This window comes from Siphateles boraxobius, unplaced genomic scaffold (assembly GCF_051911475.1).
Source record: "Siphateles boraxobius isolate OS27281-9 unplaced genomic scaffold, OSU_SipBor_1 130, whole genome shotgun sequence".
Taxonomy (NCBI): domain Eukaryota; kingdom Metazoa; phylum Chordata; class Actinopteri; order Cypriniformes; family Leuciscidae; genus Siphateles; species Siphateles boraxobius.
Window position 1 is genome coordinate 1,223,179 of NW_027508734.1, and position 72,089 is coordinate 1,295,267.

At 40.1% G+C, this 72,089-nt stretch overlaps 3 protein-coding genes and 1 long non-coding RNA gene across 16 annotated transcripts; all 4 read left to right on the forward strand.

Moving 5' to 3' along the window:
* Nucleotides 1-8,705: 8,705 nt before the first annotated feature.
* LOC143736752 (adenylate cyclase type 2) lies at nt 8,706-41,373 on the forward strand. Of its 9 annotated transcripts, none has more exons than XM_077227420.1 (28): nt 8,779-8,824; nt 9,698-9,817; nt 12,747-12,885; nt 13,649-14,132; nt 15,400-15,597; nt 16,280-16,441; nt 16,691-16,840; nt 21,142-21,287; nt 22,363-22,474; nt 22,556-22,683; nt 25,137-25,295; nt 25,375-25,528; nt 27,037-27,222; nt 27,316-27,341; nt 27,811-27,861; nt 27,952-28,012; nt 28,188-28,285; nt 28,570-28,654; nt 30,246-30,383; nt 32,616-32,696; nt 32,773-32,951; nt 33,975-34,059; nt 34,666-34,824; nt 37,069-37,218; nt 37,297-37,404; nt 38,310-38,424; nt 38,536-38,660; nt 41,027-41,373. In XM_077227420.1, exons 4-28 carry the CDS (start codon nt 13,686-13,688, stop codon nt 41,153-41,155), a joined length of 3,432 nt encoding a protein of 1,143 aa, XP_077083535.1. In that variant the 5' UTR covers nt 8,779-8,824; nt 9,698-9,817; nt 12,747-12,885; nt 13,649-13,685; the 3' UTR covers nt 41,156-41,373. The 9 variants fall into 9 exon arrangements, with proteins under 9 accessions (XP_077083537.1, XP_077083541.1, XP_077083534.1 ...); XM_077227423.1 differs by having other exon boundaries at nt 8,789-8,824; nt 12,742-12,885; XM_077227422.1 differs by lacking the exon at nt 9,698-9,817 and having other exon boundaries at nt 8,706-8,824; nt 12,742-12,885.
* A 1,236-nt stretch (nt 41,374-42,609) lies between these two features.
* Nucleotides 42,610-60,399, forward strand: cyld3 (cylindromatosis (turban tumor syndrome) 3). Of its 5 annotated transcripts, XM_077227438.1 has the most exons (19): nt 42,616-42,704; nt 42,982-43,183; nt 45,227-45,253; nt 46,089-46,367; nt 47,064-47,360; nt 48,395-48,500; nt 49,012-49,529; nt 50,344-50,509; nt 50,974-51,115; nt 51,324-51,437; nt 51,576-51,667; nt 54,195-54,258; nt 55,328-55,514; nt 55,595-55,703; nt 56,039-56,157; nt 58,297-58,507; nt 58,608-58,794; nt 58,909-58,952; nt 59,029-59,177. In XM_077227438.1, exons 2-17 carry the CDS (start codon nt 43,004-43,006, stop codon nt 58,790-58,792), a joined length of 2,796 nt encoding a protein of 931 aa, XP_077083553.1. In that variant the 5' UTR covers nt 42,616-42,704; nt 42,982-43,003; the 3' UTR covers nt 58,793-58,794; nt 58,909-58,952; nt 59,029-59,177. The 5 variants fall into 5 exon arrangements, with proteins under 5 accessions (XP_077083554.1, XP_077083553.1, XP_077083551.1 ...); XM_077227436.1 differs by having other exon boundaries at nt 58,871-60,399; XM_077227435.1 differs by having other exon boundaries at nt 58,909-60,399.
* Nucleotides 52,352-53,013, forward strand: LOC143736453 (uncharacterized). The gene is made up of 2 exons (XR_013203454.1): nt 52,352-52,390; nt 52,830-53,013. It is a non-coding gene; the product is annotated as an uncharacterized LOC143736453 (long non-coding RNA).
* Nucleotides 60,400-62,695: 2,296 nt separating the features above from the next.
* emc4 (ER membrane protein complex subunit 4) lies at nt 62,696-69,530 on the forward strand. Its single transcript, XM_077227477.1, has 6 exons — nt 62,696-62,857; nt 63,870-63,973; nt 64,062-64,176; nt 64,728-64,881; nt 69,066-69,226; nt 69,310-69,530. The coding sequence occupies exons 2-6, from the start codon at nt 63,870-63,872 to the stop codon at nt 69,343-69,345; spliced, it is 570 nt and encodes a 189-aa protein (XP_077083592.1). The 5' UTR covers nt 62,696-62,857; the 3' UTR covers nt 69,346-69,530.
* The last annotated feature ends 2,559 nt before the right edge of the window (nt 69,531-72,089 follow it).

Sequence of the window (72,089 nt, forward strand, 5' to 3'; positions counted from 1 at the left end):
TTTCTTTAATTTTACTTTGTAATATAAACAATTACACGTAAGAGTGGATGTAGAAAAATTGTTGTAATGTAATGTTGTAATGTTGACAGTAATTCAATTACAATAAAATCAATGGTTCAATAAAAAGAAGTGTGATGATGACCTTGTGTTTTTTAGAAATGCTGGCACAGTATTTTGGACCACAAATAAGGTACAGTTAGGCATTTATTTGCTGCTTGTATTTGAAAATCGGGAGACATGCTGTGATATAATTTCATCTTTGTCCGGTCTTGGAGTGTTGGCTATGTTTTTGGATATGGTGTCTTGTTGCTGGATATAAGAATTAGGATCTGCAAACTTCACGGTAGGATCCTGGTGCCTTTGCAGGACACGCTCCACAAGATCCTTCCTGAATGTCTGCCTGGTTGTCTCGTATCTCTTCCTTGCAAACCATCTTTTTGTTTGTTTCGGAAAGACCAAATCGTATCTTGGAGTTCCTTGAGGGAGTATTGTAAAAATGCACAGCAATATAAACATACCAAGGATTGGCTAGTAAATTTACAATGTACTTGGTACATAATCAAGTACTGATGGCTTAGAGTTTTGCAGTTATGTATTATGTGTAGACTTACCATCAGTGGTTTTTGCTTGCTGACGGCCAAAATTCTCGTTGTGGTCCATCACAGAGAGTAGGGTACGTGCCTTCATAGAGTTGTAGCTGAAGTGTAGCCTCTTCTGAGTGTACTTCAGCATTGCACTGTGGTAAACTTCCAGGTCTCCTGCAGTTTTTTATCAGATGGTTAGTACCTTGTGAATGTAGTTCAAAATGTTGATATTTAGAAAGTTTGTAAAAAGACGTTAGACATTTATTTTATGCCTTCATTATTTGTATCACAAACATTTACACAGTAGAAACTTTCAATGGCAGCTGTGCAATTCTCTAAAGCACGGATATCAGCATGTTGTTTTAGGTAAAGCACTAAAAATAGTCTTTAATCTAAAAACAAATTTGTGTAAATGATCAACTACATGGTAGCAGCATACATACAGTACCTGTATGTTTGAAGAGAGTCATGTGTTTGAGGTCTTTCAACAGGTTCTTGTTGAGTACGTGGTCTGACAGTGCCTTGAATGCAGCAGAGTCTGTTTGCAGCCATTTCTTTCTTCTCTGCTGCTCTTCAGTGAGTTCTTGGTGGTAGCAAGTCCTCTCCTGTCTGTCTTCCTCCCACCGATGGATGCCACAAATGTGATGCAGAATTGACGTCCAGCGACGTTTCAACTCCTTCCAAAGCATATGCGTTTTAGGGCAACACAACAAATAATTCTTTTTGCTTAGTACAGAAAAAAATAAACACATCTCATCAACTTACCTCAGCATCACCACCACATGACTGACAACACAACCAAAAGTGATTATTAATTGCCTTGATCCATAGAAGCAGATCATTGTTTTTCTTATTTTTAGCAGCCGCAGTCAACTTCTTCTTCAGTCCTAATTAATAAAATCACAATGAGGGAAGGGATGAGAGAGGAGGGGGTGGGGGATGTTTCAACAGAGTCTGATTGCAATTAGTAGAAAGCTTACCTTTGGCAACATGCCATGGGTCAAACTGAAGCTGGATGTCAGAGTAGGTCTGTAAATTTACATTTACATTTATATGACGCTTTTATCCAAAGCGACTTACAATTGCTATACATGTCAGAGGTCACACACCTCTGGAGCAACTAGGGGTTAAGTGTCTTGCTCAGGGACACATTGGTGTCTCACAGTGGATTCGAACCCGGGTCTCTCACACCAAAGGCATGTGTCTTATCCACTGCGCCATCACCACCCCAGAGAGCGGAAGGAGAGCGGTCTGTTGTGATGGTATCTACTACAACTCCTGCCTGAAGCAAACGCTCCAGACACCTCCGAAATCCCAATATCTCCACGGCTGGTGAACTGGTTGCCTCTGTTACCTTTATAATGACAATCAGTATAAATGCTTACACATGCACTGAGAGTACAAGCAGTATATACATTGCTGGGTTTTTACCTGAACTAACTCAACCATGATGATTTCCTTTGTTTCATCACTCATGAAACTGTATGTAGTGTACTTGGCACTAAATCCAGGTGAATCAGAACGACCATCACCGCAGATTGAAATCCCTCCACCAATTGTCTGTAGTTTTCTCATTATCTCTTTGTCATGGTCTTGGTATGCATACTCAATCACTGGTATGAGGTAAGTAGACTGCAGGGAGTAAAATGTTGTCTTCTTTGGAATTTGGAGATTCAGTAGCTCAGCCCAATCAAAGATTTCTGTGTAAGTTGAACCTGTGAACAGGATGGATGAGGCAACCAGCAGGTTATTTTCTGGCATTCCACGTAGTTGAGGACATGACTCCCATTCCCCTGAGTGTCCATTTAAACAGCTCCACTTGATGTGTATACGTGTCCCAGCAGTGGTCACTTTCTTGTATTCCTCTTCAATTAAAAAACCACACTGGTGGCATGTTGTGAAGAGCTGCATTAGCCTGGACTCGTTCACAATCTATTTATTTTCCGACCAGTTCTTGGCTCCTTCCGCGGAGGATATGTCAGACTTGGAGGAGCTAGAGGTGCTGCTCAGTGGAACAAAGGAGCTGTCAACTTGGTGACTTGATGGGGCTTCAACTGATGTCATACTCAGGTCCAGTGGGTTGTCATCTTCAGCTATAGCTTTCTTTTCCTTTATAAACAACAAAATCAAAAAAAAAAAGTTTAAAAAAGCCAGTGAGCCTGAGAGAAGAGAGACTGTATTGAACGTAACTGTGATCCTGATTTTTTTTTCGAACACTATCCAGAATAGTAATGGTTAAATATTATTGAAAGATACTGCAATGTCCTTTTATAAAAGCGTATAATTCTTGTCATCAGTGTAATCAAAGTATGTAAAGCTATGTAATGGAAGTCATACATGTCATACAACTATTAGTATTTATTTGAGTTCACTCTCTTACTTGTGCTAATGCTGAACTATTGTTTCTTCTATACAACATACATGAACGTCATTATAATACAATTGTTGGCAAAGATTAAAATATGAATGAAACACTCCTATAAATTCAAACAAATACCTCACTTTGGCTCAAATGTCTGAGAGGACGGAAGGCAAAATAGAACCCTGATGAAGAACGCCGTTTCCGAGACCGTGGCGCTGCCTGTTTTGGAGTGCTGATGAAAAACTTCAGTGGAACCTGAACACTGAGTTGACTCCTTGTGTGATTCTGGTCCAGAGGAGTCCTTTTTAGGGGTGGACTGTGGTACAGTGAACATCTCCTGTATTTTCTTTGCAGATAACAACAACAATAACATATATAAATATAATGTATTGCTACACATTACATAAAGACAAATAAACAACTTTAGTGGATTGTAAAGACATTAGGCCTACAATGTTTGACAGACTGTTGGACCAATTCATAAAATAACTAGCAAACGTTATATCGTTAGTTACACTATTGTGTCACTCTCCACAATGCCTTGAACTGTAACGCTATCTCCACTAACGTTAGTTACACTCAGGGGCGTGGTAGCGGGGGGAAAAAGGGTACCGAGTACCCAGGGCCCGAGGCAGAGGGGGGGCCCTTAGAAGACGCCGAGCTGAAGTCAAAAGTCCGTCCGTCCAACCCCCCCCCCCCGTTGGAGAAGTCGCCGCGCTCAAATCAAAAGTCCGTCTCCGTCTCCCTCTCAAGCCCCCCCCCCCCGTGTTGGAGAAGTTGCCGCGCTCAAATCAAAAGTCCGTCTCCGTCTCCCTCTCACCCCCCCCCCCCCCCCCCCCCCCCCGTTGGAGAAGTCGCCGCGCTCTAATCAAAAGTACGTGGCGGGGGGCCCAGCTAGATGGTTTGTACCCAGGGCCCAAAATTTGGTACTACACCCCTGGTTACACTACAGTGTCACTCTCCACAATGCATTGAACTGTAACGCTATCGCCGCTAACATTGTCGGTGTCGATCTATCAGTTATGAAAGAGTAGCTTCATTACGTTAGCTAGCTAACGTTAGAGTAGCCTAACAAAAGTTATTACCTGTTCATCTGTAGCTGTTGGTGAATCTGGAAAGACGGCTGGTACTGCATTCCAACTCAGTGACTTGTTATCGTTTCGATCACTTTGTACAAAGTCGTCTGATCTAAAATGATCGCTACAAATTCGGGCATTTAGTAGTGTCTCTGTCGGTGTCTCCTTATCCAAGCCAGCAGCAAGAAGCCACAGTTGGTTCCTTTCTGGATCTCTTACTGGAAATCTGTAGAAACTTTTTGTTGACCATCTTTTTGGTTTATTTGTACAATTTCTAAAACTACATTGAATAACCATTTTACCAATTATTTCAATTCCGATCGATGGTTTCAAAATCGAGGCTACTTGACGTTCCGACTGTAACGTAGTGCGATTCTGTTGTGTTTACTTTCCGGCGCAGTACTACTCCCGGAGCAAAGTAAAATTCCGCCGCTGCTGAGAAACTAGTTCCTGTAAATGTAATGCGATCATTGAAATATATTTTGATGTGTCAAACTACATTGAGTAGTTTGATTTCTAACATTATTCTCTCAACAGACATTTACATTGATAGTCTGGCGTTATAATTGATGTGCTTTTGGTGAACTGTGGAGTGGATAAAACTGTTTTAATGGTAGGCTAACCAATACCATTGGCTCGCGCTAGCCTAGCACCGGTGAACTATGCAACTGGAAGGACTGGGTGAACATTTTCGAAAACTGACTCCACTGGTAAATAACACACAGGCTAACTTGTAAATGAGGCACGATGTCCAAAATTCCGAACCACCCCTTTAACTTTTCGGCGCCCATGCTAACAGATTAGAGCATTCACACACCGCACGCAGAGGCGGCACGGCAGCGCGTAGCAGGAGCACTGTATCAGCAATACTCTAATAGAATTAGTGGACTAAAGTCAGTCACACCACCTCGACTTTCTTCCAAAATAACGCACATTTCATTCATAATATTATAAATACAGGCCTATAGTTCCTGCTAATTTTTGTTTTTCTGAATTGTGTGAAATGGCTAATAAAAATAAGTAATACAAAACGATTATGGGTCACCTCACCAAGGTGAATTGGTTTAGTCTTGACTTCTGGCCGTGACTCGTGACGTGAGTGACAGCGTTGGGGGGGGGGGGGGTCTGTAGATTGTGGAGTGCCAAATAAACAGAGATGGACAGCAAAAGGTCAAAGCCATCATGTGCACAATTTAGAAAAAGAAGAAGAGGAGAAACCAAAAGATAAAGGTGTGCAACTGTTCTCTCTGTGGTATGATTACGGTATCCATGTTGTCATGAATGAAGGGCTAATGTTAATTGTGGGTAGCTTTCTTACATTTCTTAGCCTTTTTGCTACGATGCTTGTTATGCTTATACAACTATCATTAGGTTTTAAGTCAACAAACACGAGATCTAATGTCACCATAATATTGTGCTTTGCACCAAAACTGTTACAAGTCCAGTTATTATTTATTTCCATCAGTCGGGTTAATGTTAGTCATATATACTTTTCTTGACCTCAACTACAGTGATACAATGACATTTTAATGACAAATTCAATTTGTACCTCTGTAGTTGAGGTCAAGAAAAATATTAATGACACAGTTATAATGGCCTCATGATGACAGCCAGTGTTCTTTTCTTAGTAAAACAGTGTAATAATTAGATTTGTGTGATAAAGTATTTGTGCTATAGAATATTTATTCTATATTTTATTTGTATATTATTCTTAATGTTTTATATTATAGTTGCTCTCTGCTCTTGTTAATTTTTTTATATATCTGATTGTATATATTTTTGGCACATTTATAGTGTATATTTAAGTTCTGATAACTTAAACAGTCATAGTTTGTGCATAATTGTGTTTTCGTTGTCTTTTGGCAATGTTGGATGTAATGAAGGATTTGTCTAATTGAGAAATATAATTTTGTCTTTAACTTATGTTGTAATAATAAAATATGACTGCTTGTGGATACTGTCACTTTTGATCAATTTAATGCGTCCTTGATTAAGAAAGAAAGAGAGAGAGATAGTGTGTGTGTGTGTGTGTGTGTGTGTGTGTGTGTGTGTGTGTGTGTGTGTGTGTGTGTGTGTGTGTGTGTGTGTGTGTGTGTGTGTGTGTGTGTGTGTGTGTGTGTGTGTGTGTGTCTGTGTGTGTGTGTGTGTGTGTGTGTGCAATATTCAACCGATGTCCTTTTCCATTATCATTCGTCTGCTCTCTTCTCCGTCACTTTGCGAACTCCGGTGGAGAGTTTGGGAATAGTCCATTTAGCACTCAATGACGGGGGTGACTGGGAGAGTCCATGTGTCAAAGGTGGAAACTTTCTACACCTATGGATTAAGAATGGGATGTCATTAAAGTTTGTGTGCATGTAAAGGCAGGCGTCCCAAAACTTTTGGCAATATAGTGTACAGTATGTTCCCTTCTTAATACACCAGTCTTCTTCAACTAGCTGAGCTTCTATCAAACCCAAGAGGCAATCTTTCCAAAAATTCTATTATGAGATCATGTTGAAATTTTGATGTAGGCCTACTGAGTTATAATTATTACATAAAGAGGCAAAATAATGTCATACCAAGTCATAGGCCTATTTATGAGACAAGAAATCAAAATTTTGATTAAAAGTCATAATTATAACAAATGATATCAATATTTTTGAGTCAGAATTTAGACTTTATCTCATAATTTCTTTTTAATGTCATTATTCTTTTTTTTAAGTAATAATTTCTATTTAGCATGTCCTAATTTTCCAGTAGCACCTCACTGCAGTACATGAGATCCACGGGGAGGAGTCGGATCAAGATCTAAGGGGCGGAGATGGGTAGGATTAGGGGTGGGTTTAGGGATCAGGGGCGGAGATGGGTTGGATTAGGGGTGGGTTTAGGGATCAGGGGCGGAGATGGGTAGGATTAGGGGTGGGTTTAGGGATCAGTGGCGGAGATGGGTAGGATTAGGGGTGGGTTTAGGGATCAGGGGCGGAGATGGGTAGGATTAGGGGTGGTTTTAGGTATCAGGGGCGGAGATGGGTTGGATTAGGGGTGGGATTAGGGATCAGGGGCGGAGATGGGTAGGATTAGGGGTGGGATTAGGGATCAGGGGCGGAGATGGGTAGGATTAGGGGTGGGATTAGGGATCAGGGGCGGAGATGGGTAGGATTAGGGGTGGGTTTAGGTATCAGGGGCGGAGATGGGTTGGATTAGGGGTGGGATTAGGGATCAGGGGCGGAGATGGGTAGGATTAGGGGTGGGATTAGGTATCAGGGGCGGAGATGGGTAGGATTAGGGGTGGTTTTAGGTATCAGGGGCGGAGATGGGTTGGATTAGGGGTGGGATTAGGGATCAGGGGCGGAGATGGGTAGGATTAGGGGTGGGATTAGGGATCAGGGGCGGAGATGGGTAGGATTAGGGGTGGGATTAGGGATCAGGGGCGGAGATGGGTAGGATTAGGGGTGGGTTTAGGGATCAGGGGCGGAGATGGGTAGGATTAGGGGTGGGTTTAGGGATCAGGGGCGGAGATGGGTAGGATTAGGGGTGGGTTTAGGGATCAGGGGCGGAGATGGGTTGGATTAGGGGTGGGTTTAGGGATCAGGGGCGGAGATGGGTAGGATTAGGGGTGGGATTAGGGGCGGAGATGGATGGGATTGGGGCGGAGATGGGTGGGATTAGGGGCGGAGATGGGTAGGATTAGGGGTGGCATTGGGGATCAGGGGCGGAGATGGGTAGGATTAGGGGTGGGATTAGGGGCGGAGATGGATGGGATTAGGGGCGGAGATGGGTGGGATTAGGGGTGGGATTGGGGATCAGGGGTGGAGATGGGTAGGATTAGGGGTGGGATTAGGGGCGGAGATGGATGGGATTAGGGGCGGAGATGGGTGGGATTAGGGGCGGAGATGGGTAGGTTTAGGTCAGGGATGGGCAACTCCGGTCCTTGAGGGCCACTGTCCTGCAGAGTTTAGCTCCATCACTGACAAAAATTATTTTTCAGTAATCCTGAAAACATTGATTAGCTTGTTCAGGTGTGTTTAATTAGGGTTGGAGTTTAACTCTGCAGGACAGTGGACCTCGAGGACCGGAGTTGCCCATCCCTGGTTTAGGTATATGTAAGGTGGGAGGAGTTGGATCTGGATCCAACTCCTCCCCCTGGATTTCGTGTTCTGCAGTGACTCCTCATGCCATTTACAACAGCATAGTTTAGTGTAGCCAAAATATAATGTCATAGATTAACCACTAGAGGGAGTGAAATACTACAAGACATTACTTTACTAGAGACTTACAACATTTTATTAAAGCGATAGTTCACCCCAAAAATGTAATTCTGTCTTCATATACCAATGACATTCCAAATCTGTATGACTTTCCTGCTTCTATGGACAAAAACAAGAAGATATTGTGAAGAATCTTTTTGGTTCCCATTCACTAACATTGTATTTTGTTGTCCATACAATGATAAATGGGATCAGAATCTTTTCAGTTATGAATATTCTTCAAAATATTTTCTTTTATGTTCCACAGAAGAAAGAAAGTAATTTTTGTTCATATAGACCTTCATTTAAATAATTATCAGTTTAATTTTAACTAGGTGTGTAAATGACTGTTCTCATAGTGGCAGCAGCCTATACTCGTTAATAAATGCTGATGAATATATGGATTGATGAAGCCAGCAGCAGTGTTATGATGAGATGTGACCTGTGGGTTCGGCTCTGAACCGTCACTCATGCTGTCGAACCGGTTCGTCAAGTTCGAGCGAACAAAAAATGGAACCGCAAACTATTTCGAGAACTCGTGTGACGGAGAGAGGGATGAAAGCGGGCAGAGCGGAGGTACGAGCACTTTAATACGGATTTATGGGGTTAAAATGTGTTTTATACATGTATTTACATGTTTTTTTGATGTGTTGAGACCAAGACAATTACATTGAACCACATAATTTTTTTTTAATGAAAACAGAGTAATGTTTCAGGCTTTGTATATTCATATCTGGGTTACACTTTATTTTAAGGTGTCATTGGTATAGTGTAATTATAAATTTAAGTACTGAGTAGGCTATTATTAATCAGCAACATGTTGGCTAGGTTTACTGTAGACTTACTGTAGGATTAGCGTTCGCTGCATGTAATTATACATCATTTACTGTTAGGCTAGTATTATGTAACAGGGATGCTGTAAAATAAAGTGTTGCCCAGTTCTCTCACATGAAAACATGCTTTCATGTTAAGCATGCTTTATTGTCCTCTGTCATGTTCTTCTGTTAAACCCCATCTGACACATCAAACTAGTGTCTAAAATCATTTCTAACTTCTTTAGAATCGCTGCCATTCGTACGTTTTCATCAGATATTTGAAGGATTAAACACATAACAAAAATATGTTCTCAGAACGTTTTGCTTTTGTTATGTTCAAAACATCCTTTTTTTATGTTTATTATGGCAACATTACATTGTATCATTCTTCAAACATTATGGAAATGTTACATTTGAATGTTCTCTGAACGTTCTAAAACAAGCAGTAGCGTGTCATGAAGTCCAGATCCCTTTGCACGAACGTTCTATTTACGTATAGGCTATTAACGCTCTTTTATTATTATTCAACGCACTATACGTTGTTTATGCCAAATAAAGCAATACCTATAAACATGTAAACAATGCTCTAGACAGTGGGATGAAGCTACAGTCATAATGAACCTGTGAGTTACAGGGAAATAAGGAAGCATTTTATGGAAAACAGTTTCATATGAAAAGCCCAGACATGCAAACGAACGCAACCAGACAAAGAGAACGAAACAGAGAAGAGGTTTGCGCTATGAAGCGTTCTAAGGTAATACTGTATTTCCTCTTTTCATCTGGTTCTGTTTTCTTGCCATGCTTGTGAATGTCATGTGGGTTCATCAGAGGTTTCTGAACAGAATGATTCTTCCTCTCATGTGTGTGTGTGTGTGTGTGTGTGTGGGTAAGATCTCATTCAGGAAGAATCACACACACACCAGCTCTTTTGTTAGTCGTTGACTCATGCATATTGTGAAGGGATTTGTGACTGTTTGTGACTCACTCTGTTAAAGGGGAGTCTGATCCCAGATCAGAGATATAGAGTCACTCGCTCTGGGGATTTGATATAATAACATCGTTTTCTTTAACAGCATTCTTGTGGAGTAATTGGAGAAATACTTGTGTAAGATATCGAGACTTGTTTTCAGAGAATACATCTTGAATTAAGTTTTTTTTTTCTTACAATTTTTCTTGTTTCCAACATAAATGTAAGCAAACGTGTTGAGATTTATGCTCTTGTGTACACAGTCCTGTTCAAAAGTTTGGGGTCGGTGAGTTTTTTATAATGTGTCTGAAAGAGTCTCTTCTGCTGCGTTTATTTGATCAAAAATACAGTAAAAACAGTGAAATATTATTCCAATGTAAATCAGCTGTTTTCTGTGTGAATATATAGTAAAGTGTAATTTATTCCTGTGATCAAAGCTGAATTTTCAGCATCATTACTCCAGTCTTCAGTGTCACATGATCCTTCAGAAATCACTATAATATGATGATTTGATGCTCAAGAGACATTTCTGATTATTATCAGTGTTTAAAACTGTTCATATTTTTATAGAAACCGTGATACATTTTATTTTTCAGAATTCTTTGATGAATATAAAGTTGAAAAGAACAGCATTAATTTGAAATAGAATCTTTTGTAACATTATAAATGTATTAACTGTCACTTTTGATCAATTTAATGCGTCCTTGTGTGTGTGTGTGTGTGTGTGTGTGTGTGTGTGTGTGTGTGTGTGTGTGTGTGTGTGTGTGTGTGTGTGTGTGTGTGTGTGTGTGTGTGTGTGTGTGTGTGTGTCAAGTCAAGTGACCTTTATTCATATAGCACATTTACAATACAGTGTTTCAAAGCAGCTTTACAGAGATAACAGGAGAATAATGCAACAAAGTTTGTTTTGTATATAAAGCCGCATGATGTCATCGTCCAGCTCAATTCAGTTCTCATATAATGGTGTCGATGCAGGCAGATCAATAATATTGTTGAATATTAAGTGTGTGTGTGTAATTGGGTGTTTCTGCTTAGGCAACAGACCTTTGGTTACACAGGTGTGTGTGTGAGAAATATTCGCTGTATCCAGTTCATCCTGTTCGCGTAAATTCACTTTGACATCAGAAGCTTTTGTCTGTTTCGTCCAGCGTAGACAGACACTATAAATACACACGTCACTGTTGTTCTCGTTTTTATTTGTTTGTTTTTATCTTCTAAAGAATAAGATGTGATGTCTGTTAGTGGTTGAATATTGAACTTTACCTCTCAGAAGAACTTTAGTAAAATGAGTGCATTTGCATGTGTGTGTCATGTAAACAGTGCATCTACTGTTTACATGTTCATTTACAAGATACTTTTAGTTACATACAGTGCATTCAATGTATAAATCTGAAGAAGCACAGGTGTACTTTATCTTAGATCTGATTTGGCAGTGAAATGACATGTTTCTCATTGTAAACCTGTCGTCACTCAGAGCTGGTATATTTAGTGCCGTTTCCATCACACTCTTACAAATAAAGGTTCTTCAGTGCCGTTGATGCTTACATTACATTAAAGCTTCTTAATAGCAGAATAATGTTCTGTAGATTATTAAAATATACTTCACAGTAAGAGAAAATGGTTCAATTTGACCCCTGTTGAATCTTCAACTCCTGAAACACGGGTCACACTGTTTATTTCGTCTTGAAATTAGATGAATATATTTTTAAGGTAGGCTCATGAATCTGCATGCACATTTTGTATATTACGAAAGGCTGTACAAATGTTCTAACTTCTGTGTTGGGGTCATATTGGTTTCCATGCAACAGTGACCAAATTAAACACTTTAGAACAACAGCAAAAAAGAGTCAGGCAAAAAAAACAACAACTTTATTGTACTTTCTCACCGTTTCTTGTCAGTTTCACAGCCAAAAATCTGTCAAAGGATGGTTTTGTTTGATTGTTTGTCGCTAGACTGAAAATAATTGTAAGAACCAGTTTGAGAACCAGAAATAACAAAAATGAAGAGGGAGTACACATAGCAATAAATACTAACACAACATATAATGATACTATTATTTACTCCTCGGTGTGAAAATATCTGTCTGTCATTCTTATTAAATATGGAATTACATGGGAAGTTGTAAATTTCTCTCATATTTAAAATTGTGTAGTCTTTGACAAGCTACAATAGAGGTTTTCTGTTTGTACATGAATCGGTAACACTTTACAATAAGGTTCATTAGTTGATGTATTAACTAACATGAACAAGCAATACATCTGTTACAGTGTTTGTTAATCTTTGTTAATGTTACTAAATAAAAAATACAGCTGTTCATTGTTTGTTCATGTTATTCACGGTGCATTAACTAATGTTAACTATATTTTAATTAAGTATTAGTAACATTAACAAAGATTAATAAATTATGTATAAGTGCAGTTCATTATTAGTTCATGTTAACTAATGTATTTAACTAATGTTAACTAATGAACCTTTTTGTAAAGTGTTACGCATGAATCTTTAGTGTTTTTCATAGTGTACATTTTTGGCGAATTGAATTGAAACCAATAGGGGTCGATTTGACCCGCAACACTTTGTCGATTTTTACCCAGTTTTTGAACACAACAAACCAAAATGGTTCTTATATTGCATTGCTCCGAAAACCTGTTATGCTTTTTATTGATTGAAGTGTTTCTCTTGCTGATCTTCTTTTACCATTATGTTCTTCAAGCGCAGATGTAATGGCTTACAGATCCAGAAGCGGAGCTACATGGACTCACTTCAAAAGACGAACCAGTACCTTTTGAAAATCTCTGAAAACATTCATTTGTGAAACAACTGCGTCTCAGACTTTCCCTGATTTGATTTGGACGATGTAAGTTTTTATCCCTCTTCGGCAGACATTGTTTATGTCTATGTATTGAAGAACTAATCAATCAGGCTCTTGGCGTCTTGTTACAGTGTAAAAAAGTATTGGGATTTTAGCGGTAAAATACCGTAAAATGCTACAGTGAAAAACTGTTAATTGGTTAACAGAAAGTTTCCGTAGAACTGTATATACTGTGAATAACTGTGATAGATCTAACCATACATTTAATGTAATTTTACAGTAAAATACCGTTCATTGTATAATTTAAACTGTAAATTGACATTCCCACAATTCCCTGTGTGACACTTCACATTTGAAGTTTTTTTATTGAAATTACTATGTTTCTTCATAGGTTTTCTTATTTTTTTATAATCATTAGGGTTTTATGTTACATTTAATGTTGTTAAAGTAATGTTTATTGCATTTTTTAAATTTCATGTGTGTTACCATGATGGTGTTTAGTGCTTGTGTGAATAACACTGTGCAGCTTCTGTATATTAATATCAACATTCTTGTGAAAAGCAGCTTGTGATGAGCTTTGATTCATCATGTGACTCTCGTCTCCACTGTGATTGATGGTTTTCAGTGTATTATAATGGTACAAAGCAGATTAGTACATCAATAGGCCTGAAAATGAACATAATTTCAGATAATGAAATAAGTTTTTTTACTGTAACTTTAAGTTAAGTATGTAAAACCTAAAATTTTACTAACGTATTTTTTTACGGTAGATTTCTGGCCAGTTTTTTACCGTAATTTTTTTTTTCAGTGTATGTAAATAAAGGCACAAATAATCCCCAACCGTAATGCTGGACAACACAAAGGCTTACATCGAACTGGGTGTCGCCAAGCTGGAGAACGTCCCCGAAGCCCTGAAACCTCGCAAAACGTGCCTCTACGGGGGTCGTGATCCCAGTGAGGAAAGCTCCACAAACGCACTCAACACAAACACTTCTTCCTCTCCAAGCGTCTCAGAATGGACCGAACCCGACGCCGTTGACAGAAGATTTAGTTTGGCGACCATATCTGAGACTTCCAGGACTTCCAGTGCCACCTTTGAGGGATCTCAAAGCTCTCAAAGCAGGTTCCTCGTGGTTCCCGCAGACGACGAACCGCAGGAATCCCACCGGAGCTGCGGGTGTGTGATGCTGATGCTGCACTGTCTGGAGGAGACGCCGCTAATGGTGTCGGGACTGTTCCTGACGGTCCTCTTCTGCGTGACCATCATCGTCATCATCCCGTCCACCGGCAGGGTAAGAGCTGTTGGGGGATTACAGTTAAAGACCCAAGGACCAGATACGATTAAAGGTGCTGTCTGTAAGAATGACAGCTAGTGGTCGAAATCAGCACTGCAGTTGAAATTCAAAATATCAGAGATTGTTGTTTCCCTCCTCCTCCTCAGACTCGACGCTCACATGGGTCGCCAGTTTGAGGACACGCAACAGGAACGAGCGTAATTGACAATGAAAGCCGAGGAGACTTACAGACTGCAAGTTAATGAGTTGATTTATCCGCGTTTTAATATGCTCTCGTTTATAGAGATTTATCGAGACTTTTTAGGTTGTGTGGAACCTGCGATCTCTGACCCAGTTTGTTTGCTCGTTTCCATGGCTGCAATTCGCTGTGTTTCCTGCCAACTGGCAACCCGGAGTGTTGAAATACTATTGGCTGAACTGGCAGTGGGCGGAGTCTCACAGACCAAAACAAAAGTTACATACAGCACCTTTAATTAAGGCCCGTACTCAGAAGTGCAGTCAATTTAAGACAAGAGTCAGAATTAGTTTCATCAGCAGAAGTCAGCTTCAAGACTTCGTAGTTCGTAGGCCGCCTTTGTAGGCTTACAGTTACAAAGATCACATCAGTAAAACCCTTCACTAAGGTCGAAGCTACGTCCTTGCTTCAGGTTGAATGATTCTAAGAAATAGATAAACATCGTAATTTGCCACACATGGACAGATAGGCTGAAGCATATCTCCATAGTCACCCGGACCCTAAGTTAGGGACCGGTGGTCCTCCGAGTTCACAAGCCTGTGTGTCTGCATGTCAAGGAAAACAAGTCAGCCAATCTCCAATAATGCCACTTGTTCCTTTAACCAAGAATACTAACACAAGAATAACCTTTAACCAAGAACACTAACACAGACACACACACACAGACACACAGCTTCTTCAAGATTGGATTTGGTCGGGCTCTAACTATAAACAGGAGAGTCTTCTCAAAACATCCAGATAACATGTTCCCTCTCTAAGGGAGAGGACACTTTTAATAACAGTAAAGACTTTAACAAAATGAGCAAGCGCTGTTACTGCATTCCTAGCATTGGGCCAGACCCTCAGTCACCTCTCAGATATTTAATACAGTCTTTGAACAATACATGAAAAGAACAGTTCAGTAATCACACTGGTAACTTCTATAACAAAGTAAAGTCTCATAAGCCTAGAGAAGTCATTCAACTCATGTGATATTTAGAAGCAGGTGTGTGTGTTTCTAAATGAAGCTTTTGTCTCTCGCTCCCGCAGAGCCTCAGCGTTCACGTGGCAACGTTCGCAGTGGTGTGTGTGGTGGTGTGTGTCTGCGTGGCTCTTCTGGCGTGTTTGCCGTGTTTGCCGGTGCTTCGGCGGGGAGAAACGCCACTCGCGCTCTTCATTTGGTCTCTGCTCCTCATCGTCGCCTTCGTGTTCGTCTTCACCGGAGGCGTCGTCACCGCCTGGGACCAGGTCAGAAGATCACTTATTATGTGTTATAGTTTACAAAACATTAAATGGAAGGTCAAGCAAAAGGAACCTATAAATGATACGATATATATGACACTCGCACACTTTGTCTTTTTAAGCCAGAAACATGCTTTATTTAAAACATTTAGATTTTCATTGTGTGTTTTGTCATATTTATTTCTATATGTCTATATACTTTTCTATTAGGTTAATTTATTTATTTAAATTAATTTATATATTTTATATATTTTCCAATTTCATTTTAGTTAAAAATTTTAACTTTATTTCGTTTTGTCATTTTTATTAGTTTTTTGTTTTTTTTAAAGTCTTTATGGTTTTAATTTAATCTTAAATTTTTATTGATATATTTTCTGTTTTCATTTAAATTTTAGTTAATGTTTATAAAAATGTTATTCATATTTTAAATTAATTTTAATATTTGAATTCTAAAGTCTTAGTAATTTAGTTGTTTTAGTTATTTTCAGAGTATTTTTTAAATATTGCCTTGACAACTAGCTGAAATAAAAACGTTTTTTTTTATATATTTTTTTTAGTCAACATTTATTTAATTTCAAGTAAAAAAATGCAATTTTATAGTTTTAGTTTTTAGTTACCAATAATAACCCTGCTGTAAATTTGAGAAATACTGATTTTCGCCTTTACACCTGCTGTTTTTCATCTTCAGGTCGCGTTCTTCCTTTTTCTGTCACTGTCCGTTTATACAGTTCTTCCTCTCAGGCTCTCATGGGCTCTGATTTTCGGCATCGGAGTGAGTGTTTGTCACATCGTCATCATCAGTACGTATGTGTCCCTCACCAGTCCGCAGACACGTGACCTCGTGGTGCAGGTAACACACACACACACACACAAACACACACACACATACACACACACACACACACACACACACACACACACACACACACACACATACACACACACACACACACACACACACACACACAGAGTTATAAAAACACCTGAACACTTCATGCCTGGTCAGAGGAAATGTTATATGCAAAACCTGTTCAGCGGAGGCCACCAGTTGATTTTCCTGTCACCACACATATTCAAAACCTCTTTCTGTGTGTCTCAGTTGGTGGCGAACGCAGTGCTGTTTGTGTGCGTCAACTGTGTTGGCATGTTTCACCTTTGGCACACTGAGCACGCTCACAGGAAGTCCAGCAAGAAACGAGAAGACTTCAGCAAAAACCGTTCCACGCAGGCCAAACAGAAACGCGATCAGGTACAGATTCCCATACATGTGTACCTAAGGGATTTGAAACACTCTGCTCACGTGTAGCTGCTAAGTTAACACACACATAATAATAATAGCACTAATAATTGTGTTTATTATTTTCAAATTATTTTTTTATTTTATTTTATTATTAAGTTTGTATTTGTTTTCATTTTTGTTATTAATTTTATCATCATATGGCATCCGCAGCCGTGGTCACAGTGCTCTGATTGTTGCATATGAGACCGCTTCAGCACTGGCTACACAGCCGAGTCCTGAGATGGGAATGACGCCGTGGCACACATCAGGTGACCAATGCACCGATCTGCCGCTGCACTTTTAGCCCGTGGTCGGACCTTGCCTTTTTACAGGCCGGAGTGCCCTTAGTACAAGGGTCCAGGCACGATTTTGTCACAACAGATGCCTCCAGAATGGCTCGCCATCTCCTCCTCTGGAGTCAACAGCGGCTCAGGTCGCTCCGTGCCATTTACATTCCGGGCGAGCTCAATCATGCAGCCAACGCGCTCTCATGACAGCTCACACTCCTGGGAAAAATGGAGACTCCACCCCTCCCCCTCCCCCCATGTGGTACAGCTGATCTGGAGTCGATTCGGAGACACGCAGGTAAACCTGTTTGCCCCTCCAGAATCTTCCCATTGCACGATTTTTTACTCCCTGACCGAGAAGAACCTTTGCAGGGATGCTCTGGCAAACAGCTGGCCCCGGGGCTTACGCAAATATGTGTTTTCTTCAATGAGTCTTCTCGCACAAACAATGTGCAAAGTTAGTGAGAAGAGGAGCAGGTCTTGATGGTTGCGCCTTACTGGCGCCTTACCTTACTGGATCCCCTGAGGAAGGACCTTATTTCTCACGGACAGGGCACCATATGACACCCGCGTTCAGAAATCTGGAACCTCCACTTGTTGCTTCTAGACAGGACGTGGCAGACTTAAGTGGCCTGTTATAGTAGACAATATCACTTAAGACAGAGCTCCCTCTACTAGGCTAGCTTATGCCTAGAAGAGGAGTCGTTGATTGGTGTTCTTCCAGTTGGGTAGTTTATCCAGTTTATCCAATCAACTTTTCCTTCCTGCAGGAAAGGTTGGAGCGAAGGCTGTCTCCCTCAACCTTAAAAGTATATGTTGCCCATTGCAGTAGACGGTAAGTCTTTGGGAAAGCATGCCCTGATTTCAGGTTCCTGAGAGGCGCTAGGAGACTAAATCCTCCTCGGCCACACCTCATCCCCTACTGTTACCTCTGTTCAACTTAAAGCCCTACAGAGAGTGCCCTTTGAGCCCCTACAGTCAGTCAAGCTTAAGATCCTGTTTCTGCTGACTGAGCTCACATCTATCCAGAGGGTGGGGGACCTGCAGGCATTTTTGGTCAGAAAAACGTGTCTGGAATTTGGACCGGCTGACTCTCACATAACGCTGAGACTCCGGCCCGGATATGTGCCCAAAGTTCTGTATGAAAGCCTTGGTCCACTTGGAGTGTTGCCTCCTCCACCTAACACTTTTGCGAGATTCTACAATTTTCAGGTTGAGTCGGTTTCTTCCCATGTGTTGGGTACAAACAGGTAATATGCGGGAAGACTGGCTCTGTATCTCGCTCTAAAGAGGGATACAACCACTTTCTTACTCTCCAGGTGAGTTCCCTACTTGACAGACCCTGGAGTCCAGGGGAGTGACTTGCCATGCAAATCTCACTTACCAATGTCCCATTGGCCCATTTTCTTACCATTTAAATGTAATTGAGTTCCCAAGTGAGACCCCTTAACATCTGTCTTTCGGCTATGTGTCTCGCCTGCAGCACCATCCTGCTCTACGGGGGGGATAAGAACGCTTTCTTACTCTCCAGGTGAGTTCCCTACTTGGCAAACCCTGGATGGAGTTTCCTCTAAGCATCCTTCGGCAGTCAGATGCCAGGCACAGTACTTGTGTTGCATGCTCAGTTGGTCAGTCCCAGTGCTGGGCTAGATGCCCCATATGTTGCAATTCCCTCTGGGTAATCCCATATGTGTAATCTTCCACAGTACGGTTCCCCTGTCTGCAAACCCATGTCTTTCCCTAGGCAGATTTCGCTCTGCCCCATCTCTGCGTCTGTGGTTCCATCCCTGATTTTCGATATGTAGCACTGCCTTACGGGTCAGTCCATAATTGTATCTTCAACATGTTGCCTCCGTACCATCCCTTTCCATCTGGAATCGGCATGCTTCCCAAGTGTTATCAAACCAGTCGTGGCTAAATAGGGTAAAAGAGAAAGGAACAGCAGCTATCGATCTTTCCCTTGAAAAGTCATCCCACCAGGTATATTCGGCTTACAGGGGCTCTGGGAAAGGTCAGCAGTTGTGTAGCTTTCCATAGGGACTCCATAACATCAGTCTTTCTACTTAATGTAGAACGTGACTGACTAAAAAGGAATGTCTCAGGTACTGTCGTGACCTATTTTCCCTGAATAAGGGAACAGAGACATTATGTCCTGCCACAACCCTGAACCACCTGCTGAATGTTGGGATCCCATCTAAATCTGAATGAGGGAGTTGCTGCTGAGCTTAAATACCCGTATGTCCGGGGGAGTGGCTTGCCATGCAAATTTCACTCGCCAATGTCCATTGGCACGTTTCCTTACCACTCAAAGGTGATTGGGCTTTCAAGTGAGACCCCATATTGCCAGTCTTTTGGCGTAATGTCTTCATTTCTTCCTTCAGGGAACAAGGGTTACAACAGGAACAGGTCTTGTATAGTGTTGTCAAAATACTCGGTACTTCGATACCAAGTCAGTACTAAAAAAATTTAACTATTACGGTACCAGTTTTTCTTAAGTAGCGGTGGTACCGAAGTAGCGGGTTAATCCGGTTCTTGATGCTCTGTATGAAAGGTGCAGAGTTGCGTCCTCTTCAAAACACTCTGAGACATAACGACTGACGGCGCTGCTAATGCGGTGGCTCTGAATCCACTTGTTGACACGAAAGGAGGAAAAAGCCACAAATGGAACTATTTTGGATTAGGCTAATGTCACGTTGCCATAAGGGGCCGTTCACATGCAAATTCGCAATTTAAAATGTAGGCGCGCTGCAAGCATGCTCATAATTAAAGTGACGCGGCGTGCCTCTGTTCATGGTTGTATAGCAACGACAGACGTGGGAGAGCAAGCGCTTGTGGAAGGAATTTGCACGCGCAAAAAACGCAATATGTGAACGACCTCTAAAGTGGTATCAGGTGCAGTTGTATCGGGGTAGTTTCACGAGTACGAGTACATGACCACAGTATCGGACCAACACCCAAGTACTGGTATCAGTATCGGTGTATCCCAATTTATGTCATTAATATCAGTCCGTCAGAAAAGCAGTTCTAGGCTTATTCTTGCCAGGATAACTCTTAGCAGGTTTAAAAAGCCCTTTTAAAATTAAATATGAATGCAGTTTTGGATTAAATAAAAGTACAGTCAAGTCAAATGAAAGACGTTTTATCTCCTGTATAGTTTGGTAACACTACAATAAGATACCATTCATTAGCAATACTTATATTTTTACAACATTAACTAATGTTTGTGACTGTTTTTTAATACAAAAACTTGATTGTTCATGTTTGTTCACTTCATTCATTGTGCATTAAATATTGTTAACAGATAAAACATTTGGTTTAAAAAATGTATTAGTACATTTTTAAATTAACCCCAAGAGAATAATTGCTACAGTATATTATACATTATAAACTATTGTTTATTGTTAGGTGATTTTATCTAATCTTATTGTAAAGTGTTTTTAATAAAGTTTCCATCTTTGTAACCGTGATACACACTTTAATATATGTAAATGTAATCTAATCATTGGTACCGAAATTGGTACCGAGAACCGTGGATTTTCACTGGTATTGGTACCGAATACTGAAATTTTGGTACCGTGACAACACTAGTCTTGGACCTTTGTATTTTTGTCTTATTTTCAAAAACTGTTTTGCTTCAAATCAAAGTTTGTAGAGTAGTGATTCTCATTGTAGCTGGTTGGTTTGGATCATGTATTATAATGCGTTAATGAAGAGGTTTTTTTAAAGAGAAATTAATGGAAATAATACTTCCGGAACCAGCGCACACCAACTCTTTTTTTAAAGATTTTTTAAGATACCGTTTTGTTTCCATAAACAGTCTATGTTTAGATTAATGAATTATATAAGTTCAGTTTAATAGATTATTAAATTAAATTAAACATAATAGTCCCTTGTGATGTGTTTGCTTAAACAGAATAGATTTAATTCTTAATGGACTAGTCTTTAACCCGTTTTACTCTTGTACCGGTTAACCCGTGTGTTCAGGAGCATCTCCTGCTGTCAGTCTTGCCTCGATACATCGCCATGGAGCTGAAGACTGAAATCGTCAAGCGTCTGATCGCTACATGTACCGCAGAGGAGAATAAACCTAATTTCTACAGTCTTTACATCCGACAGCACAAAGATATCAGGTGACACACACACACACACACACACATGTAGCAAATTCGCTCTAAAGAAATATTATCAATCAATCATAACTTGTTATAATTGATTATGAATATTTGGATCAGTTAATAGAAGTAACTTAATGTTGTAAATTAATATTACAATCAATTAACCTGTTTGTGCCTTGAACACTCTTACTTTACAATACTACTAAGAGCAAGTAGTCAAAATCTGCATGATTAGGGACTCCAGTATATCATTAGCTTGAAACACGGACAACTTTACATGTGACATGAACAAGCTTGTATTAACTACTAGACTAATCACTTAAACTAGTCGAACATACACATACATGCATACAGTTTACTAAGGGAAAGAGAGCTGAAGCAGAATACAGGAGAGCAAGAAGTTATAGCATTGTTTAGTTCTAACACGCCCTTCTTAAAAACGGGTAAGGATAATATATGAGACTAAAGCCCTATTCGCACTGGATTAGTATTATCCTGTGTGATTTAGAAATCCCCACATCTCAATCGCACGGGATAAGCGAAGCCTGTGATTTTACTCGGATTTACTGACGTATCTCCCGGATATGATGTCAATAGGCTATTGCTTGGAAATGTCTTGTCGTTATTATAGGTCTAGCTGTATGATATTTCATAAACAGAAGAATGTTCCTTACCGCACGCTGCTATACATGTCAATCATCTCCATCTAATCATTCTGTTTGTTTTCTCTCTTCTGATGGTTTTCGCTCTTCTCTTCCTGCAAATTGTATAGTTGTATGATGTATATATAGCGATATGACCCAGCACCCAAAACAGACTGAACACGCCAACACAAACTCCATTCTTCACGAAAGATAGATAAACAGGCGCACAGGAAACAAAAACCTTTTATAAACGACACAAACACACTCACAAACAAACACACTCACACACACACACACACTCTCACACACAATTACTTTATGTAAATCAAAAAGTTTGGAATAATTAAGAATTTTGAAATGAATATATTTTAAAATGTAATTTGATCCTGTGTATAAAAAAAGCCTTGATTATTAGCTGAAGTAAACCCGTGGTTATAACTCTGCAGTATCCTGTACGCTGATATCGTGGGCTTCACACACCTGTCCAGCACCTGCACACCTGAGGAGCTCGTCGCCGTTCTCAACAAACTCTTCGGCAGGTTCGACGACACCGCCAAGGTGAGGAGATCCCGTCACTGTTGCTCTGTGAATCTGCTCTCGCGTTAGACTCCTTTCTGATGTTCTTCTCGCTCTCTGTAGAAGAACGGCTGCTTGCGGATTAAAATCCTGGGCGACTGTTATTACTGCGTCTCTGGTCTTCCCGATCCGATCCCTCATCATGCTCGCAACTGCGTTCAGATGGGCCTGGACATGTGCAGCGCCATAAAGTGAGTCCCACCGTCACAAGCACATCTGTTTCTTGCCTTAAAGGGATAGTTCACCCAAAAATGAAAATTAGCCCATGATTTACTCTCCCTCAGGTCATCCTAGGTGAATATGACATTCTTCTTTCAGACGAATACAATCAGAGTTATATTAAAAAATGTCCTGGCTCTTCCAAGCTTTATAATGAAAGTGAATGGCCGTTTAAGTTTTGAAGTCTGCAAAAGTGTATCTGTCCATCATAAATGTGTATCTCTAAAAGATGCACTTTTATGATGGATAGATGCACTTTTATGATGGATAGATGCACTTTTATGATGGATAGATGCACTTTTATTATGGACAGATGCACTTTTATGATGGACAGATGCACTTTTATGACGGATAGATGCACTTTTATGATGGATAGATGCACTTTTATGATGGACAGATGCACTTTTATGATGGATAGATGCACTTTTATGATGGATAGATGCACTTTTATTATGGACAGATGCACTTTTATGATGGACAGATGCACTTTTATGACGGATAGATGCACTTTTATGATGGATAGATGCACTTTTATGATGGATAGATGCACTTTTATGATGGATAGATGCACTTTTATTATGGACAGATGCACTTTTATGATGGACAGATGCACTTTTATGACGGATAGATGCACTTTTATGACGGATAGATGCACTTTTATGACGGATAGATGCACTTTTATGATGGATAGATGCACTTTTATTATGGACAGATGCACTTTTATGATGGACAGATGCACTTTTATGATGGACAGATGCACTTTTATGATGGACAGATGCACTTTTATTATGGACAGATGCACTTTTATGATGGACAGATGCACTTTTATGATGGACAGATGCACTTTTATTATGGACAGATGCACTTTTATGATGGACAGATGCACTTTTATTATGGACAGATGCACTTTTATGATGGACAGATGCACTTTTATGATGGACAGATGCACTTTTATGATGGACAGATGCACTTTTATGATGGACAGATGCACTTTTATTATGGACAGATGCACTTTTATGATGGACAGATGCACTTTTATGATGGACAGATGCACTTTTATTATGGACAGATGCACTTTTATTATGGACAGATGCACTTTTATGATGGACAGATGCACTTTTATGATGGACAGATGCACTTTTATTATGGACAGATGCACTTTTATGATGGACAGATGCACTTTTATGATGGACAGATGCACTTTTATGATGGACAGATGCACTTTTATGATGGACAGATGCACTTTTATGATGGATAGATGCACTTTTATGATGGACAGATGCACTTTTATGATGGATATATACACTTTTATGATGGATAGAGGCACTTTTATGATGGATATATACACTTTTATGATGGATAGAGGCACTTTTATGATGGACAGATGCACTTTCATTATGGATAGATGCACTTTTATGATGGACAGATGCACTTTTATGATGGATATATACACTTTTATGATGGATAGAGGCACTTTTATGATGGATATATACACTTTTATGATGGATAGAGGCACTTTTATGATGGATAGATGCACTTTTATGATGGATAGATGCACTTTTATGATGGATATATACACTTTTATGATGGATAGAGGCACTTTTATGATGGATAGAGGCACTTTTATGATGGATAGATGCACTTTTATGATGGATAGATGCACTTTTATGATGGATAGATGCACTTTTATGATGGACAGATGCACTTTTATGATGGATAGATGAACTTTTATGATGGACAGATGCACTTTCATTATGTATAGATGCACTTTTATGATGGATAGATGCACTTTTATGATGGATAGATGCACTTTTATGATGGATAGATGAACTTTTTTGATGTATAGATGCACTTTTATTATGGACAGATGCACTTTCATTATGGATAGATGCACTTTTATGATGGATAGATGCACTTTTATGATGGATAGATGCACTTTTATGATGGATAGATGGACTTTTATGATGGATAGATGCACTTTTATAATGGATAGATGCACTTTTATGATGGATAGATGCACTTTTATGATGTATAGATGCACTTTTATGATGGATAGATGCACTTTTATGATGGATAGATGCACTTTTATGATTGATATATGGACTTTTATGATGGATAGATGCACTTTTATGATGGACAGATGCGCTTTTATGATGGATAGATGCACTTTTATGATGGACAGATGAACTTTTATGACGGATATATGCATTTTTATGGACTTCAAAACAGAATACGGCCATTCACTTTCATTATAAAGCTTGGAAGAGCCAGGGCATTTTTTATATAACTCTGATTGTATTCGTCTGAAAGAATAATGTCATATACACCTAGGATGACCTGAGGGAGAGTAAATCATGGGTTAATTTTCATTTTCTGGGTGAAGTAACCCTTTAAAGTGAGGATATTTGACCTTTGACCCTTGCAGTAAGCTGAGGGAAGCGACGGAAGTGAACATCAACATGCGTGTAGGCGTGCACACGGGTAACGTTCTGTGCGGCGTGATCGGCCTTCAGAAGTGGCAGTACGACGTCTGGTCAGATGACGTGACTCTGGCCAATCACATGGAGTCTGGAGGAGTGCCTGGGTATCTATCACACATTTACAGTTTTCCTCTCGTTCCTGATTATCCTAGTTATATTAGTGATGATTACGGGTCCTCACAGGAGAGTTCACATCACGGAGGAGACGCTGGATCACCTGGATGGGAAATACCAGGTGGAGGATGGAGACGGCGGGAGTCGGGATTCGAGTTTGAAGGGAAGGAGAACATTCCTGGTCATTGATCCTAATACAGAACAGTGTAGTACAACAACACAGGTGATTAACCTACAGTCAGACTCAGGTAACTGTTGGTTAGTAGTTATTGTATATTTTTCACAGTACAGTGGATAGCATAAGTGAACAGACCCGTGCTAAAGTTGACTAAAAAGAGGAATAAAAAATCATCTTTTGGAAATTGATCTTAATGCCTTAATTAAAAAAATAAAGAAAAATCCAACCTTTAAGGACACCAATTTTCTTTGTGAATGAATAATGTGTCGTAAATAAATAAATGTTCTTCCTTAAAATACAGGGTGCGTAAGTCAGGACACCCCTATGTTAAATTCCCATAGAGACTATGAGATTTTTATCATCATCACACACCCTTCACCATACCTAGAGATTGGCAGGTGTTATTTCAGTTAGCCTAAATAGCTGGTTTGATTTGCATTGAAAGATGATCTTATGGAAAGTTCCCCATGCCAATCTCTAGATATGATGAAGGGAATGTGATGATGGGGGATATTTTAATCCCAAAGGCCAAGGGAACTTTATCAGGATGCATAGTACCCCGGATCCATGAAATGACTGGCCTTTAAAAAAAAAACTGCTGTCTTTATGGGAATTTAACATAGGGGTGTCCTGACTTATGCAACCTGTATTTTAAGGAAGAACATTTATTTATTTACGATACATTATTCATTCACAAAGAAAATTGGTGTCCTTAAAGGTTGGATTTTTCCTCATTTTTTTAATCAAGGCATTAAGATCAATTTCCAAAAGATGATTTTTTATTCCTCTTTTTAGTCAACTTTAGCATGGGTGTGTTGACTTATGCTAAGCACTATATTTACTAGGGATGAACAAATTACGTGTAGTTCGGTACTAAGTCACTACTAAAGATAGTAAACCATTAGTTAGTAGTCATTCAGTAGTTTTTTAACTGTAATTACTTGGGATGTAAAAATTACTTGTACTTTGATACTTAGTTAATACTAAAGCTACTGTAGTAAACCATTAATTAGTAGTCATTCAGTTAGCAAGTAAACAAACCATCAACTAATGGTTTACTATCTTTGGTATTGACTTAGTACCGAACTACAAGTATTTTTACACATTCCTAGTAACTACTGTTTAAGAAATAAAATAACTACTAAATAAAGGTTTACTATCGATCGTATTGACTTACTATCAAATCAGCAGTATTTTTGACTTTCCAAGTTTACTAAAATTAAAATAAATGCTAAAATAAATCTCTTGTATTTTGGCATTTATAATTACTGTCATGAATAAATAAATAAATAAAAATAACAGATTTTGGAAGGTTTCCATATTAATTCATTTTAGAGTACATTTTATTTTTCAGGATTGGAAATAAATAAAGGAAATAAAGTTGAAAAGAACAGCATTTATTTGAAATAGAATATTTTGTAACATAATTAATGTCTTTACTGTCACTTTTGATCAATTTAATGCGTCTTTGATGGATAAAAGTATATTTCTTTCAACAATAAAGAAAAGAAGGGTGTAGACGTGATTGTTTTGGCTCTTCTTGTGTCTGTCAGACTCATGAGCTGAAAGTGAACAACAGACTCACGGATCGGCACAAGCTCCGGGCGTCGGTGCGTATGTCGCAGTATCTGAAGTCCTGGAAATCCGTCACACCGTTTTATGGACTCAACCAATCAGAGGCTTCGCTGGCAGCTCCACCCACCGCTAACAACGGCATCAGCCAATCACAGCCGGCGAGAGTCAGTGTCGATCATTATCACCGACCAATTACACTCAATTACTTTGAATATGTTTTATGGCGCATATTAATCACATTACTTTCTCATCAACAGGAGCCCACGGATGTGAACACTCACAGGTGAAAATATAAGGTTTATTCATTTGATTCAGGGATATGAAAATAGTTTGCGAACACTAACATAATTAAGTCAAGTCAAGTCACCTTCATTTATACAGCGTTTTAAACAATATAGACTGTTTCAAAGCAGCTTTACAGTGATAATAGGAAATTATAGTAACAGAGATTGTTTTGGCTTTACAGCAGCTCTAGAATAAAGTTATTGTCCAGCTAAAGTTAATTTTGATTCACTTCTGTTGCAAAGATCATTAGTTATTAACTTTGGGGCCGCTAACACGACACCGTTCTAACAGAAAATACTTAATGCTTAATTCAAATTATGTGGTTTTGATCCAGGTAAAACAGAGCTCAAAAAGAGCTCACGTTCTTGGCCACTTTCACTCGGTTTTCTTTGTGATTCACATAAATTTGGTTCTTTTTAATATTCAATTTTGAAAACGCTGTAATTTACGTTAGTTTGTTTTCTCAGATCAACACCAAATGGGCTGACAGACTCGTTAGACCCTCTGGAAAATGAAAGGTGAGCGAAAGATTCAGTAATATATACGATCTCCACAGGGAATCAATCATAAACGAGTATTTGACCGAATGTTGTGTCTTCATTGGTCAGGAGAAGAGCGAAGCTGAACTGGTTGACGCTATTTTTTAATGACATCCAGCTGGAGAAAGAGGTGGGAATTGTTTCTGGATTTAAAAGCATGTTGTTGTTTTTTCCTCACTCTTAACCATGTGTGTGTGTGTGTGTGTGTGTGTGTGTGTGTGTGTGTGTGTGTGTGTGTGTGTGTGTGTGTGTGTGTGTGTGTGTGTGTGTGTGTGTGTGTGTGTGTGTGTGTGTGTGTGTGTCAGTATTCTCTGGGTGAAGTCCAGGGGCTTCATCACTCTGTGGGATGTCTGGCCTTCATCTTCATCTCTGTGTTCGTGGTTCAGATGTTGACCTCGCAAAAGTGAGTGTCGTACAGGACTGTAAAAATTTACAGGATGTTCACCATGCAATCAATTTCCCCATTAATCAAAACATTTCTTTTTGTTAAATATATTCAAGAAATCACATAATTTGAGCTCCAGAATGGCAGATTTCAGATCACCTGTTTTTGGCGAGGGTCAGATTGCAGAAGCCTGTTCTTTATTTCCTCATATTTAGAAAAGTTTGAAAATGTTTTCCGCAATTTCCTAGTGTTTCTGCATGAATACACAACAGAAATCTCTCGTTCTCTTTGGTCATGTGCAGAAACTTTGCTCTTGCGGTGTCGTATGGAGCCACTTTTCCAGTCCAGATCCTGATTGCACTGGTGGTCTTCACCAGATTCCTGAAGGTACGACTGCATGTCTTTGAGAAAAGTCAGATTAGTGGTTGACCAATGGTAAACTCTTAAAATATTATAATGAATATGTTTGTAAAACAGAAGAGACTCGCAGCTAGAGTTCTGCAATTAAGTATGTTAAATTCACTGTAAAATCAAATTAGTTAGACTTACTTAAAAGAAAACATGCAAACCGATTCCTTAATTCCCATTGTTGTGTTTTGCATGCTGAACGTTGAAGTCTGTGTGACTCAAGCATGATCAATTGCAAGATGGTCACAAATATTGAGGGATTATATCGACCCAATTAAATGTTTCACAAGGTATTTAGGACATAAGTGTTAGCAACAAAATTATAAAAGATCATTAATTGACATGAAATAATTATGTTATACATCATTCATTCATACATATATATATATATATATATATATATATATATATATATAACTTCTCTTCTTTTGAAACCAAAAAATTGCTTTCTTCTTGCATCGCTTTTTCAATGGGAAGAGAATTACAATAGTATAAATGAACAAGTGCCCAACCGAAGGGACACTGATCACAATAATGGTGACTAAACATTGATTGGTGACACTCAAATTTTTCAGTTATATTGACAATTCAACATTCAAGATGACTTTGGTAAATGAGTGAATGCAAACAGGGAAAGAGAACTGCAGAAGTGAAGGAAATGAGTGAAAAGACTATTAACAATTTCCCCGCCTCAAAAACCGCACTCAAACCAATCAATTAATCTTAAAGGGATAGTTCGCCCAAAAAAGGAAAATTCTGTCAGTATTTACTAACCCTCATGTTGCTCGAACCCCGTAAGACTTTCATTCATCTTCGGAACACGAATTAAGATATTTTTGATGAAATCTGAGAGCTCGATCACTCCTCCAGGCTTCTATGTAATTAAATCTTAACATTGTTAAAATGTGTGGGCCGACGCTGGTCATGTGTGTGATGTGTGTGATGCTGGCCAATAGTGAGCCTACGTTCTGACGTACAACCCAGAAGCGCTTCGCTGTTACACTACGTGAACTCACTCAGAGGCCCACACAGAAGGAAACGAATAGTTGAATACAGTCGTTATTTTTTTCACTTGATAAACTTAAGGTTGAGCCACTGTAGTCACTTGGAGTATTTTAACAATGTTTTTTCTAACTTTTCTGAACCCGGCAGATGAAATTGCCTAGAAGCCTATGGAGGAATAAGACAGCTCTCAGATTTAATCAAAAATATCTTCATTTGTGTTTCTAAGATGAACGAAAATCGTACGGGTTTGGAACAACACGAGGGAGAGTAATTACTGACAGAATTTTCATTTTTGAGTGAACTATCCCTTTAACTTGGGTTTTCTGAGTAAACAAAGCATAGTATGTGAATAGTACAGATTATAAGATTTTTACACTTAAGTCAAGACATTAAGTAAAGTTAACTAAAAAGTGTTTGTTTGAATCACTGTTGGATTTTACAGTGTTGCGGGCTTGTAAAATAAAGTGTGTGTGTGTGTGTGTGTGTGTGTGTGTGTGTGTGTGTGTGTGTGTGTGTGTGTGTGTGTGTGTGTGTGTGTGTGTGTGTGTGTGTGTGTGTGTATCAGCGCTGGAGCTCTAAGATCCCCCCCAGCATCCTCTCGGTGTCGTTGCTGTTTGACGGCGTGGCCACCAGGGCGGCGCTGCGTTTGCTGCTGGTGTTTCTGTGTCTGCTCATCACGCTGCTCATGGCAGTGCTCAACATAGTGAGAAACCCCTGCACAAACACCAGCTCACAACCTACAGGACTGTTCGACATAAACAGAGTCAAAGCAGCCGTCTTCACACTGCAATAAACACGTTTGTACTCTAGCACAGAGGTGAAATTAAGTTATTTACAATAGAATCATGAGTGTGGAAAATTAAGAATTTAACACTACAGGCAAAACTAATGTTTTTTCATGTACTGGTTAATTTTGTTTCCATATCATGTGTCATTTCAGACTAGTGGAAGGATAAACATCTAATATACACATTTCCGTGTTTAGGGCCAGATTTACAAACAGCTCCAGCGCAAACCCTCTTTTGACGTTAAAGTCCCCCTGTTGTCGATAATTTTATCACTTAAAACTCATCTTTGACCACCAAAATTACATATTTAAATGTTTTTTCCTTAAAAAAATGTCTTCATGCCTATAAATATCTTGAATGTAACTTGACACCCTTGCCTCATTTAGTATGCGTGGTTCTATGAATATGCAAATGGGCCCCGCCTCCACTCACTCACTCAGAGATCCATTCGTTGTCGATCACACGTTGATCTGATTGGTTACAAGGTAGTTTGTGACGTCGGAAACACCAGCGATTTCAAACCGTGTTTTTGAGACTGTCTTTGGTTCACTGCAGTTTTAAGGAGAAAATACTCAGCAATGCTGTCAACTTATGAATTTTCACCGGGATTGTCTTAAAGCATATTAAAAACACCACATAGACATATAAACAATATTAAAAGCTGGATTTTCACCACAGGGGGACTTTTTATTTTTTCAGCTAAGCTTATTGCATATGCATTTGTAGAAGTTTCCCTGTCAGACTCAGTATTTATGGAAGGAGAGTATTTAAATGAATCATGCAAAGTGATTTACTAAGTTTTTGCGCTTGTCAATATACTGGTATTTAATCCATTATTTAACGCCCAAAGAAAGCACGTCTTAAACCAGACGCTAATTTGCCTTGTTTAGTAAATCTGGCCCTTTATCTTTTTGCGTCACTAAATTTAAGTTACAATACATATTATTAAAAGAGTTTTTTCTCCATTACAGTACAACTTACATACACTATATCTTACAGTTTTATTCATATCTATATTCTGAAGGTTTTTACTGAAGTGTTTGTTAATATATATCAATCAACCTGATTTATAGAGCATTCTATTCCTAAAAACATGGTGAAATGTGTTTTTTCTGTCTGTTGACAGTGTTTTCTGATTTATGGAGTGAAAAAAAGAGAAATCAAAAATCCCCTCTATTAAAACCTTTAACTCTAATATCTCAACAAAATCAAACAAGTATTTGGAATCAGGTTTTATCCAATATTAAAATTTATCTTCTAAAAATGTATAAAAATTAACGCATATTTAATTAGATAATGACTCGTTGCATATTTTAACATAACATTACACAAAACTGATATCTATTAATGAAATATTTGTATCAGTTCGTTTATCAAAATGGATTTAATTAGTTTTGACCTTCACTGAAGAACTACAGCTAAATTTCTTGTAACTTTATTACGGGGGAAAGAATTATCCTGCGTAGATCAGAGACAAAGCTTTATGCTTCATTAAAAGAAAATGAATGTCATTAAAAGAGTTTTTTTCTCCACCACAGTACAATTTACATACACCAAATCTTACAGTTTTATTCATATCTATATTCTGAAGGTTTTTACTGAAGTGTTTGTTTATACATCAATCAACCTGATTTATAGAGCATTTTATTCATAAAAACATGGTGAAATGTGTTTTTTCTGTCTGTCGACAGTCTTCTCTGATTTATGGAGTGATAAAAAGAGAAATCAAAAATCCCCTCTATAAAAACCTTTAACTCTAATATCTCAACAAAATCAAACAAGTATTTTGAATCAGGCTTTATCCAGTTTTCAAATTTATGCTCTTAATATGTATGCAAATTATTGCATATTTAATTAGAAAATGCCTTATTGGATATTTTAGCATAACATATCACAAAACTGATATCTATTAATGAAATATTTTTATCAGTTAGTTTATCAAAATGCATCTAATTAGTTTTGGACCTTCACTAAAGAACTACAGCTAAATTTCTTGTAACTTTATTACAGGGGAAAATTATCCAGTGTAGTTCAGAGACACCGCTTTATTATTGCTTTATTATAAGAAAATGAAATACACACAAATGATCTTCTGCATTTTTATGCCTGTCTGCACAACCTCTTTAGCTTGTATGTTTGTTTCGTAGGTTTTTATACCAGGCGATGACTGCTTAAACGTTTCCCACAATACAACAGAGTTGAACAATCTCAATCTCTACACTGTCCCGGTATGCTTTACCATTATAAATGACATTTACATGAGTGTTGCTGTGATATTGATCATATGTTAATGTTTCTCTGCAGTATTATCTGTACTGCTGTCTGTTGGCGATGCTGGGTGTGATGGTGTTCGTGCGTGTGTGTGTGTCTGTGAAAGTCTTCCTCCTGACGCTAGCGCTAGTGGTTTATCTAGCGCTCTTCTTGCACGTGTACGCGCCGCGCTCCGACTGCTACGTCAAACAGCTCTACAGCGACAACAGCCCGTAAGACACTAACACACACGTTTCTGTTTAACTACAAAAAAATTACTAGTAAAATGAAAAAAATGAGGGCGGGGCAACGATTAATCGCATCCAAAATAAAAGTTTGTGTTTACATAATATGTATGTGTGTACTGTGTATAATCATGTTGTATAAATACATACACTTAAATGTATATATTTAGTAAATATATATACAGTATATAATATATTAAGAATATTTCTTAATGGTATACTTGCATATGTGTGTATTTATATATACATAATTAACATAATTATACACAGTAACCACACACATATTATGTAAATACAAACTTTTATTTTGGATATTTTGGATTAATCGTTGCCCAGCCCTAAAAAATGTATGTGTATTAAAAATTATAACAATTTGCGATGATTTTAATTTGATTTAATTGTGCATTAATTGTTGATGTTGTTATATTAAATTAAATTATATAATTTAATATAATAATAATCATATTGATTATATATATATGATATAAAATAACAATAATTAGCATTATTATTTTCTGATTTATCAATTGTGATTCTTATAACAGTAATAAATGATCATAAGTTTAGTTTAAAATGTGTTGAAATTGGCAGCTGAATATATATTAATTAAATTCAGCACATTTTTTCAGAGTGAACCCAAATACTCAATGAGAAATATGTAGGTGGGACTTAATTTACTCATGAGTGATGTAAAGTGTCTCTATTACAGACGTAAAAAAAAATCAAGGCTTAGTGATGTCAGAATATTAATATTGATGAAGGATTATGAAGACAAACATTTTTTCTTTATTATAACGTCACTGATTAATCATTTGTAATATGAGCGGCAACATGAAATAAGAAGGTAATCAGAGTCAATATTGATTTTGTGACTTTTGTGGGTTCGACAGTCCAGGTTCAGATGTACATTTATTTTGCATTGTAATTCTAAACTGTGCCCAGAAACACTGTGATTGTTGAAGTTGAGTAAAAATGATGATTTATTGTGATATCCTACTGTGTATGTTGTAGACCGGGAGTTCTTAAGGAGCCCAAGATCATGTCCGGCATTTGGCTGGTCATTTTCTACTTGACTTCCCTTATTCTTGTGCGACAGGTAAGAGTGTGTGTGTGTGTGTGTGTGTGTGTGTGTGTGTGTGTGTGTGTGTGTGTGTGTGTGTGTGTGTGTGTGTGTGTGTGTGTGTGTGTGACTCAGTGTGTGTGTGTGTGTGTGTGTGACTCAGTGTGTGTGTGTGTGTGTGTGTGACTCAGTGTGTGTGTGTGAACAGATATTTGGTTATTAGTCCATTTCAGTTTGATTGTATGCATTGTGTGTTGGGAAAGTTTTACAACAGTAATCCACTAGATGACTAACTACTTCTCGAAACTGAGAAGTTTTTGTCTTTATATGCGGCTTCTTCCTTTAGCTGTCAGAAATCATGTCTTTAAAGCATAAGTCATACATTATGGTTTTTATTCATATTTTGAATGTTTTCTCTTTTTTTTGTGCAATTTTTTTAAATGTTAAATATATATATTTTTAAATTCATTTTCTGTATCATTCGAATTACTTTAGTACATCAAACTAAATAAAAGTGAGAGATGTTGAGTTTTAAATATTTTATTTTAACTTTTTTCATGCTCTGTTTTGAGCTGACCATTGTAACCCTGCTCAGTTGAGTGTGTGTGTGTGTAATCTGTTTCTATAACTGATGTAATTCAGGATGAGTTGGGCTCTCGCACAGAGTTCCTGCTGGAGAAGTGTTTTAAAAAAGAGACAGATGAAATGGAGACGACGAAGAACGTGAACAGACTCCTCTTGCAGAATCTGCTGCCGGGACACGTCACCGAGTTCTACATCGGCAAGGACGTCCCAAACCAGGTGACACGCACGCACACACACACACACACACACACACACACACACACACACACACACACACACACACACACACACACACACACACACACACACTCTCAGGTGTTCGTGATGAACACCTCGAGCTCCACTGATGCCCTCTAGAGGCGCCAGAGTCCATTACACTCAATCTCCTCCAGTCCTTCTGTGTCAGCTGTGCCTTAGAATATCTTAAGTGTAACTCGACACCAGTGGCGTGCACAGACCTCCTCAGGGGCAGGGGCGGAGGGACGAAAAAGGGCACTAAATAAAAAAAATGATTACTTCTTGATTTTTTTTTGTTTTTATTCTTTCTTTACTTGGCATTCTAAGAAAATATGTGGATACAATTATTAGAATACATAACAAATCAAATGAAAATAGGGAAATTATGATAATATTAAATATAATTTTACCAAACAAAACAGTGAGAATCAAGAAGGTAATTATGGAAAATTAATTTTTAGTTTTGTTGATGTTGTAAATGTAATGTATGTATTATATGTATGAAAGACCGAGTTAGCTATCATGAATCAGTAACACTTTACAATACGGTTTCATTAGTTAGCATTAGCTAATGAACTGCACTTCTACAGCATTTATTTATCTTAGTTAATTTCAGGATTTACTAAAACATTAAAATCAAAAGTTGTATTTGTTATCATTAGTTAATGCACTAACTGTGACATAACACGAATAAACAATTAACAGTTCTAGTATTAACTAAGATATAGCCTACAGTAACAAATGTGTTGCTCATGGTTAGTTCATACATGAGTAGGCTAATGATGTAAAATTTTTGTAAAGCGTTACTATGAAATCAAAGATATAAGTTCCTCACAATTTAGAGTTGGACATGGACTTAAGATTTCATTAAACTAACTGTTAGATGTATTTCCCCTTGCACTTTTATTCCCTGGATAAAAACGAATGACATTGTCACTCAGAATGCGTCTGAAATCGAGTTATACATTTATTGTAGTTAAGAATAACTCGCATGCTGCAGCAACTTTTAGAGTAGCATGGTGATGGTAGGATAAATGTAATTTTCCGTATTAGCTTAAACGTTACCGGCTGCTCGTTTGAAGAGACTCGTGCGAACTGCTGCGTAGTGCGTACCAGAACCGTTAAATGCGTATGAGGCGCTGCAAAGGAAACTCCGCCTACCACTTCTCTCTCCGCCAAATTTTTTTTAACATAATATTTGTTTGTATTATTATTGTTAGTGACAAGGGTGTGTGTGTGTTTCATTTATTATAATATTTATAATAATAATTATTATTATTTACAATTATCAGAAAAGGGCACAATACATTTTGAGACAAAAGAGAGCTTGAGCCCCCCTCCCTACCCCCCTGTGCACGCGACACCCTTGCCTCATTTATTATTCACGGTTCTATGAATATGCAAATGAGCCCTGCCTCCACTCACTCACAGCAGCTCAGAGATCCACTCGTTGACGATTATCAAATTTTGTCGAATTTCTGAATGATCAACAAGATCAAAACTCCAATAATCTCCTGCAGTGCTTCTGTTTCTGACTGATAGACTCTGACTCTTTTATCAAGTAAAAGTCTTTTAGTGTAATTGTATGGTCCTCCTCCAGCTCGAGCTTCACGAGTCTCTCTGTCAAATCTGCTCTGATTTTATCAAAGAAACACAAGAATAACTTTGATATTGTTAGTAATATTTCAGCTGGACTGAAGCAGGTTTACTTGATTATCCAGACAACTTTTTTTTTTTAAATCATGAGTATCAAATATGATCATCAGGCTTTTGAGGAAGGTTTATTTGATTATATTTCAATCATTATTGTATTGCATTATGTTTTACAACTACAGATTATACAACTATGCATTTAAATATCATCTAAGACATAATTGGCAGATATTGATATTTATTTTATACTGTTATAAAGATCTCATTGATTTACATTACAAGCATCAGAATTTCATCTTACTGTTAGACTAAATTGCATATTTTTGCTCTGAATAAAATTAAGCTGTTTTTTTCCTCCATATTCTCACTATATCAGACTCTATGAGCCATAAAAGCATGATACATAAAATATGATACTCAACAAAAAACACATATGCAAACTTTTTTCTTTAATATTTTGTTTAAAGGTTTAATAAATGGTTTCATTACATTAATATTATACACTAATATTTCATATGTCAGGCTTTACAAGGTTGGCTTAATTATATGATGTACCTGTGTGTGTTTCAGGACTTGTACAGCAAGTCGTGTGAGTGTGTGTGTGTTATGTTTGCGTCCGTGCCACAGTTCTACAAAGAGTTTTACAGCGAGACCAGCATCAACAACAACGGGCTGGAGTGTCTTCGCTTCCTCAACGAGATCATCTCAGACTTTGATGAGGTGAAGGCCTGATCGTTCATCTGTTGATGGTTTAATCTTATACACCTACCTGTCTCTTAATGTGTTTTCCTCTCACAGCTCCTTAACAAGCCAAAATTCTGTGCGGTTGAAAAGATCAAGACCATCGGGAGCACTTACATGGCGGCTGCCGGCCTGACCAATCCTGCCAAAACTGAGGAGCAGCAAGTGAGTAGCAAGCAAATGCATGCATGTGTTTTAAAGGTGACATATTACGCCCCTTTTCACGAGATGTTATATAAATCTATGGTGGGTGGTGATGGCGCAGTGGATAAGACGCATGCCTTTGGTGTGAGAGACCCGGGTTCGAATCCACTGTGAGACACCAATGTGTCCCTGAGCAAGACACTTAACCCCTAGTTGCTCCAGAGGCGTGCGACCTCTGGCATATATAGCAATTGTAAGTCGCTTTGGATAAAAGCGTCAGCTAAATGAATAAATGTAAATGTAAATGGTGTCCTCAGAATGTGTCTGTGAAATTTCAGCTCAAAATACCAGATCATTTATTATAGCTTGTCAAATTTGAAAAAACATGCCGTTTTTGTGGGTGTCCCTTTAAATGCAAATGAGCTGCAGCTCCGCCTCCGTTCAGAAGAGGGCGGAGTCTTTACACGAGCTTCAGAAACTCCGGCAATAACAAAACAGTCCGATCTCACTCATCCAGAATCCCAGAATAACCAGTAGCGAGTGCAGCCTTACGGAGAGACTCAGGAAGAGTTTCTGAATGTTAGTGGAGACGTTTATGTAGTTGTTGTGGAGTTACAGTGCGCATCTCATCATCATGTTGAACTTCTACACAAGTGTCCACAGTTCCTGCGGTGTTTATAAGACAGCAGCCTCTTCATATGTCTGAAGGGTAGCGAAATCTGATCGTCTTATTTTTACACATGCTTGCAGAGAAAGGCTTTAAACAAATTTAATGGGTTTCACTTTCCATGTTTTCTGGGTTGGTAGAAAGAAGCACCCGATTATAGCACTTAAACACAGGAAAACTCAGATTTTCATGGTATGTCCCCTTTAAAGGACATTGCAAATCCACATGCGTGATTTTCATCAGTTTTGTGCTTCTTCAGCTCTGCGACATTTCGTATAATCACATTCGCAGCATGTTGGACTACGCCATCGCTCTGATGGGGAGACTGGAAAACATCAACAAACACTCCTTCAACAGCTTCAAACTGAGGATCGGTAACACACACTGCATTTTTATGCACATTATTTCAAGCTTTTGACCAGTCAGGTTGTTGATTGATCTGTTTATCCAGCATAAATGTGAGACTGGTGTTGTGTTTTGTTCAGGGATAAACCACGGTCCTGTGATCGCAGGAGTCATCGGCGCTCATAAACCTCAGTATGACATCTGGGGAAACACGGTAAACGTGGCCAGCCGGATGGACAGCACTGGAGTCCTGGATAAAATACAGGTGATGCATCTTTACACCTGTGGAAACATCAAAACATCAATCTCTGTGTTGGGATTTAACCCTTAACCTTTGTGCAGCAATTTAAAAAAGATACACACAGGACCAAAAATGTCCTTGTCAAAAAACTGTCATAGAAATTTGAAGCTTGGGAGCACAGACTTTAAAATGGTCTCATTTTAAAGAAGACCCTTGGCAGATTACTGTTGAAATCAAATAAAAAATGTAAAAAGTAAAAAAAAAAAAAAATGTATTGGTTTAATATAATGAAAATCATTTATGAACATTATTTTATATAAAATTTATATTTTATGAAACATGTTGAACTCTAAAACTGTTAGAAAATAAAAGCCATAAATCTAAATGAGATGTGTTCCAAATTTAAGGTTGATATCTCAAAAAATGAGCTTTCACTGAGAGTGTGTTTGGGAGTAAAACTCACTGGGAGACAGAGTTTATCTCTCTTAAATATTATACACACACACATATTTGTTTTATTACACACATACAAACCACACTCTGACATCCATACCAACCATATATATAAAGGAAATGGGGGTGAAATAGTACAAAAATACACACCTGTGGCAAAATTTATGCAGTTGGCACTAACACAAGCAAAACGATGAAAAAAAAAAGCCTGAAAAAGACAAATATTTCCATAATTAGGAAGCACAAGGGTTACATGCATGAATGTTTCGTCTATCATTATACATATTCGTGGATGGATCTCTATGGTAGTAAAATAATGCCAAATGTTTTTTTAAACAAAATTGCTTGTTTTATTGGCTTGCATTTTTATGGGCTGAAATTCTGTACTCTACTATTATTCCTGCAGTTACCGGATGTGAAATGTTGAATTTTCTTCGAATTCAAACCACTGAATTTGTAAAGTGAAATAAAAGGGACAAAAAAATGGCTGTCGTTTGAATTAGAAGAAAATTCAACATTTCACATCCGGTAACTGCAGGAATAATAGTAGAGTACAGAATTTCAGCCCATAAAAATGATAAAAATTTTTATTATTTTTTTTTTTAATAATAAAAAAAAGAGTGTGAAATGTTTTGAATTAGAAATATTCACAGCTTAAATATACGAATTTCAGCCCATAAAACGGCAAGCCCTGAGAAAGCAATCATGGTTAATGCACTGAAATAGTGCAATTCAACAAGCTTTTTTGTTTCAAAAAGCATTTGGCAATATTTTACTTCCACAGATCTCTATAAAGTAAGTAAATAAAAGTATATTTTGTTACCTTTTGAAACTTGGAAGGGTTCAGTTTGAGCAGATGTTTTTTCCCATCATCGCTGCTCATTTCCAAGTACATTCAGCATCTGGTTTACATTCGCCATCTCAAACATATTCTCAAAACTATCGGTCTTCAAATCAATATTCTGACCCCTGACAGCTTCACCAGATCCACCGTGACACTAATATTCGATTGGGATAAAATACTTGCTTAAACTTTTCATTTCAGGTTTTGCTGAGGATATTCCTTTGTTTTAAGCCAGCAGTAATTATGAACGTTATCATAATGTATCAGACATCGCCACCTTGAGGAATAAAGCTGAAGTGCACTTATTGAGTCAATAGCGATTAAATTATTGTAGCGCAGAAAAAACAAACACTATTACATACCTTGGGTCACTAGCGACCCGATACACTTTAAAAAAAAAATTATTTGACAACAGGCTTTCTTTTATAATACTTTCTTTTCTCTTTTTTTTGGGAATGCACGATATATCGGCCTCTTTATCGGTATCGGCTGATATATGTTTATTTTTAATGTTATCAATATCGGCTTGATAAGAAAATTTGGCCGATATATTAAAGCCGATAAATATTGTATTATTTCCTTCAGCTGAGACTCTTCAGATGCGCACTGTTCAACATGATGGTTTTGAATGGCTGAAAATATGATTGGAATCACTTCAAAAAAGTAAAATACAGTAAAGTACTGCAGGTCTGTCCTATCGGCTACATAAAATTATCATGAAAATTATAATTGTGTGTTTGGGAGATTGGATTTTAATGGTGAGACTTTTGTCTTTGTAATCAGGCTCTCAAAGATTATATAAAAATGTGGATTTAGATTTATCTGCCAATATATCGGTTATCGGCTTTCGAATATAAAGAATTATCGGTTATCGTATCGGCCAATTTTTTATATATCGGTGCATTCCAAAATTTTTCTTGCTTTTTTATGTACAACAAAAATAAAATAGAAAATATGATAGCATTATAATACTTGAACACACCTGACGCCATAAACACTCGTAAATACGAACTTCCCCAGAAGGACTTTAACTAAATTAATTTAGTTAAATGAATAAGGAATTAAATCAGTGTGTTGTTTGTTGTCTTCTCAGGTGACGGAGGAAACCGCACATGTGGCTCAAACGCTGGGCTATGATGTCACTCAGAGAGGAGTGGTCAACGTCAAGGGCAAAGGTCAACTGACCACGTACTTCATCGACACGGAGCAAACGCTGTCCTGACAACACGGACCACGTTATCAATGAACGCTTCGAATATGACATCATAACTAAGCGCCGTCAGACTGAGTTGAGATCCTTAGTGTTTCACTAAGGTCCTTTACGGCAGGTGTTTTCACATCGGAGTTCGCAAAGGAGTGCTGTGGGTCCGTAGAAAATTTTAGAGGAAAAGTGTCAAAATGTAAAAAAAAAAAAAAGCAAAATAGAATTTTTTAAAGAAATATAAATATATATATTTTTTTTAATTAAGTGAAAAGTTGAATTAAAATACATATACTGTGAATGTTAGTGGTGGCTGAACTAGTTAGGACTTAACTAATTCAAGTACTTTTAAAAATGAAGGAAGAGTACAGTTGTTGTTCTTTTTGGAGATGTTTTCTTTCTGATAATCTATTTTTTTGGTAAAGTGTAAATTCTATAAATTTCCAAGGTGTTGAGTTTAGTTTTATATTGAATATATATATATATATATATATATATATATATATATATATATATATATATACTTTCACTTATAAACTTATTTATTAATGTTTGTTATTATGTATTTAAAATTTTGTATGTTCTATTTATGTGAAAAGTGTATATAAACATTTTCATAAAAAACAGCTTTGTTGTGTTTCAACTTTATCCATCCATGTGACTGTCTAGAAAATGACTTAAGGTGATACTTACAAAATTAAAAATAAAACCACACAAGGAAAAAAATCATGCTTTGGTAAATCTTAATTATGACATCAAAAGTCAAAATTATGTTTTTTCCAATTTTGACATAAAAAGACGACATTACAACTATTTATGGTAATTACAACATTTAATCTGTTAAAGTGGCCTATGACTTAGTGTGTCATAATTGCAACGTTTTATGTCATTATGATTTACAGAAGCAAGATTTTTTTTCTTATATGGCGGAAATGGGCTTCCATGGTATTTATTTCGTTATAACTTAAATCATTATCATTTTAACTAATATGATCCTAACATATAATATCTCTATTCTTCTTTCAATTGCTAAACTTGCCCGAGAAAATTTTATTCGGTCATAAAATTTCTGCGAAAAATTTCCCCAGAGAAACTTTGGAGGGTAAAATAAAGAGCTGGGAGGAAATATATAGCCTATATCAACACAAAAGTTATGCAAGTAAACGCAAAAACTATTATAGCCTAATCTTCCCTGGCATCTTTTCCGATCACTTTAGGTTTGGTTAACATCTTTAATATATCATATCACAAGCTATCTTGAACGAACAGAGGCATGGTCTTAGATAATAGTGTATTTACCGGTGTTGAATTCTCGGAAGATGAAGAAAATATCCGTCAGATAAAAAAAGAAAAAAAAAAGAGTCATTTCTTCACCAAAATACAAACCGCCACAATGGAATTTCCCTCAGAACGAAGCCCCGCCCATCGTTCGCGGCCCAAACGCTTCTTAAGTCTTATTGGTCCACACAGCTGTCCATCATCTCGCTTCCTGCTTTGGTGAAAGTAAGGCATTATTGTGTTTTCGGAGCGATAAAGTGTAGCACTTTAAACCAAGGTGATGAGTTTGTCGGTAAGTTAGCGTTTGTTGTATATTTCATTATGTTAAAATCAAACCGATGTTATCACCGAGAAACATATTGCCAGGTGTGTTTAAACAGGTTTAATAGGAGAGGAAATAATGTTTTGGTTCACTTTGCTCGTAGTTTGTTCTGTATAAAATGAAAAGCGATTCGATTCAAACTTTGTTTTATGGTCGATTGGTACTATTTTATTAAGTTTGTCAAGTGAAACGTGTTCTGTGATGGAATCGATTTAAATGTTATTACTCGTGTTTCGTTCACGCGCAGGTCCGGGGGTGTTCACATCATAATGTCCGGCGACGCGCATCACAGTAGGAGGCCACGCCCCCCCAAAATGTACATGGTCGCGTCCGACTACAGAGTGCAGGATCAGCTGGAAGGAACCATTCGCCTGCAGCGGGGGCAGCTCTGTGTGGAGCAGGAGGGAGGAGGACACAGGGGTGGAAGAGGACAATACCTCTGGGTGAAGGTAAGTGGAATATGTGTGGAGGCGTGTTGCCGCCATCTAATAAAATAAATAAAATGTATTTGCGACTTTTATCTCACAAATCTGACCTTTTCTTCTCCTGGCAATTGTGTGTTCGTATCTCACAATTCTGACTTTTTTCTTCTTCTCACAATTGCAATTTTATGTGGCAAATGCAAGTTGTAAATTGTGAGTTTTTCTTGGAATATGAGTTTTTTTTTTCTCGTTTACATCAGTTTTTTTTTTCAATAAAGTTCATTGCGCCTTTTATCTCGCAATTATCCATTTTGCTTGGAATTCTGAGCTCACTTTAAAAAAAATATAAAAGTTAATTACGACTTTTACCTCACAATTAAAAAAATTTCTAACAATTGCGATTTCTCGCAAATGCAAGTTATAAACTAGAGTTTACATATCACAGTTCTGACTTTTTTCACAGATGCATGAGTTTACATTATCTATTTTTTTGTTGTTAATAAAATAAGTAATTGCAACTTTATCTCGCAATTCCGACTTTTTCTTGAAAAGAAGATAAAAAGGTAATTGCAAATTTTTTTTCTCGCAATCATCAATTTTTCCTTGGAATTCTGAGCTTACATTAAAAAAATATATAAAAGGTAATTACGACTTTTTAACACCAATTAAAAAAAAATCTCACAATTGCGATTTCTCACAAATGCAAATTATAAACTCGAGTTTACATTTCACAGTTCTGACTATTTTTCTCAGATGCATGTGTTTACATTTGTTTTTTGTTTCTGTTGTTAATAAAATTAACAATTGCGACTTTATCTTGCAATTCAGACTTTTTTCTTGGAATTCTGAGTTTAGATAAAAATGTAATTTTGGCTTTATCACAATTATTTGATTTTTCGCTGAATTGCAAGTTAATATCTCGCAATTCAGACCTTTTTACTTTAATTCTGAGAACAAGTATTTGTATCGGCTCTGTTTTTTCTATGAAGTTTACATCTTGAGTATTTTTTCCGTCACAGAATAAAAAAAAGTACTTAATTTAATTCAAATCACGTTTCTTTGTTTACCGTTTTTCACAATACACATCATTTCAAAGCAGCTTTACAGAAAGTTTTATTACTATTGTAATCCATATTACAAATGACAGTGATTTGTTATTAGAGGTAACTGTCTTAGTATTTCAGAAATGTACATATACAAAGTCACAGTTAGCAAAAAATGTATTAATTTAAAGAATATAATAATTGAATGCAGATAAAATGAGCTCATTGAAGTAATGAATACTTGTTTGATGATGACATTTAGAAAGTATAGCATTGTTGCATGTTGATTCAGAGTTTGCGTCATCTGAAGTGTTCGCGGGAGTCGCACCGTGTTCTAGTTGGAGCATCCCAAGATAAAAACAGAAGCAAATAGAAAATGATGAGTATTTACATAATTAGGTCATCAATTTACATAATTTTTATTTCGCAAGTCTGACATTTTTTTTATTTTCGAGATATAAACCAAGATAAAAACAGAAAAAAAGTCTAAATTCAGAGAGAAAAAAAAGTACGCCCACGATTTAAATATATATTTTTTTAAACTTTTTTTTTACGAGTCAGAAACAGTCGCATGCGCGGTGTTTATCTGTCATTATCTCTGGAAATCATCGTGTGTGTGTGTGTGTGTGTGTGTGTGTGTGTGTGTGTGTGTGTGTGTGTGTGTGTGTGTGTGTGTGGGGCAGGTGATTGACAGCGGGTGTGTGGTGAAGGTGGAGCGTGAGGTGCTCAGTGAAGTGTCCCCTGATCTCGTGTGTGTGTGTGTGTGTGTGTGTGTGTGTGTGTGTGTGTGTGTGTGTGTGTGTGTGTGTGTGTGTGTGTGTGTGTGTGTGTGTGTGTGTGTGTGTGTGTGTGTGTGTGTGTGTGTGTGTGTGTGTGTGTGTGTGTGTGTGTGTGTGTGTGTGTGTGTGTGTGTGTGTGTGTGGGGCAGGTGATTGACAGCGGGTGTGTGGTGAAGGTGGAGCGTGAGGTGCTCAGTGAAGTGTCCCCTGATCTCGTGTGTGTGTGTGTGTGTGTGTGTGTGGGGCAGGTGATTGACAGCGGGTGTGTGGTGAAGGTCGAGCGTGAGGTGCTCAGTGAAGTGTCCCCTGATCTCGTGTGTGTGTGTGTGTGTGTGTGTGTGTGTGTGTGTGTGTGTGTGTGTGTGTGTGTGTGGGGCAGGTGATTGACAGCGGGTGTGTGGTGAAGGTGGAGCGTGAGGTGCTCAGTGAAGTGTCCTCTGATCTCGTGTGTGTGTGTGTGTGTGTGTGTGTGTGTGTGTGTGTGTGTGTGGGGCAGGTGATTGACAGCGGGTGTGTGGTGAAGGTGGAGCGTGAGGTGCTCAGTGAAGTGTCCCCTGATCTCGTGTGTGTGTGTGTGTGTGTGTGTGGGGCAGGTGATTGACAGCGGGTGTGTGGTGAAGGTGGAGCGTGAGGTGCTCAGTGAAGTGTCCCCTGATCTCGTGTGTGTGTGTGTGTGTGTGTGTGTGTGTGTGTGTGTGTGTGTGGGGCAGGTGATTGACAGCGGGTGTGTGGTGAAGGTGGAGCGTGAGGTGCTCAGTGAAGTGTCCCCTGATCTCGTGTGTGTGTGTGTGTGTGTGTGTGGGGCAGGTGATTGACAGCGGGTGTGTGGTGAAGGTGGAGCGTGAGGTGCTCAGTGAAGTGTCCCCTGATCTCGTGTGTGTGTGTGTGTGTGTGTGTGTGTGTGTGTGGGGCAGGTGATTGACAGCGGGTGTGTGGTGAAGGTGGAGCGTGAGGTGCTCAGTGAAGTGTCCCCTGATCTCGTGTGTGTGTGTGTGTGTGTGGGGCAGGTGATTGACAGCGGGTGTGTGGTGAAGGTGGAGCGTGAGGTGCTCAGTGAAGTGTCCCCTGATCTCGTGTGTGTGTGTGTGTGTGTGTGTGTGTGTGGGGCAGGTGATTGACAGCGGGTGTGTGGTGAAGGTGGAGCGTGAGGTGCTCAGTGAAGTGTCCCCTGATCTCGCTGGTCTCCTGGAGCCGGTCCCGGAGCTGGAGCTGCGAGTGAAGCTGCTGTCTCGGCCCCAGACCCTGCACCGGTTCCTCTCGCTGGCGCTGGGGTCCGAGCTCAGGGTCCCCTGGAGCCGCAGCCAATCAGAGCTCGCCGAGGCCCAGCTGCGGTACCGCGGGCCCCTGACCCGAGGAAGCTCCGCCGTGTACTTCGGGGTCCAGCTCAAGGCAAGTCCCAATGTCACACGCCAACAATACACTGCAATAAATAAATCAATTAATGAAATATTAATTTGTTCATTCATTCATTTATTTATTTATTTATTTATTCAATCATTTATTAATTAATTAATTTAATTCAATCATTTATTTATTCATCTCACCCCATTAGCAATGTTTTCTTCCTTGTTTTGAGCATAAATGTAGTGTAAAATAAAGCTCAATTTATAAATAAATTAATGAAATGTTACAAATAAATAAATAATAATAATAATAATGTATAAAAATAGTTATTATTAAAATTACAATATTTATAATGATAGTTATATTATTATTATTAATGTATAACAATAAGTGTCGTTATAAGTTTTTTAATTTTAATAGTTATTATTTTTACACATTATTATTATTATTATTATTATTAATTTTAATTTAGTTGTAAACAAGAAACAAAGAAACAACTATTTTAAAAGTTGCAAAATGTTTTGAATATGTATTTTATATATATATATAATTATTCATATTAAAATATTTGTGTTATTTTTCATAATTATAATTTTTTTGTGTTTCTCTCAGGGGTGGGCTTTATAACAGCTCTTAATAATCATGTCTTCGTGTGTGTGTGTGTGTGTGTGTGTGTGTGTGTGTGTGTGTGTGTGTGTGTGTGTGTGTGTGTGTGTGTGTGTGTGTGTGTGTGTGTGTCAGGGATGGGCTGCTGGTCGGGGTACCTCTAACGGCTTCTATAAAGGTCGTCAGCTGTTCGTGTGTCCCGACGCCTGTGGGCTGTTCCTGCCGGTCAGTGAGATCAGCCTCCCTCGATCCTCTCGATCCTCCAGCGACCCGCTGAGCGTCCAGTCCCGATCCGCAGAGTGTGTGTCCCCGCTCGCCGTCGGCCAGAGAGTGTGTTTCCCGCAGGACGAGTGTGTGCAGCGCGGGACCGTGCAGTTCTGCGGACCCCTGTCCAGCCGGGCCTCCAGCGCCCTTTATGTGGGAGTTTTACTGGTGAGCGTTCGGCAGGTGTAAAGTTCAGTGTTAGAAAGTCAAGTCAACTTCACGTATATATCGCTTTTAACAAGTTAGTATAGAATCCTGCTTGTTAACAGCAGGTGTTCATCACTAATCCCAAGCCACCATTTATACAGCGCTTTTAACAATACAGACTGTTTCAAAGCAGCTTTACAGTGATAATAGGAGATTAAAGTAACAGAGATTGTTTAGGCTTTACAGCAGCTCTAGAATAAAGTTATAGTTAAGATATTGTTATTGTCTAGAATAAAGTTAAAGATCATTAGTTATTAACTTAGGGGCCGCTAACACGTACAATTAAGTTAAGACATTAAGTAAAGTTAACTAAAAAATGTTAGTTAGAACAACTGTTGGATTTTTCAGTGTAGTAGAACGAAAACATCCAGAAAAAACATTAAGTGTTTATTTTTTAACACTTCATCTATTTGTGTCTGTATATTTTAATTACAATACATATAGTTAAGAGTTTTTACTTCTCCACTTCAGTAACACTTACATTCACAAAAATACACACTTTTATTCATATTTACATCCTGAAAGTTTTTACTGAGGGGTTTGTTTATATATCATTATATCATTCAACCTGATTAATAGAACATTTTATTCCTAAAAACATGGAGAAAATATTTTTTTTCTGTTTGTCGACAGTATTTTCTGATTTATGGAGTGACACAAACTGATATCCCAAATCCCCCTCAATAAAAAACGAACAGAAAACCGTTCTAACAGAAAACTTTTAATGTGTTCTGGCTGTTCATCCGCACAACAAGTGTTTGGTGCTCGAGAACGCAAACTTTGAAACAGGTTCCAGTTTTTTATTTTATTTTATGAAAAACGATATAATCACAGTGTAAACTTTAAAAAAACGTGAATCTGTGAAAACGCTGACGGCGTGCACATGTATATTACGTGTTTGAATATATATGTGCGCAGGCGTGTGGTTTTTCTTTACAAAGTAACATCACCAATTATTTAACATGTGTCCAGTTAATGTGTGTGTGTGTGTTTAGGAACACGCAGTGGGATCATGGGATGGATATTATAAAAACACCAAACTGTGCTCCATCCCGTCACCTGAGTTTGGGGCTTTACTTCCCCTTTCCAAAGTAACTCCAGGTAACCATCAAAACCAGTGTCATAAACAATGAGACCATGATGCATTTTATTATCGGGATTCTTCGATGAATAGAAACTTTTGCGTTTATTTGAAATATAATCTTTTGTAACATTATAACTGTCTTTACTGTCACTATTTTTTTTTTTAAAGACTTGACTTACTCTAAACTTTTAAATGTTAATATATCATAAAAACAAATCAGCATATAAGAATGATTTCTGAAGGATCATGTGACTTTGATCACAGGAATAAATTACATTTTGACTTCTATTCACATAGAAAACAGCTGATTTACATTATAAAAATATTTCACTATTTTTACAGTATTTTTAATCAAATAAACACAGCTTTTGTGAGCAGAAGAGACATTCAGGGTTTTGATTTTAATTGAATGTAAAATACATTTACATTCTATTAAATACATTTTAATTTATTAAATCATTTTGTTTTAATTTTCGGCGAAGTATTCAATGGCTAGATATAATATATATGTTGTCTTTTGTTCCACAGAAGCTCGATCTGAACGGCCTCCTCTGGCAGTAATCGATCCCAAACCGCTTCCCAAACTGCCTCTGTCGCCCCTCGGCAATAAACCCGCCGTCCAGATGACCACGCCCACCTCTCCAGTGTCCACGCCCACCTCCCCGATGGCCACGCCCACCTCTCAGACGGCCACACCCACAGACAGACCCCTCATCCAGGCGGCCATGTTAGTGACGGCTAAAAAAGCCCTCCAGCCCCCGTCGTCCTCTGTGCCGAAAGCCGCTCTGAAACCTCCTCCGCTGTCCCCGCCCATCAGGCCTCAGGCCCCGCCCACCCGGCCTCAGGCCCCACCCACTGACCACACACGCTCGTCAAACGGATTCCACAACCTCCCCTCTCCACCAGTCGCTGAGCAGAGGGCGGAGCTTGGCACGTGGTTAGAGGTGGGATCAATGGTGGAAGTCAATGACCCGCCCCTTTTCGGAGTGATTCGCTGGATTGGACAGATCAGCGGCCTATCAGAGCCAGTCGCTGGAATCGAGCTGGTACTCGAACAACTCTCACTTAGGAAGAATACTTAACCTTACAAACTTTGTAACACATCTTTCCCTCGTGGCTCAATATGACCCGAAGCCCTTTTTTTTCTGTCCAGAGATCTTATTTTATTTCATTTTGATAATATTTTTTCTATTTTTTTAACGAGATTCTTAGTTATTTTTATTTTATTTACCTTGAAATGACTAGATTTGATCAATAAATAATAAATAAATAGTAATTTAAGCACATTCCTCACATTCTTTTAACTTAAATTCAAAATAACTCACAATTTCATGCATAACCCTTTTAATTCAGCTCTAAATATCTTACATTGGGAGTCTTTGACCTCTTGTGGAAAAACTAAAATATAACATGATATTTCCTGACTCTTGATGGCGTTATATCTCTATATGGAGTAAATGAGCTGTTCCGCTGGGTCCTAAAGTCAGTTGTCTTCAGTATGCATTCAGATACACATGTAGAATTTATAAAATCATTTTTTGGTAAAGTTTTGGTATTTTAGTTTGAATTTTGAGCACTTTTAGGTTTTTTACTATGTGTACTGAAGCATTCCTCACATTCCATTCATTCCTAAGGGGGTCAAATTAACTCGCGGGTTTGTTGTGAAGCATTTGTTTCGTTTTAAATTTCAACCAAAAAAAGTCCTTGGGTTTTGGACTCTAATGAACACTCAATTTTTATTTTTATTATTATAAATAAGTTTCGGGTCAAAATGACCCGAGGGAAGGATGCGGGCATACTAATAAATCATGTATTATTAATAATAAAGGTGGTTTATGCTGAAAGTGTTTTGTTTGTCAGGATCAGGAGTTGTCCGCCGCTACGGATGGCAGTTACCTCAGCGAACGCCACTTCCGCTGTCCCGCTAATAAAGGGCTGTTCGTCAAACTGAGGAACTGCAGACGCGACTCCAGGTTCCCGGAGCCCGAGCTGCCCATTAATCAGGTCGATCGCTGCAACTCCATCGGTGCGTTCGGTTTGAGTTATATATTTATACAGCGCTCGGCACAATATATAGCATATGGCCTTTATTTAGCAGGTTACTTATTTTGTGTGTGTGTGTGTGTGTGTGTGTGTGTGTGTGTGTGTGTGTGTGACTATAAAAGTGTGTGTGTGTGTTCCAGCATTTGCTAACTGTAGCAGTGAGTGCGTGTGTGACGCTAACAGTGTGTGTGTGTTCCAGCGTTTGCTAACTGAAGCATTGAGTGTGTGTGTGTGACTATAAAAATGTGTGTGTGTTCCAGCATTTGCTAACTGGAGCAGTGAGTGTGTGTGTGACGCTAACTGTGTGTGTGTTCCAGCGTTTGCTAACTGGAGCAGTGAGTGTGTGTGTGACGCTAACAGTGTGTGTGTGTGTTCCAGCGTTTGCTAACTGGAGCAGTGAGTGTCAGTGTGACGCTAACAGTGTGTGTGTGTGTGTGTGTGTTCCAGCGTTTGCTAACTGGAGCAGTGAGCGTGTGGAGGACAACACTCCTCCTGTGTCGGGTCTGGACGCCCGGATGACGTACGAGGGCTTCAAGAAGGGCATTCAGGGTCACCTGAACTCCTGCTACCTGGATGCGACTCTCTTCAGGTACACACACACACACACACACACACACACACACACGCACACACACACTCCTCTGCCTCAGAGTAGACACATGTTCAAAAACAGCTTGACGGAGTGAATATGGTGGCACAGGTTCTCATTTGGCATTTTAATAAAAAATAATGCTCTTATATTAATGCACATTATATAGTCATATTAAATCTCTGATGTGTGTGTGTGTGTGCCGCAGCATGTTCTCGTGCTGCAGCTCGTTTGATTGGCTGTTGTTCTGGCCCACGGGTTCGGCCCACAATAAGAGCGCTCAGGACCTGCTGCGCTGCGAGATCGTCAATCCTCTGCGCAGGTGAGGGTCACAGACACACACTCACACACACACATGTGGAAACATGCATGCAATCTCCCGTGACGGATGGAAAATGTTGTGATTGTGAGTGTTTTCGAACAGAACCATCATTTGATGATATGAATGTGTTTTCTGCAGGTTTGGCTATGTGTGCGCCAGTAAAACTATGGCTTTACGCAAACTACTGAAAGCAGAAACAGCAGATTCTGGATTTACCAACGAGGAGAAAGGTGAGAGAGTGAGTGTGTGAGAGAGGAGTGAGTGTGTGAGAGAGGAGTGAGTGTGTGAGAGAGGAGTGAGTGTGTGAGAAAGGAGTGAGTGTGTGAGAGAGGAGTGAGTGTGTGAGAGAGCGAGTGAGTGTGTGAGAGAGGAGTGAGTGTGTGAGAGAGGAGTGAGTGTGTGAGAGAGGAGTGAGTGTGTGAGAGAGGAGTGAGTGTGTGAGAGAGGAGTGAGTGTGTGAGAGAGGAGTGAGTGTGTGAGAGAGGAGTGAGTGTGTGAGAGAGGAGTGAGTGTGTGAGAGAGGAGTGAGTGTGTGAGAGAGGAGTGAGTGTGTGAGAGAGGAGTGAGTGTGTGTGTGAGAGAGAGTGAGTGTGTGAGAGAGGAGTGAGTGTGTGAGAGAGGAGTGAGTGTGTGAGAGAGGAGTGAGTGTGTGAGAGAGGAGTGAGTGTGTGAGAGAGGAGTGAGTGTGTGAGAGAGGAGTGAGTGTGTGTGTGAGAGAGAGTGAGTGTGTGTGTGAGAGAGAGTGAGTGTGTGAGAGAGGAGTGAGTGTGTGAGAGAGGAGTGAGTGTGTGAGAGAGGAGTGAGTGTGTGAGAGAGGAGTGAGTGTGTGAGAGAGGAGTGAGTGTGTGAGAGAGGAGTGAGTGTGTGAGAGAGCGAGTGAGTGTGTGAGAGAGGAGTGAGTGTGTGAGAGAGGAGTGAGTGTGTGAGAGAGCGAGTGAGTGTGTGAGAGAGGAGTGAGTGTGTGAGAGAGGAGTGAGTGTGTGAGAGAGGAGTGAGTGTGTGAGAGAGGAGTGAGTGTGTGAGAGAGGAGTGAGTGTGTGAGAGAGGAGTGAGTGAGTGTGTGAGAGAGGAGTGAGTGTGTGTGTGAGAGAGAGTGAGTGTGTGAGAGAGGAGTGAGTGTGTGAGAGAGGAGTGAGTGTGTGAGAGAGGAGTGAGTGTGTGAGAGAGGAGTGAGTGTGTGTGTGTGTGAGAGAGAGTGAGTGTGTGTGAGAGAGGAGTGAGTGTGTGTGTGAGAGAGGAGTGAGTGTGTGTGTGAGAGAGGAGTGAGTGTGTGTGTGAGAGAGGAGTGAGTGTGTGAGAGAGGAGTGAGTGTGTGAGAGAGGAGTGAGTGTGTGAGAGAGCGAGTGAGTGTGAGAGAGAGCGAGTGAGTGTGTGAGAGAGTGAGTGTGAGAGAGTGAGTGTGAGAGAGAGCGAGTGAGTGTGTGAGAGAGTGAGTGTGAGAGAGAGCGAGTGAGTGTGTGAGAGAGTGAGAGAGAGCGAGTGAGTGAGTGAGCGAGCGAGCGTGAGAGAGCGAGCGAGCGTGAGAGAGCGAGCGAGCGTGAGAGAGCGAGCGAGCGTGAGAGAGCGAGCGAGCGTGAGAGAGAGAGCGAGCGAGCGTGAGAGAGAGAGCGAGTGAGTGTGTGAGAGAGTGAGTGTGAGAGAGAGCGAGTGAGTGTGTGAGAGAGTGAGAGAGAGCGAGTGAGTGAGTGAGCGAGCGAGCGTGAGAGAGCGAGCGAGCGTGAGAGAGCGAGCGAGCGTGAGAGAGCGAGCGAGCGTGAGAGAGCGAGCGAGCGTGAGAGAGCGAGCGAGCGTGAGAGAGCGAGCGAGCGAGCGTGAGAGAGAGAGCGAGCGAGCGTGAGAGAGAGAGCGAGCGAGCGTGAGAGAGAGAGCGTGAGAGAGAGAGCGTGAGAGAGAGCGTGAGAGAGAGAGCGTGAGAGAGAGAGCGAGCGAGCGTGAGAGAGAGAGCGTGAGAGAGAGAGCGTGAGAGAGAGCGTGAGAGAGAGAGCGTGAGAGAGAGCGAGCGAGTGTGAGCGACCGAGCGAGTGTGAGCGACCGAGCGAGTGTGAGCGACCGAGCGAGTGTGAGCGACTGAGCGAGTGTGAGCGACCGAGCGAGTGTGAGCGACCGAGCGAGTGTGAGCGACCGAGCGAGTGTGAGCGACCGAGCGAGTGTGAGCGACCGAGCGAGTGTGAGCGACCGAGCGAGTGTGAGCGACCGAGCGAGTGTGAGCGACCGAGCGAGTGTGAGCGACCGAGCGTGTGAGCGAGTGTGAGCGCGAGCGAGTGCGAGCGTGTGTGAGCGAGGGAGTGTGAGCGAGCGAGTGTGAGCGAGTGTCAGCAGGCGAGTGTGAGCGAGCGAGTGTCAGCAGGCGAGTGTGAGCGAGCGAGTGTGAGCAGGCGAGTGTGAGCGAGCGAGTGTGAGCAGGCGAGTGTGAGCGAGCGAGTGTGAGCAGGCGAGTGTGAGCGAGCGAGTGTGAGCAGGCGAGTGTGAGCAGGCGAGTGTGAGCGAGTGTGTGTGTGCGAGTGTGTGTGTGCGAGTGTGTGTGTGCGAGTGTGTGTGTGCGAGCGAGTGTGTGTGCGAGCGAGTGTGTGTGCGAGCGAGTGTGTGTGCGAGTGTGTGAGCGAGCGAGTGTGAGCTAGTGTGTGTGTGTGTGTGAGAGAGAGATATGAGGAAAAGAACAAAACTCAAGACACAACACGATTTTCACTTTGAAATTAATTTATGAATATTTGACTTGAAATCATCCTGTAGTCTTAATGTGTGTGTGTGTGTGTTTAGATCCGGAGGAATTCCTCAACCAGCTTTTCCTGCTTCTCCGGGTTGAACCACTTCTGAAGATCAGGTGATCATTAACATCCACCGGCTGTCTCTCTATTTAAATAATGGTTAGGGTAAGGGACGGGACATTTCCCAAACACACTCGAAGCGCTCGACCAATCACAACACACTGCTCCAGCCGACCAATCAGAGCACAGTGTGCTTTTCAGAAGGAGGGGCTTCATAGTGACAGGAAGTAAACAGAGCGTTACTGACAGACTGGGAAGAGAGGAGCCAAAACAATGGAGAATATGATGAAAATAATCAACATTCAAGCAGGAAACCTGTTCTAGTAGAGCCTGAAACAACATCAAGACTTTGTAAAAGACCCGTTTAAGAATGTTTAGATATTTGTGCTGGAAATAAGAATTTCTGACCCATATTAATTTAAAGAGAATTCTGTCTTAAGTTGTTTTCTAATAATAATTTAAATAAAAGTTTTATTAGAAATATTTTTTTAACCCTAACCCATGCTTAAAACAAGTACAAATAACTGCCAATAGGGTCAAAAAGATAAACGTAATTCAAAGTGAAAACAAGTTTGTTGGCAGATTTTTGTTCTGATTTATCTTAATTTATGAAAAAAAATATGTCAAAAATAATTTATCTAAAAAACAAAGACTTCAGTGTCATTGTACATTTCCAGTAAATACATATTGATTTTAAAATATTTTTCAAAATATTAACTAAAAAACATTATCAAACTAAAATATAACTGTACAATAACTGGTAACTCATTAATAATGTTCAAAATTCATATTAGAAGTTTTAGTTGTGGCATCGAAATTGGAATCGAAAAATGTGAAATTTCACCTTATTTATTACAATACAAGGATACATGGGTCAAAAACAAGATTTACAACAGTTTTAAGATGGAAATGTAATTTTCAGGTCTATGCTCAAAAAAGTGAATAAATGGATTATAAATACAGCGTACATATAATTTAGTACCATAAAATATAGTACATTAATTTCATTGAAATAAAATTGTTAATTTTTGACTGAGACTCGAAGAGCACCAGTCCGTATCCAGGAGATTAATGTGTGTGTGTGTGTGTGTGTGTGTGTGTGTGTGTGTGTGTGTGTGTGCGCAGCTCAGCGAGTCAGCAGCCGCAGGAGTGTTTCCTCTATCAGCTGTTTCCTCCGTCGGTCTCTGCGTCTCCTGCATCTCCTCTTCTCTCTCCCTTGTCTCCGCTCGCGTCTCCGGCGCTCCTGCGAGTGGCAAGCGTTCAGGCCCTGCTGGAGTCCTCCTTCATGCACTCCGGACTCAAGCTCACAGAGGTGACACACACACACACACAAAATACACACACACTCACACACACATCACTGTTATACTGAATCCCTCTGGTTTTCCTCAGGCTCCGTCCTGTTTGCCGCTCCTCATGCCCAGATTCGGGAAAGAGTTCAAGATGTTTGATGCCATTTTGCCCTCACTGACCCTCGACATCACAGACCTGCTGGAGGAGGGTGATTATTAATTATTTATTACGTCATCATTATTTATTTCATTTTTATTTGCGATTATATACATATATGCTGAAAGTTCATCAAATATTAGTATCTCGGTTCATTTTATTATTTCTTCACTTGATATTTTTTAGTATTTTATACCTTAGAAAATGTATATAATAAAATATTTATGCATTCATTCATTTGATATTTTTGTCTGTTTGTCTGTCGTTCGTTCGTCTGTCTGTCTGTTGTTTGTCTGTCATCTATCTGTCTTTCTGTCATCTGTAATTTGTCTGTTTGTTTGTCTGTTTTTCATCTGTCTGTTTGTTTGTCTGTCTGTCCACCTGTAGCTCTTCGGCAGTGCAGTATCTGTCAGCTGGTGGCGCAGTGGGAGTGTCTGCAGTGTTATGAGGATGTCGACATCACACCCGGCCAGTTAAAGCAGTATTGCAGCACCTGTAACACACAGGTGAAAGCACACACACACACACACACACACACACACACTGTAGCGCTCCACTACAGGGAAAGAGGAGAACAGACACAAAATCCTGGAGACTCCATCAGCATTGCCGTTGATGAAACCGGCTCTGTGTTTGACCATGAAGTGGAGGTCTTGAAGAGCCAGGAGTCCTCTGGTGACTCTGGAATTGCTGTGCACTGCAGAGGGGCATGAGCTGACCTAGAGGATTATACCTGAGCTCCTCCACAGCCTATTCCATGCCCAAGGCCTCTTTCTCTACAGTTGTTTCGCCAGGATTACATTTTCGGCTGATGAACGTTACCGGATGTTCTTCTCCTTGGACCATTTGAGACATTGAAGCTCCGAGGCCCGTGTCAGAGTCATCCGTTTGAAGGATGAATGGCAGGGAGAAGTCTGGGACATGTAGCGCTGGCGCCAAGGTCAGTAGTCTTTGGAAAGCTCTCTCGGCTGCCGCATCCCACTGTACTTTATCTGGCTGGCCCTTCTGAGTCAGGTCTGTAAGGGGGCAAGGCAGAGAAGAGAATCCCAGAATAAAACATCTATGATACCCGGATAACCCCAGGAAGGCACATACTTGTTTCTTTTTAGAGGGCCGGGGATACTCCCTGATGGCCTTTACTTTTTCCTCTTGCGGTTCAATCAGTCCCCTTCCAATGCGATAACCCAGGTATCGTGCCTCCGACAGCCTCAGATGACATCTTTGAGGGTTAGCCGTTAAAATGTTTTCAATAAATTTTAAAAACAATTTTGATAGTCTCCTCCTGTTTTTTTTTTCATGACGCATTCATAATCGTTACGTGTGCCGGTGCACTGTGGCGAGCTTAATGTGCATTTGAGCGCTGATTAGGCTATGTATTTTAAATAGAATTAAAGGCGCATTATTATGATTTATTAATATAAACATGCGATTAGTCGACAAATGGCTTAAATGAACGACTACTAGTCGACTATAATTTTTTTTTTTAGTCGAGGGCATCCTGAGAATCCCCACTCGGCTGTAAAAGGTATACAACGTCTGGGCAATGGCAGCGGCTGTGGCTCGTCAAAGAGGAACGGCCTCAGGATAGAGGGTGGCATAATCCATCAGGAACAGAATGTATTTGTGGCCCCGTGCAGACTCTGGCAGTGGCCCCACGATGTCCATCCCAAAGCGTGAGAACGGCACCTCTATAACCTGTATGGGGGGGGGGGTATTGGGGGGCGGGGGGGGGGGGGGTATTGGGGGGCGGGGGGGGATGGGAGTGTGGGATGGGAGTGTGCCAGATAAAGGACCATCTCTGTTTTGCTCCTTGTTAGTACGAGCAGTTCCTTTCTTCTACACAGTATAACAAGTCATTTTTTACAATGAAGTGTGGAGAGGGTTGTGGGGGGTGGCTGGTGTTTGGTGCCATTGACTACCAGCAGTATTTCAAGCGACCGTCCTCTCGTTGTTCTCTTCCTAGGGACCCGCTCCCTGTGATCTGCTGAAAAAGATTTGATAATACTTCAAGATTAGGTTGAGAAGACTCACCCGCTCTCTCACCCTCTGATGCGAGATAAGCCTAACGAGCTCTCGGTTTCTGGGCCCCTCCATCACAAAGTCATTTTAGGAAAGTCGTAGAAGTTGCTCCAATCTCACCATCCATCCAGGAAGCAGAAATTGAGACTGTTTGGGCCGGCACATACCTTGTGTCACCGTGAATGCAGGTGATTGGGAGGAGGGAGGACCGTTCACCCGGACTTCCGCCTCCTGGGCTCTGATGAGGACGTTATGGTGCAAAATGCATTCCGCCATCCAGGCTTTGGCTTCGGGTGGATTTGGGTCGGTTGGCATCATCCTGTCCAGGTGCTCGAGATGGGCTCGCAGTTCATCCCTCACCGCTCCCCAATACCCCTCCAATCTCCTCTCTCTCCCGGTCCCCTCTCTCTCGCGGTCCCCTCTCTCTCCCGGTCCCCTCTCTCTCCCGGTCCCCCTCTCTCTCCCGGTCCCCCTCTCTCTCCCGGTCCCCCTCTCTCTCCCGGTCCCCCTCTCTCAATCCCGATCCCCTCTCTCCCGATTCCCTCGCGAAATCTCGTCCCAACGCTCACACTCACATACTCTCACTCACACTCCGTTCACACTCCGCGTGTCTCTGTCTCACACAGGTTCACACACACAAGAAGCGTCAGACGCACCGGCCGGCTCAGATCCGGGTGCCGCAGGGCTCCTGGGAGGAAGGGCCGGTTCACGGGACTCGGCAGCTCATGGATCTGTGCGCCGTCACATGCATCGAGACCAGCCACTACGTGAGCTTCGTCAAGCACGGTCCTGAGCCCACAGACTGGCTCTTCTTCGACAGCATGGCCGACAGAGAGGGTAACCCTGCATTACATCAGTCATATTATTTTTAATATTAGTGTGTGTGTGTTCGTGCCTGTATATATTTATAGTAATATTGTGTATAATGTGTGTGCAGGAGGAGAGAACGGCTTTAACGTGCCGCAGGTGCGAGCGTGTCCGGAGGTGGGCCGGTACCTGAGTCTCTCCTCAGAAGAGTTCGCTCGCCTCGACTCCTCCTCTCTCCGGGATCCCGTGCGTCGTCTGCTGTGTGACGCCTACATGTGTCTCTACCACTGCCCTCAACTCAGCCTCTACAAGTGAACCTTAATCTCTACCACTGTCCCCAACTCAACAAGTGAACCTTAATCTCTACCACTGTCCCCAACTCAACAAGTGAACCTTAATCTCTACCACTGTCCCCAACTCAACAAGTGAACCTTAATCTCTACCACTGTCCCCAACTCAGCCTCTACAAGTGAACCTTAATCTCTACCACGGTCCCCAACTCAACAAGTGAACCTTAATCTCTACCACGGTCCCCAACTCAACAAGTGAACCTTAATCTCTACCACTGTCCTCAACTCAGCCTCTACAAGTGAACCTTAATCTCTACCACTGTCCCCAACTCAACAAGTGAACCTTAATCTCTACCACTGTCCCCAACTCAACAAGTGAACCTTAATCTCTACCACTGTCCCCAACTCAACAAGTGAACCTTAATCTCTACCACGGTCCCCAACTCAACAAGTGAACCTTAATCTCTACCACTGTCCTGAACTCGGCCTCTACAAGTGAACCTTAATCTCTACCACTGTCCCCAACTCAACAAGTGAACCTTAATCTCTACCACTATCCCCAACTCAACAAGTGAACCTTAATCTCTACCACTGTCCCCAACTCAACAAGTGAACCTTAATCTCTACCACTGTCCCCAACTCAACAAGTGAACCTTAATCTCTACCACTATCCCCAACTCAACAAGTGAACCTTAATCTCTACCACTGTCCCCAACTCAACAAGTGAACCTTAATCTCTACCACTGTCCCCAACTCAACAAGTGAACCTTAATCTCTACCACTGTCCCCAACTCAACAAGTGAACCTTAATCTCTACCACTGTCCCCAACTCAACAAGTGAACCTTAATCTCTACCACTGTCCCCAACTCAACAAGTGAACCTTAATCTCTACCACTATCCCCAACTCAACAAGTGAACCTTAATCTCTACCACTGTCCCCAACTCAACAAGTGAACCTTAATCTCTACCACTGTCCCCAACTCAACAAGTGAACCTTAATCTCTACCACTGTCCCCAACTCAACAAGTGAACCTTAATCTCTACCACTGTCCCCAACTCAACAAGTGAACCTTAATCTCTACCACTGTCCCCAACTCAGCCTCTACAAGTGAACCTGAGCAGAGCAATATATCTGTTTACAAATGTAAATCCTTTATTTTATATAAAGAAACATGAACTGTATCCCATGTTATGTGTTTTATATTTCTCTGATGTAAAAAAGAATGCATTTTATAATCAAACAACTTACAAATAATCAAAAATACTCTGATAAAATTCAGTCTCTTGTTTGATTTATTTTAATTAATAGCATGTTTTTTAATAAAACATTAAAAGTAATGTTTTTGTTTAGTAAAATCATAAATATGTAAATAATACAAAGTAAAATTGTAAACTCAGAGGCCGAACTCAGCCTCTACAAATGATGCTGTCTTTAACAAAGCACAATATATGTTTACAAATGTAAATGTTTAATTTTATAAAAAGAAACATGAACTGTATCTCATGTTATGTTGTTATATTTTTTTCTGATGGGAAAAACTTAAGGATATTATTATCAAATAATCTAATAATTCTGACTCTTGTGTAATTCTTTTACAAATAACATGCTGTTTTTAATAAAACTTTAAAAAGTAATTTTTCTGTTTAGTAAAATCATAAATATGTGAATAATGTAAAGTGAAAAAATATTTAAATATCTAAATATGTATTAAATATTTTCAGTTTTGGAATTTAAAAATATTTACAAATTTGAAGAGAGAAATTATAATAAGTTACGAATTTGCAGATTTATGGGGTGTCAATCGCTGAATTGTGGATATAATATCTTGACTATAGATGATGGGCATCAAAATCATATAAACTAAAACTCTATTTGTGGACATAACTAAACACATTAAAAGTGATCAGAAACACTCTGAAAGTTCTTGTTCTTGAATGATTCTTTATTTTAAAAAATGAAATATTTCTGGTTTAGTAAGTCATAAATTAAAAATTAAAATCAATATTTAAATGATATCTAAATATATATAATCAGTTTTGGTGTTCAAAAATAAATATTGAGTCTTAGAGGAGAAATTTAAAAAAATTAAAGTGATTAATTTGCATATTTATTGGGTGTCCAGTCCATATATATATATATATATATATATACAGTCATGGTCAGAATTAATGGCACCCCTGGTAAATATGATCAAAACTGGCTGTAAAAAAAAAATCTAACCTTTCATTGAAGTTAAAGAATTGAAAGTGCAGGGGAAATCACATTATGAAATAAATGTTTTTCTCCAAAACACGTTGGCCACAATCATTGGTACCCTTTTATTAAATACTTTTTGCAATCTCCTTTTTTTAAGATAACAGCTGTGAGTTTTCTCCTATAATGCCTGATGAGTTTGGAGAACACCTGACAGGAGATCAGAGATCAGAGATCATTCCTCCATACAGAATCTCTCCAGATCCTGCAGATTCCCCAGTTCATGTTGGTGCTTCTTCTCTTCAGTTCACTAAACTCATCAGGTCAGGGACTGGGATGGTCATGGCAGAAGCTTCATTTTGTGCTCCGTAACAACTTTTTGTGTTGATTTTGATATTTGTTTTGGAACGTTGTGCAGATGGAAGATCCAAACACGGCCCATTATAAGATTTCTAGCAGAAGGCGAGCAGATTTTCATTTTTTATCTGTTGATATTTGATAGAATCCACGATGCCATGTCTCTGAACAAGAAGTCCAGGACCTCCAGCAGAAAAATATGCCCACAACATTAAAGATCCAACGGTATATTAAATTGTACATGGGCTACTTTTTATCCTTGTGTGCACCAAACCCATCTAGTGTGATCGCTGCCAAAAAGCTCTTTTAGTTGTTTCATCTGACCACAGAACCCTTTGTCGTTTGAAGATCCAGTCGTGTCTGACAACTGAATTTGCTGGAGTTTGTTTTCGGACGAGCGAGGAGGATTTTTCTTGAAACCCTCCCAAATAACATGTGGTGATGTAGGGGTTGTTTGATTTTTTTTATTGGCTTTCTGATCCCCAAGACTCAACTAATGTTGAGTAACTCAACTCAACTGCCTCTCCATCTGTGATCCTTGAAGAGTCTTTGGCCACTCAAACTCTCCTCCTCACCGTGCATTAAGACAATATACCGTAGACACACGTCCTCTTCCTGGCAGATTTATAACATCTTTAGTTGATTGGAACTTCTTAATTATTGCCCTGATGGTCAAAATGGGAATTTTAAATTCTTTAGCTATTTTCTTACAGCCAGTTTCTATTTTGTGATGCTCAACAATCTTGTCATGCAAATCAGAACTATATTCTTTGGTTTTACTCATTGTGATGGATGAATAAGGGAATTTGGCCTTTGTGTTTCCTCATATTTAAACTCCTGTGAAACAAGAAGTCATAGCTAGACAGTTTCATGTTCCTGGTCACCCTGGTGTGCTAAGAAAAAAAAAAAAAAGGTAAATATTAATGGGAATATACTTTAGAGATATTTTACTCATAAAAAATTCTAGGGGTTCCAATAATTGTGGCCAACGTGTTTTGGAGAAAAACATTTATTTCAGAATGATATTTCCCCTCCACTTTCAATTCTTTTACTTCAATGAAAGGTTAGATTTTTGGCAATTTTTTTAATGAAAGATCAAAAGGATAAACAATGCAGATTTTTTTTTCAGCCAGTTCAGCCATAACACACATTATATATGTATGTATGTATATCTATGTATATATATCATTGCTTGTCGATCAGTGCCATTTTTTTAACTTAATATTTTCTTGCAAAACATACAGAGATGACATGTTTATGATATGCAACTTTGTATACAATATGCAAAATGTATTAATATGTTCAATGTCCGATCAGTGGCGTTCACTCGGGTTCACTCACGCTGGAGCGTCATCTCTGACGTCATGTGTCAGGGCCGGAAGTGCTGCTGTCCGCGTGACGTCATCTGCAGGTTCCCTGTGAGGAGAGCAGCAGCACTTCTGATACTGCGTTATTTTCATTTAATCATTAAATCTGATAATTATCTCCGTTATATAAACATATTCTGCTTATTTTCGTTGATCGAAGAGCTTGGAAAGGTGAGACGATCCGACGATCATCGACATTCACATTAAATAAACAGATATTTCGACAACACAGTGCTCTTATTTAAACATTAAATACATTACTATTATATTCTAAGACCAAAAGTCGATGTATACGTTTATGCATATTAATTTATATGCTAAATATAAGTTTTAATCAATCTTTACGGTATCAAATATGTCAAAACACTGTATGGATGGAGAATTACTTCTATTTATGGACAAACATAATGTCACAAATAATCTGTAGTAAAATAGTTTTCAATTGATTCTCTTTTAATATATTGTAATATATTTGGTTTAGTTTAATAATAAATGCGCAAATCATACAAATAAAAGATTAGATATTAAATATATTTGGTTTTGCTGTTTAAAGATTTAGAGAGAATTTATTGAAATGAAAATAAAAGGTTATTCATTTGCGTATTGAATCGCTGATATGTTTATGCATTATATTGACTTTAGATATTAAAAAAGAAACTATAGTTTAGTTTGATGTTTTTTTGGAGGATTTTGACAAGACTGATGAACACTGACATGCTCTTTTCTGTAACATCCCATTAGAAGTGTGCAAAGTTATGCTGCTGTTTATTAATATAAAGTGATTGACAGCTCACGGGTGTCTTTTTTTCATTTAAGCCAGGGGTTCAGGGACAGCCACATATTACATCACATTTAAATTGAGAGAAATAATAAAAAGTATAAAAGAATAAAAAGGTAGAAAGAAAGAAGGAAATAAATATAAATTAAAAAAATGTGGAAATATGATTAAACCGATCACATAAATATAAGAATCTTCCCCACAAAACATAAAAATAATAATATTATAAAGATTATACAAAAACATCAAAAAGCGAGCATACAGCATATTAAGTTTAGTAGCCTTTTTGTTTCAGGGTGTAGACGAGGATTTAAGATAGACCGTAAGTGGGAAAAATTGGGGGTCAACTGTGGATGAAGTATTTTTCTAAAGAAGATAAACATAATCTGCCGGTGTCTCGGTCAGATGACATCACTGGGCGTTCAGGGGGGCGGAGCTCTGTCGACGAGGGGCGGAGCCACGAGCAAGAGGATGAAGTGGGCCGTCGAGCTGAGCCTCGGCAACAGCAGGTACGTCATCACTGCAACCTTAGCAACACCCTAACAACCGTGCACAACACTCACAACTCTGTGTGTCTGTGTGTGTGTGTGTGTGCAGGAGTCGCAGTGACCGGCAGAGTAAAGACGGAGACGTCATGTATCCCGTGGGATTCTCGGATAAACCCGTGCCAGACACCAGCGTTCAGGAGGCCGACCGCAACCTGGTGGAGAAGGTGACGAGATACAGTATTATATCATCTATCTATCAATCTATCTATCTATCTATCTGTGTGAAGAGATATAATTAAATCATCTGATCGGCTGTCCGTCTGGACACCGTCTCCACGGGGACCCCTAGTGGTCATGAAGCAGTGACTTGACATTGTTTGTATCTTATAAACATCCAGCCGGTTGTTATCTCAGAATAAACCCGACAAGATCAGGTCTTCATCTCTCTCTCTCTCTCTCTCTCTCTCTCTCTCTCTCTCTCTCTCTCTCTCTCTCTCACACACACACACACAAAAAAAGGGGCAAATTTGACAAGCTATAATAAATGATCTGTTACTCATTCTGAGGACACCATAGATTTATATTGCACCTCGTGAAAAGGGGCGTAATATGTCACCTTTAATTGAAAATAATTTTAAATATTTGTATAAACAAAACATAAACATAAACAAATGGTGCACAATTTAGAGGTAAATATTGTCTAGTACCAAGACACAAAATATAGCCGATTTATGTCATTTAAAACAAATGTTGCACTGTGTGTGTGTGTGTGTAGAGATGCTGGGACGTGGCTCTGGGACCGTTAAAGCAGATTCCCATGAACCTCTTCATCATGTACATGTCTGGAAACACGATCTCCATCTTCCCCATCATGATGGTGTGTATGATGGCATGGAGACCAATCCAGGCACTGATGTCCATGTCAGCCAGTGAGTAACTAACACACACTCACACTCACTCGCTCACTCACTCACACTAACTCACTCACACTAACTCACTCACACTAACTCACTCACACTCACTCACTCACACTCACTCGCTCACTCATACACACTCACTCACACTCACTCACACTCACTAACTCACTCACACTCACTAACTCACTCACACTCACTCACTCACACTCACTCGCTCACTCATACACACTCGCTCACTCACACACACACACTCACTTACTACCTCACTCACACTCACTCACTCACACACACTAACTCACTCACTCACACTCACTCACTCACTCACACTCACTAACTCACTCACACTCACACACACTAACTCACTCACACTCACTCACACACACACACTCACTTACTACCTCACTCACACTCACTCACTCACTCACTCACACACACTAACTCACTCACACTCACTAACTCACTCACACTCACTCACACACACTCACTCACTCACTCACACTCACTCACACACACTAACTCACTCACACTCACTAACTCACTCACACTCACTCACTCACACTCACTCGCTCACTCATACACACTCGCTCACTCACACACACACACTCACTTACTACCTCACTCACACTCACTCACTCACTCACACTCACTCACTCACACTCACTCGCTCACTCATACACACTCGCTCACTCACACACACACACTCACTTACTACCTCACTCACACTCACTCACTCACTCACACTCACTCACACACACTCACTCACACTCACTCACTCACACACACTCACACACACACTCACTCGCTCACTCAGACACCCTCGCTCACTCACACACACACCCTCGCTCACTCACACACACTCACTTGCTCACTCACACACCCTCGCTCACTCACACACACACACTCGCTCACTCACTCACACTCACTCACACTTGCTCACTCACAAAACACTCGCTCACTCACACACACTCACTTGCTCACTCACTCACTCACACTCGCTCACTCACACACACTCACTTGCTCACTCACTCACACTCGCTCACTCACACAAACTCACTCACACAAACACTCGCTCACTCACACACCCTCACTCACTCACACACACTCACTTGCTCACTCACTCACTCACACTCGCTCACTCACACTCACTCACTCACATTCACTTGCTCACTCACACACCCTCGCTCACTCACACACTCACTCACTCACACACACTCGCTCACTCACTTACAAACACACATACACACACTCACTCACTCACACACCCTCGCTCACTCACACTCGCTCACTCACTCACACACACTCGCTCACTCACTCACAAACACACATACACACACTCACTCACTCGCTCGCTCACTCACTCACACACACACATACACACACTCACTCACTCGCTCACTCACACTCGCTCACTCACACACTCACTCACACTCACTCGCTCACTCACACACACTCACTCGCTCACTCACACACACACACTCACTCACTCACACTCGCTCACTCACACACACACACACACTCACTCACACTCGCTCACTCACACACTCACTCACACTCACTCGCTCACTCACACACTCACTCACTCACACTCGCTCACTCACACACACACACTCACTCACTCACACTCGCTCACTCACACACACACACACACTCACTCACTCACACTCGCTCACTCACACACCCTCGCTCACTCACACACACTCACTTGCTCACTCACACACCCTCGCTCACTCACACACACACACACACTCGCTCACTCACACTCGCTCACTCACACTCACACTCTCACACACACACTCGCTCACTCACACTCACACTCGCTCACTCAAACACCCTCACTCACTCACACACACTCACTTGCTCACTCACACACCCTCGCTCACTCACACACACTCACACTCGCTCACTCACACTCGCTCACTCACACTCGCTCACTCACACTCACACTCGCTCACTCACTCACAAACACACATACACACACTCACTCACTCGCTCACTCACACACATACACACACTCACTCGCTCACTCACACTCACTCGCTCACTCACACACTCACTCACATTCACTCACTCACTCACACTCACTCGCTCACTCACACACCCTCGCTCACTCACACACACTCACTCACTCACTCACTCACACTCGCTCACTCACACACACTCGCTCGCTCACTCACTCACACACACACACTCACTCACTCACACTCGCTCACTCACACACCCTCGCTCACACACACTCACTTGCTCACTCACACACCCTCGCTCACTCACACACACACACACACACACACACTCGCTCATTCACACTCACTCGCTCACTCACACACTCACTCGCTCACTCACACACACTCGCTCATTCACACTCACTCGCTCACTCACTCACACTCGCTCACTCACACTCACTCACTCTCTCACTCACTTACTCACACACACTAGCTCACTCACACACACTCACTCACTCGCTCACTCACACTCACTCGCTCACACACACTCACTCACACACTCACTCACTCACTCACTCTCTCACTCGCTCACTCTCACACTCACACACTCACTCACTCTCTCACTCACTTACTCACACACTCACTCACACTCACTCTCTCACTCACACTCACTCTCTCACTCACACTCACTCTCTCACTCACACTCACTCTCTCACTCACACTCACTCTCTCACTCACTCACACTCACTCGCTCACTCACACACACTCACTCGCTCACTCACACACACTCACTCAATCACACTCGCTCACTCACACACACACACACACTCACTCACTCACACTCGCTCACTCACACACCCTCGCTCACTCACACACACTCACTTGCTCACTCACACACCCTCGCTCACTCACACACACACACACACTCGCTCACTCACACTCACACTCGCTCACTCACACACTCGCTCACTCACACACACACACTCGCTCACTCACACTCGCTCACTCACACACCCTCACTCACTCACACACACTCACTTGCTCACTCACACACCCTCGCTCACTCACACACACACACTCACACTCGCTCACTCACACTCGCTCACTCACACTCACACTCGCTCACTCACTCACAAACACACACACATACACACACTCACTCACTCGCTCACTCACACACACACACATACACACACTCACTCACTCGCTCACTCACACACTCACTCACATTCACTCACTCACTCACACTCACTCGCTCACTCACACACCCTCGCTCACTCACACACACTCACTCACTCACTCACTCACACTCGCTCACACACACACACTCACTCACTCACACTCGCTCACTCACACACCCTCGCTCACACACACTCACTTGCTCACTCACACACCCTCGCTCACTCACACACACACACACACACACTCGCTCATTCACACTCACTCGCTCACTCACACACACACACACACTCGCTCATTCACACTCACTCGCTCACTCACTCACACTCGCTCACTCACACTCACTCACTCTCTCACTCACTTACTCACACACACTCACTCACTCACTCTCTCACTCACTCACTCACTTACTCACACACACTCACTCACTCACTCTCTCACTCGCTCACTCACACTCACACACTCACTCACTCTCTCACTCACTTACTCACACACACTAGCTCACTCACACACACTAGCTCACTCACACACACTCACTCACTCACTCTCTCACTCACTCACTCTCTCACTCACTTACTCACACACACTCACTCACTCACTCTCTCACTCGCTCACTCACACTCACACACTCACTCACTCTCTCACTCACTTACTCACACACACTAGCTCACTCACACACACTAGCTCACTCACACACACTCACTCACTCACTCGCTCACTCACACTCACTCGCTCACACACACTCACTCACTCACACACACTCACTCACTCGCTCACACTCGCTCACTCACACTCACTCTCTCACTCACACTCACTCTCTCACTCACACTCACTCTCTCACTCACACTCACTCTCTCACTCACACACACTCACTCTCTCACTCACACACACTCACTCTCTCACTCACTCAAACTCGCTCACTCACACTCACTCGCACACACACACACACTCACACACTCACTCACACTTACTCACTCACTCACTCACACACACACACACACACACTCCCACTCACTCACACTTACTCACTCACTCACACACACACACATGATTAATAAGCTGTCGGTGTGTGTGAAGCGTTTAAGCTGTTGGAGAGCTCGAGTCAGCAGTGGCTGCAGGGATTGGTGTATCTCGTGGGAAACCTGTTAGGCTCCGCCCTCGCCATCTACAAGTGCCAATCAATGGGCCTCCTTCCAACACACTCCTCTGATTGGCTGGCGTTCATTGAGCCACCTCAGGTAAGAATAATTCATGAGCTGCATTTATGTGTGTTTCCTGTTCAAAGACACGTGTTTCTGACCTGTGTGTGTTTTCTACACAGAGACTGGAGATCATGGGCGGAGGAATGGTCATGTGACACTCTCACACACACACACACACACACACACACACACACACACACACACACACACATACACACGCACGTACTTCGTATTTAACATTAACATTTTTAACCCCACATGCTGATTAAGTTATGCTTTGTGATGTTATTAACGGAAATCTTTTATGTTTTGTCAAAATAATAAAGTATGTTTAACGTTTTGCTGCTTGGAAGTGAAAATATGGACACATTTTTTTACTTTTAAATTTTAAATATCTCTCTACATAAAACGTGAATAATTTGTCATTGATGTTTAGGTGAAATTATATTTAAGAAAAACACTGGATTAATAATTTGTTTTAATATAAGATTTTTCCTTAAACTTAAAGAGGACTGATATAAAGACATGTAATAGACATGTTTATATTAAAGACATATATAATAAAGCCACATTTCTATGCAAGAAAATGAATTACTCATTGATGTTTTGATGATGCAATTCATCAAAAGTCAAGTCACTTTTATTTATATAGCGCTTTTTTACAATCCAGACTGTTTTAAAGAAGCTTTACAGAGATAACAGGAAAATAATGTTGTAATAATATTGTTAAATATAAAATTAAATGCCCCCAACTAAGCTTCCTATTTAATGTCACACACACACACACACACACACACACACACATATATATATAGTGAAAATTTAATGTTTAGGTAAAGTTAATGTCTGAGTCCTTTTTCACCCCAAATGCAAACCTTACCCATGAATAATTATGAATAATACACACACACACACACACACACACACACACAACACTGTGTTTGTGTGTGTTTGTTTGAATTATTCATAATTTATGTTCAGGTAAGGTTAATATCTTGAGTCAAATTAGCAAACACTTTTTATTAATATAAAATGTATAATAAATTTGAGCTTAAATAAATAATATATAAAGACATATTATAGACACATATATTTACATTAAAGAGTGAATTATTCACTCAGTTGATGTTTGGCTGAGATTAATATCTATACCAAAGGCGAAAACAACAAGACTGAGTTTTTTTGTCGTATCAAAAGCAGCTTTAAATAAAAGAAATACGATTATGAAAGTCACAGTTTAAGAGTTGTGCTGGTTTTCGTGAGATAAATGTTGCTCGAGGCTTTAGTTTTACTGTAGTTTGAGTTTCTGTGTGTGTTGGCCAGTCGTGACTCTGGATTTACTCGTTCAGCAGCGTCTCTGACTGACAGGTGTTACTGACGAGCGTCTGACGTGTGTGTGTGTGTGTGTGTGTGTGTGTGTGTGTAGCACATCTCTCAGTGTTTAAGAGCATCTGACCTGTGTGTGTGTGTGTGTAGCACATCTCTCAGTGGTTATGAGCATCTGACGTGTGTGTGTGTGTGTGTGTGTGTGTGTGTAGCACATCTCTCAGTGTTTAAGAGCATCTGACGTGTGTGTGTGTGTGTGTGTGTGTAGCACATCTCTCAGTGGTTATGATCATCTGACGTGTGTGTGTGTGTGTGTGTGTGTGTGTGTGTGTGTGTGTGTGTGTGTGTGTGTGTGTGTGTGTGTGTGTGTGTGTGTGGCACATCTCTCAGTGTTTAAGAGCATCTGACGTGTGTGTGTGTGTGTGTGTGTGTGTGTGTGTGTGTAGCACATCTCTCAGTGGTTATGAGCATCTGACGTGTGTGTGTGTGTGTGTGTGTGTGTGTGTGTGTGTGTGTGTGTGTGTGTGTGTGTGTGTGTGTGTCTGAAGCACATCTCAGTGGTTATGAGAATCTGACGTGTGTGTGTGTGTGTGTGTGTAGCACATCTCTCAGTGTTTAAAAGCATCTGACGTGTGTGTGTGTGTAGCACATCTCTCAGTGGTTATGAGCATCTGACGTGTGTGTGTGTGTAGCACATCTCTCAGTGGTTATGAGCATCTGACGTGTGTGTGTGTGTGTGTGTGGCACATCTCTCAGTGTTTAAGAGCATCTGACGTGTGTGTGTGTGTGTGTGTGTGTGTGTGTGTGTGTGTGTGTGTGTGTGTGTGTGTGTGTGTGTGTGTGTGTGTGTGTGTGTGTGTGTGTGTGTGTGTGTGTGTGGAGCACAACTCTCAGCGGTTACGAGTTTCTGAATGTAATAAACGAGGTTCTCCACCCACAGAACAATGAGCCGTGGACCTGACCGACGGGTTTCTCTCGCTCTCTTCCGAAACGCATTTTGTGTAAGTGTGGAAACTCTCTCTCAGCCCACAAACATCTCAGCTGGAGTCAGTGAACTTTAGCATAAACACTAGATCATATTTACATATTTTCACAAGTGCCAAGAATGAGGATTTCTTAAACTGATTCACTGGTGTTGTGTGTGAAAGTGTGCTACTAAACCAACAGATGACCGTCACACACTGAGAATAGACTGTAGAACACTATCGGGTTCTGCCTGCAGTTTAATGACACTCTGACAAAATGTCTGAAATTATTGCGTAATACTTCCATGTTTAATACGTTATTAAGCGGTATTTCCATTTTTTCTAGTGATAAAGTATGTTTATGAGCTGTTAACTTGAAATAAAAAATATAATTAATTAAAACTAAATTATAAAATGATCTCATGTTGGAACCCGAAAGCTTTAACGTTCCATAATAGAACCTTTTCTTCTTTATGTTCGATGTTCTTCATAGAAATCAAACGTAATGCAGGAGAGAGTTGTGGCTTTTTTTATATACTAGTGTGCGACTAAATAAATAATTGTAAATTATTACTTAATAAAATAATTGTAATTAGTTTTTTTTTTTT

Bases quoted from the DNA above. Each gene is read 5' to 3' on its own strand.
- LOC143736752 (XM_077227422.1), top strand. From the start codon at position 13,686: ATGCTGGACAACACAAAGGCTTACATCGAACTGGGTGTCGCCAAGCTG. The intron at 30,384-32,615 runs GTGAGAAACCCC...TTTGTTTCGTAG, and splicing joins TCATGGCAGTGCTCAACATA to GTTTTTATACCAGGCGATGA. The intron at 32,952-33,974 runs GTAAGACACTAA...TGTATGTTGTAG, and splicing joins CTCTACAGCGACAACAGCCC to ACCGGGAGTTCTTAAGGAGC.
- cyld3 (XM_077227434.1), top strand. From the start codon at position 43,004: ATGTCCGGCGACGCGCATCACAGTAGGAGGCCACGCCCCCCCAAAATG. The intron at 46,368-47,063 runs GCAAGTCCCAAT...TGTGTGTGTCAG, and splicing joins ACTTCGGGGTCCAGCTCAAG to GGATGGGCTGCTGGTCGGGG. The intron at 58,508-58,607 runs GTAACCCTGCAT...ATGTGTGTGCAG, and splicing joins CAGCATGGCCGACAGAGAGG to GAGGAGAGAACGGCTTTAAC.
- emc4 (XM_077227477.1), top strand. From the start codon at position 63,870: ATGACATCACTGGGCGTTCAGGGGGGCGGAGCTCTGTCGACGAGGGGC. The intron at 63,974-64,061 runs GTACGTCATCAC...GTGTGTGTGCAG, and splicing joins CTGAGCCTCGGCAACAGCAG to GAGTCGCAGTGACCGGCAGA. The intron at 64,177-64,727 runs GTGACGAGATAC...GTGTGTGTGTAG, and splicing joins ACCGCAACCTGGTGGAGAAG to AGATGCTGGGACGTGGCTCT.